This window comes from Pelophylax lessonae (assembly GCF_965119305.1).
Source record: "Pelophylax lessonae genome assembly, chromosome: 1".
In the NCBI taxonomy this organism is placed as follows: Eukaryota; Metazoa; Chordata; class Amphibia; order Anura; family Ranidae; genus Pelophylax; species Pelophylax lessonae.
In genome coordinates this window covers 140715732-140787820 of record NC_138768.1, presented here as the reverse complement: position 1 = coordinate 140787820, position 72089 = coordinate 140715732, and the positions used below count along the sequence as shown (strand labels likewise).

Below are 72089 nucleotides of genomic sequence, written 5' to 3'. Positions count from 1 at the left end.
GAGGGCAAGTGATACTTATACATGTAAAATAGATCAACATGATTTAAATAATCGAACGTGTGAATTTATCTTATGCATTGTGTAGTATAACCATCAATTCAAATGTAGCGCTCTGATTAAATACAAATGATATAACTGTACCTACAAGTGCAAAAAAACTCAAATAAAACCTGAAGTATATAGTATAATAGTGCAACCACCCAGTGTCCAATACGTGAAAATATTAAATCAAAGTGTCTAATTCAGTCGCATTTAAAAAACTGCTGCCAAATAAACAAATCGAATCCACTTTGTTTATATGTATTCAGCATTCTTCCAAAGTGACACACTGGGGCTCATGTGCTTCGCCGTTCCCTAATAGACAGACACTCACTACAGAAATACGCCTCTCTTATTACAGATTGGCATATAAAGCATTATAAGCAGATGGCTCAATCCCACTGGTTCACTGGTGCTCTTCAATACCCCTCCGTACATACAATATGTCCCAGCTGGGGCTGTGACATCATGCTCTCTACCTCATCCAATCAGTGAACGCTTTTCATTCATTAAGAGAATAAAAAAAACAAAATGGCACCTGTGCCGAGTGGCCAACCTCCTATGATAAGAATGCATCAGGTCTGCCACTCAGCACAGGACCCGGAAGCAAGTGGAGATGACTGGAGTAGTGGTGTCTACCTCAGTCATTCCCAGCTTTCAGGGGCATCAGTCAGGTATGGTATATATAAAATAACAAAAATAGTTGCGATTAAAAGAAAATTTGTGTGCAATTGACAATCACAAATAACTCATAATATAGTGAAATAATAATAAAACAATGGTGAACAAAACACCCGTGATAGTTCAAATAATTGCTGGATCCTCAAAGGTAAACCTCGATAGGTGAATGTGAACAAATATGAATCCACCACCAAAAGAAAATATCCTCCACCGGTAGGTGAATCTGCTTACCAGAGCCACCTGACCTCAAGAGTCAATAGCGCTTGTAACTCTCCACCGGGCACCGAATCCGGTAGGGGATCGCAGGACACTCATCCAAGAAGGTCCAACAACTAGAAAGGTAGCAGGACACAAGCAACCAGAGTCACCTGGCCTCAAGGATCAATAGTGCTCGTAACTCTCCACCAGGCACCAAATCCAGGTAGGGGATCACGGGGCACTCATCCAAGAAGGTCCAACAACTAGCAAGGTAGCAGGACACAAGCAACCAGAGTCACCTGGCCTCAAGGGTCAATAGCGCTTGTAACTCTCCACCGGGCACCGAATCTGGGTAGGGGATCACAGGGCACTCATCCAAGAAGGTCCAACAACACTCACATGGTAGCAGGACATAAGCAAGCCATAAGAAGCAATAGGAAAGATACCATAGTGTTAACCATCATTTATTAGGGATACATCACACAAAATTGCACTTACATGAATAAAAACATCAAGAGCATAAGAAAAGCCGGCCAGCTACAGCTAAACACCCGTCCTTCTGGGATCGTGAGAGTGCACCTGGCCCCTCCCTCCTGTCGAGTGCCCCCACAGCAAGCAGCTTGCTATGGGGGGCACCCGAGCCTAAAGCAGCAGGAGCCAATGGTGCCCACCGCTGTTTCAGCCAATGAGGAGGAAGAGTCACAACATCACTGGATCTGGATGGGGCTCAGGTAAGTATTAGGGGGGCTGCTGCACACAGAAGGTTTTTTTAATCTTAATGCATAGAATGCATTAAAATAAAAACCTTCAGCCTTTAGAACCACTTTAAGGCCCCTTGTCCTGCAACTTGGGACTGCAAAGTCGCATGGCAAGTCGTACCCCATGATTTCCAATGAGTATGATTCATATCTGTGCGACTTCAAAGTAGTCCCTGCACTACTTTAGTCTGTCTTTGATGTCCTTAGATCTTAGAATACACAGGCATTGCTTCAAGTCCAGTCAAAGTTGTGGCAAAGTCGCGGCAAACAACTGCTGCAAAATCGCGACTTTCAGGTTGCACAATTGGGAAAGGGCCTAAAGGGATTGTAAAGATAAACTTAAAAAAAAATACTTGGCCCCACCCCCCGCTCCCTCATCACTGGCTTTGATTGACAGCGCTGGAAGCCAATGGCTCCTGGTCCCCAAGCGTGAGACCCGGAAGTGAGGGGAGAAAAGAGCTGCATGGCGCTGGATTGAATGAGGGCTCAGGTAAGTAATAGTATGTGTGTGAATGTGTGTGTGTGTGTGTGTGTGTGTGTGTGCGGAGGGGGGGCTGAGGGGGATGCTGACTCCTAAACATTTCTTGCCTTAAAGTGATTGTAAAGTGACTATGTGACTTTACATGTATGCTCTCCGGAGCATACTGCCATTCACTACAATGGATTGGTTTTTTAAAAATGAAAAGGCTAAATACCTTTTGTCACACTGCAGCTGTGCAGTCACGTGATCCCCTGTGCTGGCTGGCTCCACCCATATGGAGAGAAGCAGGAGGGGCCAAGATTCCCCTTTGACCTCAGCTGGCCAGCACAGCTTGTGACCGCACAACTGCTGTGTGACAAAAGGGATTTAACCCTTTCATTTTTAAAACAAATCCACTGTAGTACATGGCAGCATGCTCCGGAGGGGAAACTTGTATATTAGCTGCACTATGCAGCTGAATAGCGGCGGGAGGGGCGGGCAGGAGATCCGATCTGATGATTATAGGGAGGGAGGGGGAGAGGGGAGATACTCTCAGAGCACAGCAGCGGATGACAGAGGCATATAAACTGACCATGATAATCAGGGCTCAGCTACCATTATTACTGTGGTCAGCAGAGGCAAGGGGACACAGGAACTGGCAGGATCAACCAGGTTTTTTACAAGATAGGAAAGGAAAAATGACATAGCACAAGTGCTGTGCTATAGAGCAAGCTGTAAAGGGACAGGATCTTTGTTTTTGGACTGTGCACTGTCTGTCTGCTCTGAAGGTTATATACAGAATTTTTAACAAGATTTTATGCTGATCTGTACTTGTTTATCTGTGGAAAAGGGCAGGGGAGACATTAAGGGGTCTAATAGATTCCTGATTCCCCCATAAAGAGGACCGGTCACCTGACTTTGCTTTTGCTCTGATCTATCCCAGGAGTGCTGCACAGAGAAGAGAGAGATTTCAAATCCCTGGACCAGCTGCATGGGCACTGACAGCTCCTCAGCATCTCCGGAGGTAAGTACAGCAGGGACTGGGGGTAGAGATGTGAGGATGTAAAGTGTTAGTTCACCTTTACACTTTTATCTTTAACCACTTTAAGACCGAAAGATTTTCCCCCTTAATGACCAGGCTATATTTTGCGATTCGGCACTGCTATAGTTTAACGGACAATTGCGCGGTCATGCGACGCTGTACCCAAAGAAAATTTACGTCCTTTTTTTCCCAAAGATAGAGCTTTCTTTTGGTGGTATTTGATCACCTGTGCGATTTTTATTTTTTGCACTATAAACAAAAAAAGAGTGACAATGTTGAAAAAAAAAATATATATATTTTTCACATTCTGCTATATGACCTTCTGAAAAAAAAAATGTAAAAATCTAAATTTTTTAATATTTTAGGCCAATTTATTTGCTGCTACATATTTTTGGAAAAAAAAATCACAATAAGTGTATTTTGATTGGTTTGCGCAAAACTTATCTCGTCTACTAACTACGGGAAAGATTTATGTCATTTTTATTGTTTTTTTTTTTTTATTTACTGGTAATGGTGGCAATCTGCGATTTTTTTTCTGGACTGCGACATTGCGGTGGGCAGATTGGACCCCTAACTGACATTTTTGACACTTTTGGGGGTACCAGTGACATTACTACAGTAATCAATGCTAAAAATATGCACTGTTACTGTAATAATGACACTGGCAGGGAAAGGGTTAACCCTCTGGGTGACCAATGGGTTAAATGTGACCCTAGGGGAGTGATTCTAACTGTGGGGGGGGGGGCGTGGCTTGGGAAATGACCATAGAGACATGTGATCCTATATAGAAGGATCACATGAGCTCTGTGATCATTTCAGGGAGAATATCGGTCGGCTGTGTTTACAACAGCCGACCGTCCTTCTCTCTCAGCGGGGAACGGTCGCGGGCCTCTGACGGCAATGTGAGCCACCTGACCCATGCATCGGCTTCCCCTCTGCCGAGTGGGGGCAGGAGCGCGCCGCCGCTGGCGCACGCTCGCCCCCTAGCTTCCAGCGTGCGACCGACGTGGACATACGTTGGTTTGCGCAGGAGAGCCACCCTGCCGCAGTAAATAGGTGGCGGGTGGTCGGGAAGTGGTTAAAGGTGAACTAACACTTTAAAATAGTTCTAAAGGCAGAAGGTTATTTTCCCGAAAAGTGGAGCTCCACACAGTAGTGAAAGCTCTGCTTGTATGCATCCTCCCCTACTCTGCCACATTTGGCACCTTTCGGAGGAGGGGGAGGGCAGGGCATGTGCAGTAGGGAACCGGCTGTAAAGCCGCATGGCTTCACTGCCGGTTTCCCTTACAAGAAAAGGTGGAGGCAGCACCCGAGAGCTGATTGAAAGATCGGCTGTGGTGCCGACATTGCAGGATCCCTGGACAGGTAAGTGTCCTAATATTAAAAGTCAGCAGCTACAGTATTTGTAGCTGCTGACATTAAATTTTTTTTGGTGGGGGAGGGGTGTTGTAGCTCAGCTTTAATGTATTCTGTGCATTAAAGTTAAAAATCTTCTGAGTGCAGCAGCCCCCCCTAATATTTACCTGAGCCCCATCTTGTTCCAGCAATGTGCATGAGAGCGTCAGCTCTCCCATGTCTCTCTTCCCATTTTGGCTCACACAGCAGCGGTTGTCAATCACAGCCAGTGAGCCAATGAGGAGAGAGCGGGGGTTGAGCTGCACAGTAGCGCGGTTTGGGAGCGAGCCTGCTCAAGTGCCCCCATAGCAAAAGGCTTGTTATTGGGGTGACTTGATGGGGGGATGAGCCAGGACCGCCAGTGCGGGACCCCCCAAAAAAAGAGGACCGGGGCTGTTCTGTGCAAAACGATCGATATGACATGTTTGGTATGGAAAAAAAAAAAAAAAACGAGCTTTACAATCACTTTAAGACTTGATATTTTCGGTTTACTTCAAACAACCTCATATTTTACCAAAAAATCTGATATAATATTGCGTTTGATAAATAGTTACAATTGCAAAAATATTGTGCAACATAAAAGATTGCCATTGACACCATTTTAGGGGTTTAAAGTAATTTCTAGCAAAAAAAAAAAAAAAATGCAGATTGTAACATATGAAAAATATTTTACAAAATGCCCCTGTAGAGAAGGGGTTAAAGCAGAGCTCCTCCCCGCATACTGTGCACTCAGTGAGCACACATTGTACTCCGGAGAGACAGGAGAGCGGAACGTTTGTACAGGGTGAATGTTTCCGGGGGGAAGTTGTTCTTTGCTGCACACAAGTGAAAAAAAGAGGTCCCGGTGTTAGCAGACAAGGTGGGCAGTGTTGTGTCTTGTGTAACAGTGATAGTAGTAATTGTCCTCTAGCTGGGAGATGGGTCAGATATGTGTATGGTGTGGCAGTGATAGTAGCAATAGTAATCTGGCTGGGAGCTGGATCAGATATGTGTATGGTGTGACAGTGACAGTAGTAATAGTAGTATTAGTCCTCTGGCTGGGAGCTGGGTCAGATATGTGTATGGTGTGACAGTGATAGTAGTATTAGTCCTCTGGCTGGGAGCTGGATCAGGTATGTGTATGGTGTGATCTTTCAGCTGCTTCCTGAGATGAATGTCAGACTATACATAGAGGAGAGGGGGGTGCTCCTATTATGAAGGTGCTATAAGTCAGTGTTCAGGGTTTATTGCAGGAGGTTGCGGACCTATGCAGTATGCACACTATGATACACAGCGCCAGGTTTTACGCATTGCTGTGCTACACACATGGGGCAGCCTGTTCAGTGGTCTCCCCAACATGCCACAATATAGCTCATGCATCTTTTTGCTCCTCTCTGGTTGCATGAAACAATGCAAGTCCGTCTGCTGCGTTTGAGGTGCCATTATCATTGAATAGCACTGCAAGCACGACATGCCTTTATTTTGTAAATGTGCAAATTTGCATGCGTTGACTAAACACTATGGCGTGAATGCACCCTAAAATCCCCCATGTTTTGTTTTTCGTAAAATACAATTTCCACATTTCTCACTCTTGTTTACATCTCCTCCCATTAAGACACTTCAGTTCCACTTGTGCCTTGAAGCTGTCAAAGCCAACAGCCAATCCTAGATGGTGGAGGCATTCCCTGCCCTTCAGCCCCATATATACACGCCTCTTATATATAGGGTTACCACTTTTTCTTTATGCCGAACCCGAACAATTTAGCGGTGCACCGTGCACAGCAATTTTTTTTTTTTTAGTATTCATTATAGGATTGTAACAGACCTGGGACACCATAGGATGCTCCATAAAGAATAGAAATGCAGTGTGCATATTGCACCCTCATCCTTCTGTCAGGCCCTGTCCTGAGCCACATTCCTCTCTGAATAATGTGTCTGGGTTTCAGGCGGACTGAAACCCAGACACATGACTGAAAACCCTGATTGTCCAGGAGAATCCCGGACAGGTGGCAAAACCTACTTGTATATGTGCAGCTGTGGGGCAGTGAATGCCTTCACCATCTATGATTGACTGTTGGCTTTAAAAGCTTTCTGGCGGCATAGCTTAGGGGGGTTTGAAATCATGTCAGAACACTCCTGAGCTCACCCCTACTCTGGATCGGCTTCCTGACAACGGCGGACCATTTCTGCGCAATGACAGCATGGCCGCAGGTAGTCTCCCTTCAGGGACACGGTGGCAAGAACAGGAAGTGCTGAAACTTTATTTTAATGAAAATAGATTAAGAAAAAAAAAAGGTAAACTGACATGAACTGAAATGAACATGTTAAAGCGCGTAGGAGATTTTTGTGACTGGGCTTAGCTTTACTTTAACCTTAGGAGGTTAAAGCTGAAGTGTGGGAAACCTGACCACTCTCCCTTGCAGTGGAGCTTTGCCTGCACTGTAAGGGTTAAAGTAGTTGTAAATCCTAAGGCTCCTTTCACACACTATGTCTGTCAAACGGACTCCGCTTTTCTCAGCGGGGGATCGAGCCACCGATCCCCCCGCTGAGCAGAAGGATGACAGCTGTGTCTCCGCGCTGTGTGCGGAGACACAGCTGTCAATTCCCCATGCATCTCTATGGGGGAAATCGGATGGGAACGGACCGTCGGTCTGTTCTCATCCGATCCGATCCGCTGGACGGATGGATAATAGGGTTTCCATCCGTCCAGATTTGATGGATCGGGTCGGATGTCAGCGGACATGTCTCTGCTGACATCCGATGCCCCATAGGAATGCATGGGGGGACCGCTCAGATCCGCCAAAAAAATGAACAGGCGGATCTGAATGGTCCGCCTGTGTGAAAGGGGCCTAAAGGTTTTTTACCTTATACCCAGGATCCTGCATTGACTATATCTGGTCTCCCACGGTACACAGAACATGAAAATGCAAATATTTTAGTAAATATAAACTGCTAATTACCTTTTCTAATTCGCAGTATATAGCAGTCTTGTAACTTCTATCAGCATCTGGTTAAAGCTTGTAGGATGAGTTTTCATTCTATTCTGCTTGTCCTATGAAGCTGCATGACTCCTGACTCCCTGTCGGGACAGTGCTGATTGGTCCTGTGCTGATCACACGCACCCTCCTAAGAAGAATAAAAAAAAAAACACTAGCAATATATGCCAAACTGAGCATGTGTAGAGTGACTCCAAGGCTCTGTTCTATGAGGAAATAGATTGGGGACTGTGGAAGAGGGAAGGATCAGAGAAGACAGAATCAAACAGCCTTTTTACACAATGTGAATGATTAACCTCTCAAGTTCCACAGTGAGCATAACAAGCATGCTTTACTGCACATAAAGACTGGTTTTACTGTTGTAAATTTAGTAACACTTTAATGTATTCTATGCATTAAGGTCAAGAAAATTCTGTGTAACAGAATCCCCCTTCCCCTTATACTTACCTGAGCCTATTCACAATCCAGCGCTGTGCATGAGAGCTGAGGCTCTCCCGCCTCTGTCCCTCCTCTCTGGCCAGATTGATAGCAGCAGGAGCCATTGGCTTCTGCTGCTGTCAATCAAATGCTTTGGTGGGGCCAAGACACAGACTTGGGAGTGAACCCATACGAGTGTCCCCATAGAAAGCAGCTTTCTTTAGGGCAGGGGTGGGGAGCCTTTTTTTCTGCCAAGGGCCATTTGGGTATTTATAAAATCATTCAGGGGCCGTACAAAATGATCAACTTAAAAATGTGCCTATTATATTTGGTCAAACATTTAATTAACTCACCCCTAATGTGATGGCTGCAACTGCTTCTCTTTAGTGCAAAAATATTGAGGTAGTTGGCGCTGCCTAAAAATGGTTTTAAATACGGGTAAATCAATATCTTATGTGTATAGGCTCAGCTCTTATATATCCATAAAGGTAAAAAAAAAGTGTAGCCCACTTTTTTATACTTTTTTTATACATTTTTATACATCTTTATATGGACTTGCTTCTCTTTGCACTTACTTAAGTGACTGAACCTCTTTTTAAAAAAAGATACTGCCATAGATTCATTATATATATATATAATTATGCATATGTTTTTCTTTTTTCACAGATAATTTATTCATTTTTTATCACCTGCACGGATAACACTTTATCAATTTTTTATAACATACCCTTTTTAAAAAAATTGTCAATCACCTTATTATTTGATACATCTCACTAGTAATTAATTCTGATTAGCAGTTTATGTTTTCAGATAATATAGCCAGTAGTATCTGGCCAATTTATCACTGTCACACATGCGCACGTATATTCAGTGACATAGTTGGAAGCTATGCGCACCAATATATTGCACTATGTCACTTTATATTTATTCAGTTGTATTTATTAATAATTTGTGATTTTTTTATACTGTCTTATATTGCACTTTTATTCTTATTTTCACTTTTACCTTTATGGATGTATATATATATATATAAGAGCTGAGCCTAATCTATACACATGAGATATTGATTTACCCGTATTTAAAACCATTTTTAGGCAGCGCCAATTACCTCAATATTTTTGTACTATTTTTAATATCGACCTCTGGTCTATATTTTAGAGGTAGGCAGCAGCCGTTTTCAAAGAAAATTTTAAACTTCTAGAAATAGAGTATTTCTCCATAGCGCGGATATTACTGTCAATCAACTGCTTCTCTTTGGTGAGGTGTGCGATGTTAGCTGGTAATGATGATGATGCTACTGGCAACTGGTTTTCCAGGTTTGCGTCGGTCAGTCTGGAGCGCAGTCGACTCTTTGTGGTGGTAAGTTTTGAAAAGAACTGCTGGCGGGTACAGCTGGCTGGTAATGCTGTGGGTACTGCTGGCTCAGGCTGGTACTGTGCTGTGGGTACTGCTGGCTCAGGCTGGTACTGTGCTGTGGGTACTGCTGGCTCAGGCTGGTACTGTGCTATCTGGTACTGCTGTGGCTACTGCTGGCTCAGGCTGTTACTGCTGGACTCAGGCTGGTACTGCTGTGGGTACTGCTGGCTAATATTTGCTGTGGGTACTGCTGGCTCAGGCTGGTACTGCTGGCTGGTACTGTGCTGTATGTACTGCCGGCTGGTACTGCTGTGGGTGCTGCTGGCTGGTGCTGCTGACTCTGGCTGGTACTGCTGTGGGTGCTGCTGGCTGGTACTGTTGTGGGTGCTGCTGACTCTGGCTGGTACTGATGTGGGTACTGCTGATTCTATTGTGGGTACTGCTGGCTCTGGCTAGTACTGCTGGATCTTACTGCCCCCATCAATGCAGAGTGATTAGTGCCCCCATCAATGCAGAGTGATTAGTGCCCCCCTTAATGCAGAGTGATTAGTGCCCCCCTTAATGCAGAGTGATTAGTGCCCCCCTTAATGCAGAGTGATTAGTGCCCAGGAATTAGAGCGCCTCCTGATTACAAAGAGCAGGGTTCTTCATCTTACCCGGTGCGGGCGCTCTCATACTAAGTAACGCCTCCTGGACCCACTCCTATAATAGACATCACCACTGTGCTGTCTATAATAGGTAGGAGGCATGACTTTGTATGACAGCGGCCGGGCCGGGTAAGGAGAAGAACCCTGCTCTTTGTAATCAGGTGGTGCTCGCCCTCCACTTCCCCTCCGGAGGCAGCCCAATGGTATGGCTGGCCCTGGGCGCCCCCGCCCAGGATCGACCATGCAAAGCGGGGACAGTGTCCTCAGTCCGGGGACGTCTGGTCACCCTAGCACAGGGGGCCGGATCAGATGACTTTGCGGGCCGCAGGTTCCCCACCCCTGCTTTAGAGGCAGTCTCCTAAAAGAAGGAGCCTGGAGCGCTGGTGGGGGACCTCGTAAAAAGAGGATCGGGGCCGCTCTGTGCAAAACCATTCCACAGAGCAGGTAAGTAGAATTGTGTTTTTTTTTTTTTTTATTTTAATAAAAGAATAAAGAACCTTTAGAGCCCATTCACACTGCAGCGGCACGACTCTGTACTACTTCGGGGGCGACTTGTGAATTCCCGTGCACCGCGACTTCGGCGCGACTTGCACGGACTTCATATAATGAATGTCTATGCAAGTCGCCCCGAAGTAGTACAGGACCCTTTTTCTAAGTCGGATCGACTTGTTGCTCCTATTAGAACGGGTCCTGTAGCAGTCAATGGACCGCGAGGGAGCGCGACTTGTCAGGCTGACAAGTCGCCTGACAAGTCGCTCTAGTGTGAATGGAGCCTTAAAATCACTCTTAAGTGACACTAAACAATATCCTTTTCCTCCAGAAATAATTCGCTATGTATTGTTTTTGTAATCTGTCTTTCATTAAATTGTTTCTTACTGTTTTTTTATGCTTTTTTGCAGCTCCTCAGTGTGCTCTTAAACCTCTCTGTTTTCCCCTCACTTCTGTTTGTTTGCAGGTTTTTTATTTATTCATTTTTTTAATTGGTTAAACTAGATGGACTAGTGTCTTTTTTCAGCCTGACTAACTGTTTATACTATGGGGCTGATTTACCAAAATTGGAGAGTGCAAAATCTGCTGCAGCTCTGTATAGAAACCAATCATCTTCCAGGTTTTTTGTCAAAACTTAATTAAACAAGCTGAAGTTAGAAGCCGATTGGCTACCATGCACAGCTGCACCACATTTTGCACTCTCCAGTTTTATTAAATCAACTCCTATGTGTGCACGTTAGTTGTGGTCATGTGCACTAAGCTATGCACACTACAAAACCCATAGTCCGTCTTGAGAGCAAGCAAGAGAGGGTGGCTACATACCTACATACAGTGGATATATACTTCTAATGGGAAGTTAGATCACAGCACCCAAAAAAAAGAATTTAGAGGAGGACTTTTTGAGTTAAAGTGGAGACAAAGGCAAAACTTTTTTTTTTTTTGAGATAGAGTAAGGCCCCTTTTCACACTTGGAGTCCGCTGAGCAGGCGGATGGCAGCTCTGTCTCTGCGGTGTGTGCGGAGACAGAACTGTCAGGTCCCCACTCTTTTCTATGGGGGAATCGGATGAGAATGGACCACCTGTCCGTTCTGATCCGATCCGCCAGACGGATGGAAAATAGGGTTTCCATCCGTCCGGATTTGACGGAAAGGATCGGATCGAATGTCAGCGGACATGTCTTTGCTGACATCCGATGCCCCATAGAGATGCATGGGGCATCCGTTCAGATCCGCCTGAAACCTGACAGGCGGATCTGAACAGTCCGCTAGTGTGAAAGGGGCCTTAGGGAGGTTTATAACCCCTGTCAGATTTTGCCATCTGTGTCCCATTGGGGGAATATCACTTCCCTTCCTTTCCATAGCCAAAACAGGACGTGAGAGGAAATCCCTCTAAAGTGTGGAAAGCCTTCATTTTCACCAAAACTAGTGTCTTCATTAAAATATTTCCTCTCTATTACTTTCCAGATGACAAAATTTGGATTTTCTTCACTTTCACTTTCGCTCTCAGTGATGATGGTAAACAGGACAAATAGTGAGGATGAATTGCCCTAACGGGGGCATAGCAGTAAAACATTGTGAATATTCAAATTCGTCTTTAGTCTATCCAAGCCTATTAAAAAAACTGATAGTGTCTACCAGGCTTAAGTGTTTGAGTGAGGAATGGTGCCCCAGCATTTGTTTCAGTAAAATCCCCCCAGCATTAATGGGAATGGGGGGTAGTAAAAGGGGGGAGGGGTGTAATTAAAGACCATATGGATATTCGTGTCAATCGGCGTAATGAAAGACAGCCAGGACTTTACAGGTACTATCGGATTGGAAATCACTCCATCCGATGGTGTCTTTATATATTGCTGGGTGGTGAAGCACTCTTGGTTTCATTGCCTGGCACCCTCTGCCACTCTGCACAACAGCTCAGTTGGCTTGCTTTGAGGAAGCAGGGCCTCCTCATTGCTGAGGCTGGTTTATGGCAACCAGCAGATTATATCTGGACCCTGGGCCATTGTTTTGGGACCACTAATATTGAGCACATCACTACCTTCCATGTTCTCCCTTAAGGCCTATTCACCGGAGTCCAACAGCCTAAATGCTTTTTGATGTCTGATCCAACCCTGAGTTGAAAGGTACACAGGACCAAGGACCCTTGCCTCAGCCCAATGTGGCAGTGCCTGTTGATCAGGTAGTGAGTTCTCCATTGTGTAGAGCAGAGGAAAGAGTCCTTAGCATCTCCATAAACAGAAGTATGTTTTTCTCCATCGGGTGATCAGTGGGAAAAAAGTTTCTCTCTTCATTCACAACCCTGGTCAGAATTTTTTTTCACCATCTGTGTCACGTTGCAGAGATTTCCCTTCACTTCCTGTCCCATAGCCAAACAGAAAGTGAGAGGAAATCCCTGCAAATTAGGAGAGTTCCTTGGGGACCCCCAGGTCACAAGAACTAATGTCCCCATTAGAAGAGTTCCCCTCTATTACTTTTCTGGGGACAACCCAAAATTTGGGATTTTCTTTTACTTTCATTTTTAATGATCATGGTTAACTGAACAAATAGAGAGGGCAAATCTCGTTAATGGGGGCACAGACAGCCATAAAAACTGACAGGAGTTCTGATTCCTCTCTACTCCATCTAAAACTAAAAAAAAGTTTTGCTTTTAGTTATACTTTAATTTTTCCTCTTTTTCAGGTCTACCAACAGTAGCTGGTTTTGTGGCTTTAGAAAGCTGCAACCTCCTGTGGCCGAAATTGTTGTTTTTGAAATAGTCAAAAGTGGTATTTCCTATTTATCTGATTTAAAAAAGAACAAATAGAATTGTACCATATATTAAGTATATATCTCATAATACATACTGGTTATTCTTCTGTTTAATATCCCTTTTTATTTTTAGAATAAAGCAAAAAAATGGCAGAGCATTTAAAGGTGGATGAAGAACCAGAAAGAACCAAGCGGTGGGAAGGTGGCTATGAAAGAACATGGTAAGAACTGTGCCTTCATTGTGTGATATATCCGTGATCCAAGGCCACTACCCATGTGTCTAAAATGAATTGCTTTTCTTCTTTAGGGAGGTTCTCAAGGAAGACGAGTCTGGATCCCTGAAAGCCACAATAGATGAAATTTTATTTAAAGATAAAAGAAAAAGGTATTTTTTTATTCTTCAATGCAATGCATCAGGATTAAAAAGGAAAATGAATAAATGTCAAATTTTGTTTTATGCGTTTTTAGTACAGTTACTTATAGGTGATTATAAAATGTATTAAAAAAAACCCAAAAAGATTTTCGTTACCACTTTCTTCTTTTCTTCCAGTAATAATGCATTTTTTAATAAAAATTTTTATATACGAAGGAAAGTTCACAAACCTTCTCACCCAGGGGTTTATTTACTAAAGCTAGAGAGGGTCACAATTCTATTAAATCGATTAGTCACAATTCTGCAGATAAACCAATCAGCTTACAGGTTTTATTGCGACAGAGACAATTGAGTACTGTCCGTGATACTTTTTTTATTTGCACTAACATACAATTTTACAGGACAAGCTTTCGGGGTATGTCCCCTTCATCAAGATCCAAGCAGTACTGCTTGGATCTTGATGAAGGGGACATACCCCGAAAGCTTGTCCTGTAAAATTGTATGTTAGTGCAAATAAAAAAAGTATCACGGACAGTACTCAATTGTCTCTGTCGCAAGTGCACTAATACGGCTACAATGATTTCAAGCAGGTTTTATTGCCAAAGCTTAATTAAACGAGCTGAAGTTAGAATCTGATTGTTTTCTCTGCAGAATTATGACTAATTTTGCCCCCTCTAGGTTTAGTAAATAAACCCCATAGGTTTCAGACTATGCACATTATTAAAGGGTTAATTCACGTCAAGTGATGGCGTTGATCATCATAATCCTTCTAGTCTGCCCGGGCAGTGCTGGACAGAGGAGAGAGCAGCAGGGATTTTAAATACTGTTCAAATGTTGCCAGGAACCTAGCAAAACAAGTGGGGGTGAAGTAACATTTGTATTTGGCTATATACATTTGATGTATGATTTTGTTAAGACATTTTATTGAAGCAATTTAGCATATACTGTACATACAGTAGATGAAAACAAGGATACACTAGTACAGGAAACATTTTTGACATTATGGTAGGCACATATAGAACATGGAAGGATATATAGTGCTTGCACTGAACATATAGTGACTTTTAATTGTTATGCAGGTATTTTTTGCCATACAGAAAACAAAAACATAATAAAATAGTAAACTGCGTGGGGTAACGCAGTTAGGCCAGGGTCTATATCAGGGGTCTTCAATCTATGGCCCTCCAGTTGTTCAGGAACTACAATTCCCATCATGCCTAGTCATGTCTGTGAATGTCAGTTTTCCAATGCCTCATGGAATGTGTAGTTCCTCAACAGATGGAGGGCCGTAGTTTGGAGATCCCTGGTCTAAATGTATGGATCGTTTATGCTTACTGCCATACTGTTGGCATGGTGATATTGGTCTTAACATCTCGCATTGTCTACAGCTTTGGGTATGTTAAGGATACTGAACTAGTAGTCTGATTTCAACCTGACATATGTACATCGATAATGCTTTGTGGTGTTCAAGTATTGGTTTGCCTACAGGATGCCCTTACTTATTGGCCATTTGCTGCACTCTGTATTGGCACTGTTTTGGATGATTGTATTGCTTTTTTTTTTTCTTTGTATGTTGCTGGTACAGCAAAAGTTTTTTTCAATAAAAATGATCTGATTAAAAAAAAAAAAAAATGTTAAACTGCAACAAGTAAAGAAAAGAAAAAATAACAGTAAACCGTAAAACAATAATGGCATGGGGAGTGATTTGGGGCATCGGTGAAGATGTAAACATTCTTATATTAAGTTTTATTTCTTTCGCTGTGCTTTTTTTGAACTACAAACTGTAATTAAGATAAACAAGGGCCTATGTTAATTGAGTGGGAAATCATATACGAGTTCACAGGTGACAGTAACAGCTACCAAGTCTGTCCATGCAAAATATAATTTAATCCATATGGACCCAATTCATTTTTTACAGAGTTTTTGAGCATCGTGGACAAGTTCGACTTGGTATGGTAAGTTATTTTAACATTTTTTATTTTAACATTTTCTAAGGATTTAAAATAAATCTGAATTACACGAGTTACAATTCTCCATGGGATGGTATGTCAGTGTTTGACTGTCTGACCACTAACCAGCTTTGTCCTTTGGTATTACTATATAACCAGGGTCTCCAAATGTTTCAATATGAGAGCCACATTATATATTTTACATATATTAATGGATGGGTAAAAAAGTGTTTTATGAATGAATGGATGAATATGTCTCCTTTTGATCCAGGGGTGCCCAGCAGAGTCCCCCTTGCTAGTAGAAGGAAGTCCTCTTGTTAATGCTGGAGGCAGGACAATCATGTAATTGTTACTTAGGATGTCGGCGGTCCTAGAAAACAACCATGGCAGGGGGAATCTGCTCTTGGGAGGTTCATGGCTGGCTGGCAGTAGATATGCAGGTCTCTGTATTACGATACACAGACTGGAGCATCCACTGACAGCCAGTAGTTTGAGAAGACCCCTGTCATATGTGGAAACTTGGGCCTCTCACGTCTGCACAGACTTTCCAGCAGTGAATGGATACCTCGAGACCTTTTCCTGTACATTTTTCAGGCACTGCAGAAAAATCCCTGTATCCGCTTTTTTTTTAAAAGTTGTTTTTTTCCCCCAAGTTTAAGCTAAAAGGACTTGGTTTAAAATGGCAGTAAATGAGGTAAAATGTTGTGTTCCTTGGATTTCCTACTTTTCAGGAAAAGTTGATACAATTGTATACACCTCTTGCTTAAGTCTATATGTTGAGCAAATGACCCTAGTGCCACTGTATTTAGAAAAACCACTTCCGTATCATCTTTAAAATTGGTCACCCCTTCGCCATAATCTTTCAAGAATTGGTGCTGACACAAAAGTGTAAGTTGTGATAGGTCCCTATTCCAGTCTTTGCCCTATCCTGCAGAAACTGAGCAACAAACATTAAAAGTTTTTGACGTAGCGTTAATTTGAAGTTTTTATTTATTTTACTAGATGCGCCACTTGTATGTAATTATTGATGCGTCAAGAACAATGGAAGATCAGGATTTGAAACCTAATAGGCTCACATGCACACTGAAGGTAAGCTGAAATTACCCTTTTATTTCCTTGACGCACTGTTTCCCGTATCTATCCTAACACAGGTTGCTACATTAATTGCAGACACTTTTAATTACTTGACCTGTGCCACCGTGACTTTACCTGCAAAACCTGTACTAATGGTGGGACCTGAAGACAAAATGGAATCTTTGTGAATTTTTGTCATTTTTAGTAGTTTATCAATTCAGTACACATTTACTTGATACAGGCAAAGCAATGCAAATCTTAGTTTTGTAAAATTCTGATCTCAGGGCACTTTTGGGTTTTGTATAAAATATAGTAAATTGAAAATGTTGCCTATAGCAACTACGTACTCGGCTGTCTGCTGTTTTTTTTTTTTTTCTAGCGTTATTTTGAATGTGAATGGTTGCTATGCTGATGCTATGCTATATAGTTTTCTCTTTCTATAAAGTATCTTGGAAAAGACACTGACTGTGCTGATATAATATCAAACTATATTAACCCCTTCCTGGCCAGGCCTATAGCAAATTGATGGATGGACGAGCCTTTTGTCCTTCTGAGTGCACATCATACAATGTCCTCCCAAAATGCCCTGCTCACACGTCAGTGTAGCAGTGTGATCTGTCACCAGCTGTGTCCACCGGTCTGCTGCCAGTATAATTTGATTGCTGTGACCAATCGCAGCAGATCACATGACATTTGTAAACAGTAGATGGCTTCCTTTCATGCCATCCATTGTATACAATTGTCGCTAGCTGTGTTAGGTCACAGTGATCACATGGTACAGACAGGGCTAATCACAGCCCGTCTGTACCATATGATTAGCTTTAGCTAATCACAACAAAAAACTGAATGAATCGGTTTCATTCAGTAAAATGGTTGCTTATTCTGGGTCATTTATTGTCCGACGCTGGGAATCTCTGATGTGACTTTACTATCACACTCTCCCCCCCCCCCCCTCTTACTCTTCCCCCCCCCCCCCTTATATCGGACAAGCCTTTCTCTACCTCCTTTTCTTCTTTCCCCTGTTTGTTCTTTTTTCTTGTCCTCTGTATCCTGAGAACCCTATAAGCACAGACCGCTTTTATTGGCTAACTGATTGCTGGCTAAACCCTATCCAATTTTTCACTAACTCACAGATATTGACTATTATCCATGAGGTCACTTTGGTATGTTTTACTCCTAGAACCTCTTGTATTGCGCTATTTAGCTGTTTTGTGTTTTTTTCACTTTAAGGAAACTCTATGGTTGAAGGCTGGTGGCGGGGGTCCCCCCCCCTCTCTTTGGAGACCGTCAGTGTTCCCAGTGGGGGTCTCCTGAGACTGGGGAGGGCCTCTCCCTGACTGAAAACTTTGTTGTTTTATTTTCCTATGCTGTTAAACCTTACAGTTTTGCTCTAACTTCTAACTCATGATAACACTCTGGTTCGGATGTTACTTGACTGTATTAGTGCTCTCCTGTGATATCCTTATGCTTTGTATTGTCCTCGAATTTGAACCTGTTTTTGTTCTTTGATTAATGAAAAAATAGACTTTTTGCAAGGAAAAAAATGGTTTGCTTATACCAATGAAATCCACTGGTATAAGCAATCGTAATTTAAGAAAATTCTGATAATTTTTTTTTTTTACATACTGTTAACCAGTCAATGTCCCTGATCTCGGCCACACCAGTTATATGAAGTTATATAAAGCTGTACTGCACTGGTGACCGTATGTTTAAAAAAAAAATATATATATATATATATATATATATATAATATATATTTATTATTTTGCAATTTCTTCATTTTACAAATAATTGTTACAAAAAATTACAACTTCAAAAAAACTTGCCACGCCACAGATGCAATTGCCCAAATGGGTTCAGTGTTAAGGATTGAAAAGCTGATCTATCAGCATAGAGGTAGTTTCTCAACATTTGAGAAGGTTTGGGGACATTGGCTAGCTAATTTGTGACTGGCCCCAACTAATTTAGTAATGGACAGGTATAATCAATCTGCAATTATGCACTGTAGATGGTATAGCTGATAACCAAATACTTATTTGGATATTTCTTCGATCATTCTGTTGATGCTCCAGGAGAGATGGGGCTTAATTTCTGGCCCTAACTAATAATACCATTGTTCAATGAATCTAATGAGATCTGAATTGTATCTCTGATACGTTGCCTGGTTTTCTGAGGTGAATTGCTTGTACTTTTGTATTGCAACTGGCTATATATACAATAAATCTTTACCTGATTTAAAAAAAAAAAAAACTTGCCATGCCTTTTAATACCTTGACTGTCTATTTTCCATTTGGGGGCATGTGAAATGTCCTGGCGTTTTTCAGGCTTTAAGAAATGAGGTAGCCCATCGGTACATCAGGATTGATCGATTTTCAGCTATATATACACCATAGTGTAGACTATATAAATATATAGTCCTGCGAGCAACCAAGATGTGTAAAAATTCACGCAGCAGGCACTCCACTATCTCATAAGTCTAAGCAAATATTCCCAAATAATGACGTGCAATAAATATAAATACAGGCTATGTTTTAAAACCTAGCCTGCATTTATTTTATTTATTGCGCGCCATTATTTGGAAATAATAGTGAAAACTCTATAACTTTCCTACAGACTAAATAATATACACTGATTTGGGTTATTTTCACCAATGAAATGTAGCAGAATACATTTTGAACTAAATCTATAAAGAAAGCTTATTTGCAAAAGCCGAAACAAAGAAAAACTAATTTTTCTGTCTTTTTTTTTTTTTTTTTTTAAGCAAAAGATTATAAACCCAGTTGTGATTAAATACCACCAAGAGAAATCTCTATTGTGTAAAAAAAAAAAAAAAAAGATAAAATTTTACAGCGCAATTGTCATTCATAGTGTTGCAGCACTAAAATGGGGTAAAAGTGCCCGGTCTAAAGTGTTTAAACTAGAATTATTGGAAAGGTCTGTTGATGTAGTATATCGTTTTTGAAATTCTTAGCAGATATCCTCTTTTATAATACAGAATAAGTGTACATTATAGCTGTTATGCACACACAGAGCTTTGGAAACATGTAAAGCTTTTTTTTAAATATTTATTATAATACATTCTAGCAATTATGATGTTGTATAACCTAATGTTTTTATTGTTTTTAAACTAGATTTGTATTAACAGTGTTCTCATAGAAGAATGTCTTTTATGAAGTCTCAGCACTATAACCTAGTTTAAATTTAGGACTGTACACGAGTTTTTAGCACAAAATCTTCTCACACCTAAACAAATCTTTGGATAGGTTATGTAGTAAAGTATTTCAATTTTAATAAAGCAGTAAGGGTCCATTCACACTAGCGCGACTTGTCAGGCGACTTGGTCGCCTGACAAGTCGCGGTCAGTCGCTCGCCATTGAATAGCACAGGACCCGTTCAAATAGGAGCGACACAAGACGCTCCGACTTAGAAAAAGGGTCCTGTACTACTTTGGGGTGACCTGGAGGCGACTTGCATTGACTTCAATTATATGAAGTCTGTGCAAGTCACGCTGAGGTGGCGGTGCACGCTGTGCACCGCGACTTCACAGGTTGCCCCACAAAATCCTGTCGCGCCAGTCTGAATGGGCTGTAAATGAGTTTTAAAACAAGCCTGTACTGACCTCTAGCTGCAGATACATTCTAAAATTACAGCACCTGCTGTTTGTTTAGATTAGAAGTGCGTCCGAGCTTTGAGGGTATAAAGTGGTTGCAGCTACAGAGGTCAGTGAGGGCTTGTGTTTTTTATTACAAAAACGTAATTACTGTTTTTTAAAAAGGCCATATAAAACAAAATAGATGATTTAGAGTTTGTTATACTATATGGCTAATTAAACATATCGATTCACATACACTGAAATAATTATTTCCTTACACATTTGTCTTGTCTTGTTTAGCTGTTGGAATATTTTGTGGATGAATATTTTGATCAAAACCCAATAAGTCAGGTATGTAAACTATTATTGTTATTTGTATATATATATATATATATATATATATATATATATATATATTTATTTATTTATTTTTTTTGCATTAACTGAAATTACATTGATCAGACTCAATATTTTTTCTGTGTGGTCAAGCATTGTTCCCCCATGTAAATATGCATTTTTTGTGAAAAATGATGATTTAACGCCTACTAACTAAAGTTAATGAAACTTGGTATTTTGATGACAAATTATATTGATGTAAAATGACAAATGCAGTTAAAAGTAATTCACACATCCTTTGCAAATCACCCTGTGGTCCATTAATCAATTTAATTTCTGCTCTGTCTTTAGAGCCTGTGTTAGCAGGCTTTTCACTTGTTACCGTAAACGAATGCACCTTTCTTTTCACATCCGCTTGCAGTGCTTCTGAGATCATTCATAATTCACTGACGGATGCATTTCACCTGCAATTTACCTCTGTCTGACCTGCATTTGACCTATTTCAAGCTGCTTTTGCATTCACATAGACTTGTATGGGGGAAGAGAAGGAATACCAACCATCAAGGTTTACACAACACGTTTTTGTAACTGGATACAATTGGAAACTGTGTTACTCCTGGGTGGAAATTGTGTGAAAGTTGTGTGTAAACCATTAGAAAAAGATCCCTTAGTTTCTTTTCTAATGTTGATACCAGCCACTAGAGACCAGGATAGGACATTTTATAAATGTATATTGTATGCTACAAGTAAGGAATCTTTACAATGGAGCAGTATTTTTCGAGACCTAATTAAAAAATCTTATCCAAAATCTAAGTTCAGAAAACCTTAAGGGAATGCTATCTTCCTTTGGCCATGCGTTCGGTCACACTTGTATAGGATTACCGGATATAATCGTGCTATTCAGTCTGGCATCTGTACCATCTTCTATACAAAATATAAGATGACAACTCCATTTTGGATTCTCCTTTGAATTTTAGTCTTGATCAATGTTTACCAGAACAAATATTGAGTGTGAAACACTGTAGCTTGAGTACATGCATCGGTAAAAACCTGACAGGAGCTCTAACTTCTTACCACACTCTCTCTAGACTGAAAAAAAAGTTATGGGGTTAGATAAACTTTAGGAATGCAAATGTCCTAAAGTATGCTTGACATATGCAAACGGTGCATCCTATATATCTTGTAAAAGAAGAATATAGAAAGTAAACTGGAGTTTGTTGCCCTCTGAGTTTCAGCCCAATAGAGATGGCATGTTCATATTCATAACATAGAACAATGGTCTGAAAACATTTCAGTGCAAGGGCCACAATGGATATATTCTAGATATTCACTGGTCCAAAAAAATAAATAAAAGTTTTTTATAAATGAATAAAGATTAAATAAATGAACACGTTTTACTTGGGTGTTCATTTAAAGTGTAAGTTCACCTTTACAGAAAATCTGTAAGGTGCCCTTATACTGGATCCCCTCCCCATCCCCCGGTCCCGCTGTACCTGAGTCGTGCAATCCCCGCAGTCAGACATCGGGACTCTGCTTTGCTGGTCCGGGGATGTAAAATTACACCTTTTTTTTGGAAAATTATTTTTATTCAGTTTTTAAGAACATACAAAAAGAAAACAGTAACAACGGTTACAATAAGACAAGGCAGACACCAAACAAGAACATCCGCCTAACCCCATAAATCCCCCCCCTCCCCCCCAAAACAGACACCAGCACCCCAACATCATTCCGGATGACCGAGGCCAGCAGGGTCGGCACCGGCCCACGCCAGAAACAAACGCAGGCCGGCTCCGACCCCCAGAGATGAGCACCCCTCAGCAGTACCCAATCAAACCCCCCTCAGTGCATACCCAAAACACACAGCTGTCATGTAGTATAGTTCAGTCTAGGCAGCAATATAAAATATAGTACATAAAGCTAGTAAACCAACACTCAAATGGCATAACATAACAGGACGCAGGGCCAGCGTCAAGCCTCCTCCCCCAAAATGTACAAAGTTAACCAACTGTTGAGGATGAGTCAACCCACGCCCTCCAGACTTTTTCGAACTTTTTGGGACAACCCCTAGATAGGTATGTCGCCTTATAGAGTGGTAAGCCAGCATTGACCAAGCCCTTCCAGAAAGAAAGCAAGGGAGGAGCGTCCTTCTTCCAATGGAGCAGGATCGCCTTCTTGGCATAGAACAGTAGTATACTTAGCAACGTTCTGTGGGCCACCGAAGGGACCACCTCCTCCACCAAGCCCAAGAGACAGACCCTCGGGGTTAGTGGAATCGGGGTCAGCAACACCTCGTTAAGACAGGCAGTCACAGCTCCCCAAAACATCTGGATCTGGCTGCAGTCCCAAAAGATGTGAGTCGCGTCTGCCGGAGAAGCAGAACAACGCCAGCACTCCGCCGACGAGGTCGGATAAATCCTGGCCAGGCGGGCCGGAGTGTAGTAGATCCTGTGCAGAAATTTTAATTGTATGAGCCGGTCCCTAGCGGACACCAGATATTTAAAGGGTTCAGTCCAAACCTCATCCCAGTCGTCACCTTGCAGGTCGGGCACCTCTAACGTCCACCTGTCTCTACATCGAGTAATGCTAGGAGGGGTTAGTCTAAACATATCCTTATACACAGTCGAAAGGATCTTGAGCGAGGTGTCACAAGTCAACACACACTCCAGATCCGAACGACACAATTCCACGTGAGATGTGGCGAACTGGCTTCGGAAAGCATGTCGCAGTTGGAGATACCTAAAGTAATGATTATTGGGCAGGTCAAAGTTTTCTTTCAAACGGTCAAAAGGAAGAAGATCCCCCGCTGCCGTGATGTCCCCCAAGGTCTTAACCCCCTTCACCGCCCATATCACCGGATCAGGAAACTTATAGAAGTGGGAGAGGGTAGGATTCATCCACAGGGGGGTAGATGGAGAAAAGCCAACATAGCTAGGACAGGTCAAGCGCAAGGACTGCGCCCAAGCTCTAACCGTGGCCCTCATGGTCGACGTCAACGGTCGATCCGAGCCAAGTCCCCGAAATAGGGCCAACCGGAGGGTCTCAAATGAGCCCAGATGAGCCGCCTCCAGGATCGTGGCCGAATCTCCGTCATCCGCCCGCAGCCATCGTCTTGCAAACACCATCTGACCCGCCAGGTAATACTTACGCCAGTCAGGAAGTGCCAGACCACCACTGCCCCAGGGCCCCTGAGGGCCCGCAGGCCAATCCTGGGAGCCCCCGGGGACCAGAGGAAGGAACTGATGATACTGTCCAGTTTTTTTGTAAAATTACATGGGAACCCACAAGGGGGAATTACGGAGGAAGTACAATACAACTGGTAAAAATTTCATTTTAAGGACACTAATACGACCCAAGAGGGACAGCGGGAGCTTCTTCCAAGTCTGCACATGTTGCTGTAGTCTAGACAATAAGGGTAAGAGGTTTAGATGGTAATAGTCCTGAGGGCTACTTGTAACCTTGACCCCTAGGTAGGTAAAGCTATCAACCCAGCAGAGGGGCAGGTCCCCAGCCGCAGCAGAGCGGGCACCATCATCCACAGACAGGATAGCCGACTTCCCCCCAATTGACCCCGAAGGCCAGAGCACTTGCCAAAGTCATCCAACACAGTCAGGGCCGCTCGAAGAGAGGGGCCCGGATCGTCCAGGAATAATAACATGTCGTCTGCGTATAAGGCAAGGCATTCTTTAATGGAGCCCACCCTGATTGCACTGACGGCCGGGGAGCTGCGCAACGCTATAGCTATAGGTTCCAGCGTGAGGGCGAACAGGAACGGTGAAAGGGGGCACCCCTGCCTCGTTCTCCGGCCCACCTGGAAGTATGGAGGTGTAAGAAATCCCAGACGGATAGCCGTTCTAGGACCAGTGTACAGAAGCCTAATCCATGTCCGGAATTTAGTCCCAAAGCCCATAAGTTCCAAGGTCTTAAGCATGAAGGACCAGTCAACCGAGTCAAAGGCCTTTTCAAAGTCGATAGAGACCACCACCCGTGAGCCTGAGTCCCCCCCTGGGATCTGGAGGTGAGTGAACAGTCGTCTGATATTCGTGTCAACCGACTTACCGGGCATGAAGCCCGTTTGGTCTGGATCGATCAGGGAAGGAAGTACTCCTGCCAGTCTGGTAGCTAGGACTTTCGTCAAGATCTTGAGATCCATGTTCAGTAGAGCAATGGGTCGATAGGAGGAACAGTCCATAGGATCCTTACCAGGCTTAGGTAACAAGACCATATACGCGTCTAGCATAAAGGGAGGAAGAGACTCGCTCTCCAAGCAATGTTGCAGCAAAGAACTCAGTCTGGGTGCCAACTGTTCAGAGAACTGTTTATAAAAGTCAGCAGGGAAGCCGTCAGGGCCGGGAGTCTAATGGCCTTTTCCACCTCCGCGGTCGTAATCGGTGCATCTAACATGGCGCTATCCTCAGGCGTCAGAGTTGGAAGGGCGACACTCCCCAGCAGCCCATCAGCCACCGAGGGATCAACACCCCGTAACGGGGCATACAGGGTCTCAAAGTAGTCATGGAACGTAGCCAGTATGTCTCGGGGATCAGTCTTTACAACCCCGTCCCTATTCCTGATTAGCGGGATGTTAACAGGGGTCCTCTTGTCGGCCACCAGCATCGCCAATAATTTACCATTTTTATCCCCTTGAGCGAAAACCGACTCCCGTGTAAGGTTGATCGCAGTATGTGCAAGATCTGAGACATGCAGGGAGAGAAGGTGTCTCGCCTCCAGCAACGCAACGTAGCTGGCATCGGATGGCGAGTCCGCATGTTCCTTCGCCCGCAGTCTCTCCGCCTCTTGGAGCTCCCTGACCTCGCCATTATGATCCTTCCTGGCCGTCTTAATGGCTGAAACACATTCCCCCCGCGTCACTGCCTTGAATGCATCCCAGACCATCCGCCGATCCGCGGAATCCTCATTCTCTTCCCAGTAAGATCGGATCGAATCACCCAAGTGGGAGGCGACCTGATCCTGTTGGAGCCAGCCAGCCGCCAGGCGCCAACCCCGCACTCTAGCTCCCAGTTGGAGGTTCACTGTCAAGAGTAGCGGGTTGTGATCAGACACCCCCCCCCGATAGGTACTCCGCTCCGACCAAGAGGGATTGAAAGCAGGCATTCCCAAACGCCATGTCAATTCGGGAAGACGACCTGTGCGTCGTGGAGAGATAGGAGTATTCTCGCAACATAGGATTCTTCCACCTCCAAAGCTCAAGTACACCCACCGCGGACGCCCACCCGGACAGGTCCACCGAGGCAGAGCGGTTGGGGTTGGAAGTATCCATTGCACTATCCAGGATGGCATTGAAGTCACCCATATACAACATCGGAAGATGAGAATAGTCGATCAATTTATCCACCAAATCATACAATGATTGTATCCCGAAAGGAGGAGGCACATAGATCGCCACCATCAGCATTGTGACCGAGTAAATATCTAGGAGTACCGCCACATATCTGCCCCCTGGATCGGAGATCACCTTTTGGATCGTGCAGGGTATAGATTTACTTATGAGGATGGAGACCCCCCCTGGCATACGTGGAATAGGTGGCATGCAATGCCCTCTGGATCCACGGTCTCCTAAGAGCAAGAATCATATTACCATCTAGGTGGGTCTCCTGCAGGAGGATATGTGGTTTAACCAATTTCAGGTACTGAAAGACCCTGGCCCGCTTGAACTTATTATTCAAACCTCTCACATTCCAGGAGAGGAACTTAACATTGTCAGCCATGAGCATAAAGAAAACATGGGTGCGGGGCCCAAGGCAAGGCCCAATGCAATAAGAACCACAGGGGGCACATCAGAAGAATATAGTAAACACTTATAATGACCTCTAGACATAAATGAGCATTCAAGTTCAGGTGCTGGTGTAACATAACCCGTGCCATCATACCAGAAACCCAAAAAACAAAACCGCAGAAAAAACAGTCCGGTACGTGGCTTGAATCCCGAACAACCCAAAAAATCGACAAGTGCAACGGTCCTCCAATGTGAACAACAGTTTCGGCAAGTTAGATGACAGTCACCGTCCCACATGGAGCCCCTGGACCTGTCTGATGTCGATCAGTGCAGTGGGCCGTCCAAGCAGAACACCCCCACTGTTGCAGGCAACCCAGGGCACATAAGGGGGACGGTGTGCAAGCACCCAACTAGTAATAAGCAAGATCTGAACCCCAAAAAATAGGGAAGGAAAAACAGGGGTAAGGACTCAGGAGGTATGCAGCGTCAGTCGCACAAATAGAGCCAGGAGTCTCAGGAAAGCATGTAGAAACCACGTAGGGAACCAGAACCACAGCAGCCAGGCACAGTAATAAGGATGTTAACGCAGGCCATCCATCCACTCCGACACCTCCTGTGGAAAATCAAAGAACTTGACCGAGCCATTATGTTGAACCCGCAGCCTGCTAGGGTACTGCATGCTATAAGTGATCTCCTTGGCTCGTAAGCGTTTCCTGACCTCAGTAAACGATTGCCTCTTCCGCTGGGTCTCCGCAGAAAAATCGGGAAACAACATCACACGTGTATTTTCAAAGCGCAGCTCAGGATGTTTCCGCGCCTCCGAGAGGAGCATGTCACGATCCCTGTAGTTGAGGAACTTAACCAGGAATGGCCGTGGGGGGGCTCCAGGCGGTCTGGCCCCAGCCGGGACCCGATGAGCCCTTTCGACCACATAAGTAGGGGGTAAATCCTCCAGGGAAAGCAGTTGTTTAAAAAATTGTTCAGCAAAAGGAGCGGGCTTCTTCCCCTCCACCCCTTCAGGGAGCCCCACCACTCTTACCTTATTCCTCCTCTGCCTGTCTTCTGCATCATCAGCGCGGTGTTGCAGGGACTTCACTATGCCCTGTAGTTCCGATAACTGGGCAGAATGGGCATGAGAACAATCTTCCACCTCAGAGATCCTGTCCTCCGCCGTAGTGAGGCGACCCCCTGATCTTGTCAAGGTCATGGCGGATGAGAGTACATTCTGATGCCCGATGATCAATCCGGACCATGAGCGCCGCTTTGCATGCATCTATGGCTTCTAGGATTGAGGTGGTAATCGCCCTCTGGTCGGTGTCTGGAGCCGGAGCAGCATTTGAGGAGGCTCCGGGACTCCGCACGTCCGCAGCCTGACGATCCTCCATGCCTGTACAAGCGCCACAGCACCTCGCGGTGGACAGCGTCGCCAAAATGGCGGAGGCGGAGCCCGGGCCCTTAGCGGCGCGGGCCTGATGCTGGTCTTGAGGCGGCTTCCGCTGCGATTTAGGGGTCGAAGATGGCATCGCCAGCACACCAGGGGGTTCACCCACCGACCAGGGTGAAAAAGGGGGTCGTCCGCTCACCGAAAACGGAGGTAATCGGGATAATCCAGGGAGCTCCGGGCAGACATGTCTAGCCTCGCTCACATCCGGCCACGCCCCGTAAAATTACACCTTACAGATTTTATGTAAAGGAGAACTTACAGGATGATATGATTCAGAACAACAGAGAAAGAACTTTGGTAAAACAAAGAAAATAAATTCTAAATAAACTTGAGCCAATAATAAAATATAAACAAATATAAACGTGGTCTGCACCTTTCTCATCAGAGACCACATCAGGGTCCCTTAAAGTGATTGTAATTTGGATTGAATTTGGCCTGCAGCATATAGCTTGTAGACCACTGATATAGAAGATTCAGTAGTTTTGGAGAAAGGAATAATAAATAGTGGTTAGAAAACAATTTGTATAGGAACTTGGGATTTTTAAGGTGTTGACTCCTTCAGCCAGAATGATTCACCAACATAAATTAATTGATTAAAAGCATAGGTTTATTACAATCCATTAAAACATTTGGGGTATCATTCCCTTAAAAACATACGTTCAGCAAACCACATTGGCTAATGCAAACCCCATTAGAGTATTATATCCCCCTTCCAAAACATAAATCAAACTATACAGTCAATCTATATATGTAGAATCACTTTATATGTGGTATATGGTGTCCCACATAGGGATGGAGGGACCTTGTCCCAACCTGTTTCACACTGCTGGCTTCCTCAGGAGTTCAGGGGGTGCAGTAAATGTGGATGATTGTTCAATACCAGACGATATCCAATAGAGGGGAATATGGATGAAACAATAGTGATCTTCCTAGGTGCAGTTCAGGGCATGAATAACACAAGATTTATTAAAACAGCAGGAACGACCACCCAGGCAGGGATTGTCCAAACGGTGTCCCAAACCGCACCCTAATTGAGCAGGATCTAGCAGAAATGGCAACCTTGTTGTTATGCACCACCAATTGGTTACTTCATCTGTGTCTTTAAGAGCATTTAAAAACCTCCTTGACAATCCAGCATACCACTCCCAGGTGTTAGCCCAACTTAAACTCAGTTACAGATGGTCAGTTGCCAGTACCTCAATATGGTGAAGCGGCCTCATAGGGAGGTACTGTAATAATTGTAATTGTAATAAACCTATGCTTTTTAATCAATTCATTTATGATGGTGAATCGTTCTGGTAGAAGGAGTCAATACCTTTTAAAAAGTTCCTATACAAATTGTTTTCTAAATACATATTGGGGATGTGGTGTTGACGAATATAGTTGGGACTCACTGATATACTAGTTTACATAATAGTGGTGTTTCATTTCCAATAAAATGCTTAGCTTGAAAGTAAAAGAAATATAGAATAAATTTGGATGCTGGGCTTCTAGAAAATGACAGCCGCTTTGGAAGGGTTCCATAGCAATGAAGGTGATGGTCGTGTTCACTGGTGGGCCTAACTATGCCTTTTAGCTCTGGGAAAGAGGGGATGTCAGCAGAGAGCCCAGAAAGCTCAGGTTCAGCCTCTCTGCATGCCCCTGCAAAGGTGACAATAGGGAGCAAGGACAGAGGGAGCAGTGGAGAAGTATGTAGTGGCAGAGTTGCTAGCTGACAGAAAGGTGCAGTGTCTGGGGTCGTAAGGTGCAACTCCTTTACCGATTAACTTTTGTCACGTTTTTGATTACTTTTAGGTAGGACTCGTTATCACAAGAAATAAACGGGCTGAGAAGCTGACAGAGCTTGCTGGTATGATAAATATATTCATTTTCACTTTCTTTCTTATTGTCTTTGTTTCCATGTAGTACAAAAAATATTGTTTTGATTGTGGCATTTGTGTGGGCACTGCACCAAATATGAAATGCTGTTGGTCAGTTACATATGTATGGTGGAATCAAGTGAAGATGACAGATCTGGCTCTTGTTTAAGAACCAGCAAATCTCCTATTCATTTCTGCTGACTTGCATGAAGCAAAGTAAATGCTGCTTCCATTAACACTTCTAATGTTGACAATGCTACCCAGCAAGGCAGAAGCCTGTTTTTAAGATTAGATATTTAAACCATATTAAAATGTAATATATTGCAGCTTACCAATCCTTAGATGTGATGGCTGTACTTGTTTTGTTTTTTTAGGCTTTTTTTTTTCCACCTTGTGATCCTGCCAGTAACAGACTTCCTGTCTTAGGATGGTTGCTCTATCTGTGGAGGAGTAAGGGAGCACCTTTTTGCACAGCAACATTGTCAATCTAGGGAAAAGAGAAGTGTTAGATGTGCTAGCTGATTCAGATAGACTTGACTAATGAATGAAAGTCTAACTACAGCTAACCCTTTTTACACAAAAGCCCCGTACACACGTACTGATTGTCGGCCGAACGATCGGCCGTCTTTTGTCCGGTGCTGTCCTGTCTGTTGAAAACTGCTAAAGACTGCACACGAATTTTGTCGGCCAACAACCGCCGACTGCAGAAGTGATGTCATGTGATGGTTAACTTTCCGTGTCTTTTTTCTTTTCTGAGCATGCCCAGTCTTGCTAATCTGCTGTCTGTCGGCCGAATTCTGTACTGACTGGCGAACAATCGGCCATTCTGGTGACGGCCAACAAAAATTTTAAAGTCTGCACGCCAGATTCTGTTCGGCCGAAAATTCCCTGTCGGTTGTCGGAAGCATCATACTAACAAGCCTACAATTGGCCGATCGGTCGGCGGCCGAATATTTACGGCCGACAATCGCTACGTGTGTACGGGGCTTTACTTTACACACAGTAACAGTTTTTTTTCTTTTGAGCTAAAGGTTTCACATAAATGAATAAAAGCTGATCATCCTTGTCAGTGTTAACTACTTGACGACCGCCCACAGTACATTTACGTCATTACTTTGATGCTAAATACCGTTATTATGGCAGCAGCTAGCTGCCATAACCCCGGTATCTCCTTGTTGTGTGGGCAATTGTCTACATAATTAAAGTTGTCTCAGCAGCAGATTCGCTGCGAGATCACTTTTAGAGGCAGCAGGGGAAGTGACCCCCCTCCCGCCGCTTACTGGGTGTTTTTCTGAGAAATCCGTAAAGGTGGAAGCGACCCGATCTGCTGGAGGGATGGGGTGGAAGTCAAGTAAGGGCAAGATGGTCCCCACTTTACTCTTTGCCCTTGGAGGACTGGAGCGATGTATGACATCACTTCCGCCTCATGGCCTTTAAAGGGCTGATTTAATTGTAATAATGAGCTTGTAATCGGAATGAAAGTGATAAAAAATTAAAGGGACAGTGTAAAAGTAACATAAATAAGAAAAATAATAAATTTAATGTGCTCCGTCCCTCTGCTCGTGCTCAGAAGCGAACGCATACGCAAGTCGCACCCACATATGTAAACTGGCCAGATCATCAGGTGAATGTAACTAAAATCTAATGCAGCCACCACAATGAAGGATAATTTTTTTAACAATGTTAAAAATTCACAAATTTTTTTACATTTTTTTTAACAAACCTGTAACAGTAATTTTTGGGGGAAGCTGTAGCAGGGATAATCTATTTTGTAACCTATCATCATTCTCTGACCTTCCACTGTAGTATGTTTAGTCTCTGACTGTGTTTTCTCTTTCATTCATTGACGGACACAGCTCCTGATCTTCTTACTTACTTCTCTACTTATACTCCCCCCCCCCCCCCCCCCTACAGTAAGTAGGACACTAGGCAGAAAAATAGTCTGGCTACACCTATGGGCAGTCCCAGGGGGTTATGCACCCTCTCTGCGCTATAGGTACTCAGTTTTTTTCTGTCTAGTCAGGAGTAAGGACCTAGTTCCTTGCTGGGGTCTCTGGTCCTGCCATTTTTTCTCTTTAATTTTTCTCTTTTTAGATAGATTTTGTTTTTTATCCTCATTGTTTTTGACCTGTGAGATCTACAATCAACTGCTGGACTGGGCAGTCTAGATCCAGTGGTCACCCCAGCTTGGCCAGCAAGCGCATGCAGACTTCAGCTCCACGCTAGGTTGGCCGCGAAATAGCCCCACTGGAAGGGGGCTGCCTTGCGAGGTCACATACGACCAGGTCTCGGCCCGAGTCGCAGTGTTCCTTCTGGCCGTCAGCCCCCAATTTCGATAGAGAGGAGGTTCTGTCTAGAGCGGTGCCCATCTGGTTCCTGGTATGGTAAGTAACTGTCCCCCCCCTCCCCTGGAGAGTTTTGGGGTGGACGTGGGCTCTCTATGGGACAGTCGGACCCCAGGGTTCCCCTCCTTTCCATTAGGCACCCCCCCGTAATCGGTCTGGTGGTCCCTTTGGGCCATCTCGCCCCCTATCCGCCCCCACTCCACTTACGCTGGGGCTGTGGGGTAATCTGGTCCACCTCATGGGGTGGGGGAAGGGTGCTGTGCTGGCGATGGGTAAAGGGTGCTGTGCTGGCGATGGGGCAAGGGGGGTGATCCACTGGTGTTTAGCTGTGGGGTGGGGGGGGTTTCCCTGGTGAAGGCTCCTGCCAGGGACCTCCATTCCTGCCTGTCTGTGCTGTTTTCTGATCCCTCCTGTGTCCCTGAGAGCCTCGTGGGTGCCTTGCGGGCTGCCATTTTCTTGTAGCCTGTGTGCTCAATGCACGGTGGCCATATTTGTGTAGTCCAGTAGCCATTTTTCGGTGGGTTGCCATTGAAAATAGCGGCAGCCATGACAGTGGAACCCTCTGGGCTGCAATTTTTGGCAGTGGGAGCCCCTCCTCATCCCCTGGTGCTGACTCTACACGTGGAGTGCAGGTTATCCTGGTGGCTGCAGGTGCCTGTTTTCTGCTGGGTGGTGAGTCTAGTGGGGTCCTCTCCCTCTCTGCTGAGGATCGATTGGTGCTCTGTTACTGGCGACCGGGTGGTGCTGCCGGGCAGTGGGGGTGTTCCTTGGCAGTGTTTTTACACCTTTTTTGTGGGGTCCCCCTATTGATTCATGGAGTCCTTGGAGCACATTTCCCCACCTGATCCCCTCAGAAGCTGCAGGGGGGGGGGGCCTCCTGGGTCCCAACCATCCATTAATGCACTGACGGCGGTCCTGGAGTCCTTTGTGTTCCGGGTGGAAGTGGTTTTTGGGCGATGGCTAGCAAAAAGCACCCCTTCCCCTGCTTCATCTGTCTCCTCAGATCCTGAATCTGATTCAACCGGCGCAGATGTAGGTCACTCTGCTGGGTCTTTGACAATGCGCCCTGAGTTCTTAGATAGTGAGGATGATTCCTTCACTCCTGTAGCCATGCACGAAAAGGCGCTGGTGGATGCACTGATTGCATCTGTGTGTGAGACCTTACAAATTGAGGACACAGCTGAAGCTGTGACGGAGGCGTTGGTTCCCTTTTGGCAATCTCAAGCCATCCAGAGTGGCAAAGGTGTTTTCTTTCCCCTCCTATTTTGACAGAATTGTCGCTAAAGAGTGGGAACGACCAAAACGTCCCCTTGTGGTCCCTAAGTGATTTGCTATGCGGTACCCCAATGAGGAGTCCCTTCTTAAAAAGTGGACTGTTCCACCGGTGGGGGGCCCTCCGGTTTCCGGATTAAACAAGGCAACCATGATTAGGGTTGAAGAGTCTCTGGCCTATAAGGACCTGGCTGACAGGAAGGCGGAGGCTGTGGCCCGCAATATGTTCACTGTGGCTGTTTCGGCAGTGAGGCTGGTATTCACCATTGCCCTGGTGTCGTAAACTCTGACCAAATGGGCTAAGCTTTTACACCGTGACCTGGAGGTAGAGCAGCTCCCCCTGCCTTTTCTGAGCTGGCAGACCAGTTGGTCCAGGGGCTGCAGTTAAACTGTGATGCCTCTTTGGATGTGGCTCCCCTAGTTGCTAGGCTCTCTGTTTCAGCAGTGGTCCTTCAGCATATTTTTTGGCTCAAATGCTGGTCTGCGAACCAGACTCTAAAAAGGCCTTGACCTTCCTTTTCAAGGAGATCGCCTATTTGGAGCTACCCTGGATGACATCATTAAAGGTCTTGCGGGGGGGAAGAGTACCTTTCTTCCACAGGCTAGTAAGGGCAAGGACCCTATTCGTAGAAGTGGGCCATCCTTCACATCTCATAAGAATTTTTTTGTCCCTCGGGCAACTGACAAGAGATCAAAGCCTTTCAGGGCCTCCTCTGTTGGATCCAAGGGAACTTGGTCTGGCTTGTGGAGAGCGGGCTTCTCCAGACCCACGGACATGGCTCCTTCTGCATGAAGAAGTGTCTTAACCCGTATCGGGGATGGGGGAACATCTTTGTTGGGTTCCGGACCTATGGACTTCCCTGGTACAAGACATGAGGGTCCACGAAGTCATATAGTCCGGCTACAAGATCGAGTTTTTGTTCTTACCCTCTGGAAAGGTTCTTTCCTTGCAACTTGCGCCTGTCCCCAGAAGGCAAGGTGAATCCAATTCTGTATCTTAAGGGGCTGAACTGCTTTGTACGGTTGCAGAAGTTCAGAATGGAATCCATTCGCAAAGTGGTGGCATCCCTGCATCAGGGGGATTTTCTTGCCTCTATCGACATCAAGGAAGGACGCTTACCTTCACATTCCAATATGTGCCGGTCACCAGCGCTTCCTCCGCTTTGCCGTGGGAGAGGAGCATTATCAGTTTGTGGTGTTACCCTTTTGTCTCGTCTCTGCTCCTTGGGTCTTTACAAAAGTGATAGCCCTGGTGCTAGCATTGTTACGCCAACGGGGGATCGTGGTAATGGGCTACCTAGATGATCTCCTTCTGCAAGCAGAGTCTCCTACTGCTCTGGTTAAAAACCTGGAAATTACAATACACCATACGAACTCTGAATTTTCAGAAGTCTGCTCTGGTTCCGTCCACAAAGCTGGACTATCTGGGTCTGACTCTGGGCTCAGCCTTAGCCAGAGTGCTCCTTCCTCTGGACAAACTCCAGAAACTGCAGGCTGCAATTTGTCTCCTGCTGTCCAGCAGATGGTCATCCCTCTGGACTTGCATACAGGTGCTGGGCCTGATGGTGTCTACCTTCAAGCTGGTTCCATACGAGGTCCCTGCAAAGGGAGATTCTGGGCAAATGGGACTAGAATCCACAGTCTCTGGAAACCCAGATCCGGCTGAGCCAGGGAACGAAATAGTCCCTGATATGGTGGCTTTGTTCTCCAGCGCTTCGGCTGGGCAAATCCTTTCTCCCCTTGTATTGGACAGTGGTCACCACGGGTGCCAGCCTGTCCGGGTGGGCAGGCGTCCTCGGCAAAAATTCCGCTCAGGGGGTCTGGACACTGGAGGTGTTCAGACTACCGATCAATATCCTGGAACTCCGAGCAGACTGTGCCTGGAACATTGGACGGATCGTCTTCAGAGATGTCCAGTGGGCATTCAATCAGACAATGCCACGGCTGTGGCTTATGTCAATCACCAGGTGGGCACAAGAAGTGTCCTGGTGGCTCTGTAGGTAGCCGGCATTCTAAGGTGGGCAGAACGTTTTGTTCAGTCCTCTCCGCCGTACGCATTCCCAGGGTGGAAAACTGGCAAGAGGATTACCTCAGTCGACAGGTGTTGGACCAAGGGGAGTGGCCCCTTCATCCAGAGGTGTTTCATCAGTTGTGTCTCCGGTGGGGTATCCCCGAGGTGGATCTGTTGGCGTCTTGGCTCAGCAGGTGCAGAGGTTCGTCACGGGATTCTCTGGCGGATGCCACAGACGTGCTAGGGGCCCCATGGGGTCAGTATTGTCTGATTTACAGTGGGTACGGAAAGTATTCAGACCCCCTTAAATTTTTCACTCTTTGTTATATTGCAGCCATTTGCTAAAATCATTTAAGTTCATTCTTCTTCCTCATGAATGTACACATAGCACCCCATACTGACAGAAAAACGCAGAATTGTTGACATTGTTGCAGATTTATTAAAAAAGAAAAACTGAAATATCACATGGTCCTAAGTATTCAGACCCTTTGCTCAGTATTTAGTAGAAGCCCCCTTTTGATCTAATACAGGCAGGAGTCTTTTTGGGAAAGATACAACAAGTCTTTCACACCTGGATTTGGGGATCCTCTGCCATTCCTCCTTGCAGATCCTCTCCAGTTCTGTCAGGTTGGATGGTAAACGTTGGTGGACAGCCATTTTTAGGTCTCTCCAGAGATGCTCAATTGGGTTTAAGTTAGGGCTCTGGCTGGGCCATTCAAGAACAGTCACGGAGTTGTTGTGAAGCCACTCCTTCGTTATTTTAGCTGTGTGCTTAGGGTCATTGTCTTGTTGGAAGGTAAACCTTCGGCCCAGTCTGAGGTCCAGAGCACTCTGGAGAAGGTTTTTGTCCAGGATATCCCTGTACTTGGCCGCATTCATCTTTCCCTCGATTGCAACCAGTCGTCCTGTCCCTGCAGCTGAAAAACACCCCCACAGCATGATGCTGCCACCACCATGCTTCACTGTTGGGACTGTATTGGACAGGTGATGAGCAGTGCCTGGTTTTCTCCACACATACCGTTTAGAATTAAGGCCAAAAAGTTCTATTTTGGTCTCATCAGACCAGAGAATCTTATTTCTCACCATCTTGGAGTCCTTCAGGTGTTTTTTAGCAAACTCCATGCAGGCTTTCATGTGTCTTACACTGAGGAGAGGCTTCCGTCGGGCCACTCTGCCATAAAGCCCTGACTGGTGGAGGGCTGCAGTGATGGTTGACTTTCTACAACTATCTCCCATCTCCTGACTGCATCTCTGGAGCTCAGCCACAGTGATCTTTGGGTTCTTCTTTACCTCTCTCACCAAGGCTCTTCTCCCCCGATAGCTCAGTTTGGCCGGACGGCCAGCTCTAGGAAGGGTTCTGGTCCTCCCAAACGTCTTCCATTTGAGGATTATGGAGGCCACTGTGCTCTTAGGAACCTTAAGTGCAGCAGAAATCTTTTTGTAACCTTGGCCAGATCTGTGCCTTGCCACAATTCTGTCTCTGAGCTCTTCAGGCAGTTCCTTTGACCTCATGATTCTCATTTGCTCTGACATGCATTGTGATCTGGAAGGTCTTATATAGACAGGTGTGTGGCTTTCCTAATCGAGTCCAATCAGTATAATCAAACACAGCTGGACTCAAATGAAGGTGTAGAACCATCTCAAGGATGATCAGAAGAAATGGAAAGCACCTGAGTTAAATATGAGTGTCACAGCAAAGGGTCTGAATACTTAGGACCATGTGATATTTCAGTTTTTCTTTTTTAATAAATCTGCAACAATGTCAACAATTCTGTGTTTTTCTGTCAGTATGGGGTGCTATGTGTACATTCATGAGGAAGAAGAATGAACTTAAATGATTTTAGCAAATGGCTGCAATATAACAAAGAGTGAAAAATGTAAGGGGGTCTGAATACTTTCCGTACCCACTGTATGCCTCCCCTCATCTAAAGCTTCTGCAAAGACTTCTACGCGGGATTGAGGCAGAAGGGATTACGGTCCTCTTAGTGGCCCCGGACTGGCCTCGCCAGGCTTGGTACGCCGAGCTGGTGTGGCTGGTCACCGACGTTCCTTGGAAGCTTCCTCTCAGGGAGGATCTGCTTTCCCAAGGGCCAATCCTCCATCCTGCTTTACAGTCAGTCAGTCGCTGGCTTTGAGGGCTTGGCTGTTGAATGACAGGTGCTAAAGGATAGAGGTTTGTCTAAGTCAGTGATTCAAATGCTGTTAAAAGCTAAGAAATCTACTTCTAGGAAGATCTACCATCGTACATGGAAGAGGTACATCTCGTTGTGTGAGTCTCTTGGGGTTCATCCTCGCTCTTTTTCGGTGCCTTGGCTCTTGATCTTCCTTCAACGGGAGGTTGAGCAGAAACTGGCCTTGAGTCCTATCAAGGGCAAGGTGTTGGCCTTGGCGGTTTCATTGGCCCTTGGCCACACACTCCCTGGTGTGTACTTTTCTTCAGGGAGTTTGGCACTTGGCTCCTCCAGTGTGGTCTCCGTTACCGCCTTGGGACCTCAATTTGGTGCTCTCAGTCCTCTAGAAGCCTCCTTTTGAGAATCTTTGAGAGATTCCCCTGCTTACGCTGTCTCAGAAGGTAGACTTTTTGGTGGCTATCACCTCTGCACGCAGGGTGTCAGAACTGGCAGCGTTATCCTGTCGTTCACCTTACTTGGTGGTTCACAGAGATAAAGTGTTTCATCGCCCCTGTCCGTTGTTCCTTCCAAAGGTTGACTCTGATTTTCATTTGAATGCCTTCCCTGTTTCCCAGGCAAAACATCCGAAGGAAATTGCTTTGCATGCCTTGGATGTGGTCTGGGCGATTAGGGTGTACCTGGCAGCTATGGAGTCACTATTTGTGCTCACGGATGGGCCTTGAAAAGGGTTGTATGCTTCTGCGACCATTTCCAGATGGATCAGACAGATGGTGATTGAGGCCTATTTATTAAGGGTCAGGTTGCTCCTTTCCCTGTCGAGGCACACTCTACTCGGGCGCTCAGTGCTTCCTGGGCCTTCTGTCATCAGACGTCAGTGACGAGGTTTGCAAGGCGACCACCTGGTCGTCTGTGCACACTTTCACAAAGTTCTATAAAGTGGATATATTGGCATCTGCGGATGCTTTTTTTGGCCGCAAGGTTTTGCAGGCTGCTGTTTAGAGGACCTGGTCCTCTTTGAGAGTGTATTGTTTTTTTCAGGTGGGCTCCAGTTGTTTTGGTTGAGCTCCTGTTTACCTAGTTGGCTATAATTTAGCCTTGGGAATTTTCTTTTTCACTGTTCCCACCCCTCATGTTTAACACTGCTTTGGGGCGTCCCTATGGTTAAGAAGAACTGGATCTCTCTCCCTCAATGAACAAAAGAAAAAATTGGATTTTTGACTAACCATGAAACTGCTTATAACAAAACTGAGTACCAATAGCCGAGAGGAGGAGTATAACCCCTGGGACTGCTTATAGGCGTTTTTTGCCTAGTGTCCTACTCCTGTAGGGGGCAGTATAACCCAATGGTTAAGAAGATCAGGAGCTGTGTCCGTCAATGGACATCAGAGAAATGGATTTTAGGGTAAGGCAAAAATATCATTTTTTTTTTCTTAGAATTGAATACCTTCAACAAAATGTGCTACCGGTTTAAGGGCCACCACTTACAGCCTCATTCATCAAGTTAGTTGATCACCGCTGATCTCAAGAAATGCATGCTACGTTGTGTTGTGATGTATTTCTTGTATGGGATCTAAAGTTAACAGGGTGGCGAAATAAAGGAAGAATATTTAGCATAGAAAGGATCGCTTAATAAAGCAAATTGCTGTTACAAATAACCGATAACCAGTAAGGATTGTACAGCATTTTGGGAAGTAAGAAGGCACTGCTTGTTAGACATTATAAATTGGGAGGTTGGGGGAAGTAAAGTACCCATGAGCAAATTACAGCTCTGTTATTAAAGTGTGTGTTCAAAAAAATGTTTTTGAAGGGGGCAGCATGTGTTCTGGGACATACAAAGCACTCTATATATAGTAAATTGGTGTTAAGCTGAATAGCTAAGAAAAGGGGGAGTGTTCTGCAAGATGTTTGGTTTGCATTGGCAGTCTGATCTTGGCTGAATTAAGGAGATTCACCCTCTCTGTTTTTTACATAGTGAGGTTGAAAAAAGACACCAGTCCATCCAGTTCAACCTATGAGTGTGTGTTTGCTGTCAATAGTACATTGTATACCCCTGTATGTTATGGTCGTTAAGGTGGACATCTAATAGTTTTTTGAAACTATCAATGCTCCCTATTGATACCAGTGCTTGTGGAAGAGAATTCCACATCCTTACCGCTCTGAGAACCCTCTACGCAGTTTAAGCCTAAACCGCTTTTCTTCCAATATTAGTGAATGGCCGCCTGTCTTTTTCAATTCCCTTTTGCTGAATAGTTTGTTCCCTATGCTAGGGTCACCAGTATGGTATTTATACACTGATATCCTGTCTCTTCTCCAGAGAAAATAAGTTCAATGCTTGTAGTCTTTCCTCATCGCTGAGATCCTCTAGTCCCTTTATTCGTTTTGTTTCCCTTCTCTGGGCACTCTCCAATTCTGGGCGCATCCTTCCTAAGGACCGATGCCCAGAACTGGAAGGCATTCTCGAGATGCAACCAGACCAGAGTCTTGTAGAGTGGGAGAATTATTGTTTTATCTCTGCAGTAAATCCACGATTTTATTTAGGCCAGTAAATTTGTCCTGTGTATTTGTCCTCTTTACCTTTTTATCGTTGAAAGTGAAAGTAAAGGAAAATCACACATTTTTGGTTGTCCCCAGAGAAGTAATAGAGGAGAAATCTTCCAATGGAGACTTGTTCTGGTGACTTGGGGGTCCCCAAGGATTCCCCTAATCTGCAGGGATTTCTTTACTTCCTGTTTCGGCTATGGGACAGGAAGTGAAAGGAAATTAACGCAATGGGACACAGATGGTGAAAAAATATCTGAGTGGGGCTATATTGCTCCATCCAAAATGGGGGGGAAAAAAAAAAAAGGTTTGTCTGTAGTCCTTAATTTTTGCTAACTATAATCAGCCCTACTTCACTTTCTCCTACCCTTAGCTAGTGGTTTGTTTGCTATTTTTTTTTTTTTATTCAATTTTTTCTACAGTTAATACTTAAACTTTTTTTTAGCTTTAATTTGCTTTGTTTCTTATTTTTTCAGTGTTGCTTAAAAAATTGTTGAAAAAGTTTGCAAATAACTTTGCCATACTTTTGTACTGGAAATTTATTTTTCGTATCATTATAAATGGGTCTTGATATAGACTAAAAGTATACTTTATATTTACAGGAACAGTACTTGTTTTAAAGCTAACTGGCCAAAAGAGAACATTCTTTATTTTTAACTGTTCGTATGTATTTTTGTTTTTAAATGTTTATAAAATAAAATATTTACAAGATAATATTGCCAAAAAAATGTTAGTAATAATTCCTTATCTTAAATTCTTACAGTGGTTTTTGGATAAACAGGGCTGTAGTATAAATGTAAAATTGCTGTGGTCCATAAAGGGGGGTATACAGTACCAGAGCCAAAGTGGGTAATCATGGATTTTTATTTTATTTCTCCAGGTAATCCCAGACAGCACATAACTGCCCTGAAGAAAGCTGTAGACATGAGCTGCATCGGCGAGCCGTCTCTTTACAACTCCCTCAACCTTGCACTGCAGACACTGAAGTCAGTAACAGTGTCTTTGTAATGTATCAATATATTTGGGAAAATACTCATGAAACATGACTTTGGACATTGCTAGTTTTAGGCCTCATGCACACCGGATGTTTTTACAGCTGCTGTTTTTGGCGTCAGACGTTTTTTTTTCTACAGCCAGTAAATGCCGCAGCATGTTATCCTATGTCTCCATGCACACATAGGCTGTTATCAGCATTTTTTGGCAGGGGCAGTTTCTGGCTGTATAAAAACCCGAAAACTAGTGGGTTTTTAGTGGCGTTTTTCCAGCTGTAAAAACTCTCTAACATAAACGCTGATGAACGCCAAAAAATGCTGCTAACTGGCGTTTTTTGACATTTTTGTTTCCATTGCTTTTTTTAAGCCTAGGTTCTGTTTTGAGGTGTCGTTCATGGAACATAGCCGGGGTTCACACTGGTGCATGCTGAAAACCACATGTGATTTGCACCAAAAATGCACCGCATTCCTGTGCACATCACGTGATGTCTGTGCGATGCTATTTGAGCCATATATTTTGTATGGCACAAATTGCATCACATTTGCACCAAAATGTTGTAGGACCCGGTTTTTTCCACACCTAATTGCATCACATGGGAGTGAACACCCACGTGATGCTATTCTGGCAAGCTCACTGCATTTTGCCATCTGTTTTGGTTTATCGTTCATGGAACATGAAGCCCTGTTGACAAAGTGCCGATTTGGCATGCGATTTGTCATGTTGAATCGCATGTCAAATTGGAGCCTATTGCCGGCAACGGCAGCGGTTCACACTGAGGGCGCGTTTAAAATCATTCAGCTGAACGCGCACAATTTCAAACTTGCATGTCAGTGCGACTTCGGGGCGATTTTACAGACATCTGTTCAGGTTAATGCACAGATGTCTATTGAAATCGCGCTGAAGTCTCCTAAAGTAGTGCAGAAACTACTTTTGGGAATCAGTGGGGCACCACAAAGTCAGAGTTGCACCAATTCGGAATGTGACGTTGCCGGCAATAGGCTCTGATTTGGCATGCGATTTGACATGTCAAATCGCATGTCAAATCTGCCCGATGTGAACAGGGGCATAATGTTCCATGAACTACACCCCAAAACAGGTTGTAAAATGCAGTGAGCTTGAATCAGATCACATGGGTGTTCACACACATGCAATGCGGGGAAGAAAGGGTCCACATTTGCACCAAAATGTTGTAGGACCCTTTTTTCCCTGCACCTAAATCTTAATGCATGGGTGTAGACACCCATGCGATGCAATTCTGGCAAGTATTGCATTGTGGGAAAGTCAGAGTTACTAAAATAACAGAGAGGTGATTTTAGCTAAAAACGCCAAAAAAGCTAAAAAACGCTGAAAAACTCACTACAATGCTACTGGTGTTTTTATATTGTTCAGTGTGCATGAGGCCTTATAGATAAGGTGCTAAGCACGGAATTCATCTCCAGCTGTTGACTTAAATTTCAAGAAGGATTCTTATGTGCTGTAGTTCAGTCACCTAGAAAAATTGGTGAGGGTTACAGTGAAGCTGTTTTTTTTTTTTTTTTTTATTGCTGTAATGTGTGTGTGCTTTTAACTTTTTATGTTTGGCAAATTCATTTATGTTCTGACATTTTGTTCATTACAAATTTAGGCTCTTGTAGAAAAGGATTATTCTTTACTGTTCTTGTCTATTAGTTAGATTGATTTACAGTAAGTCTCACTTTCATGGGCACACTCAGAAAGTCAGTGTAAGAAGCATGTTTAGGGAAGTACAATTTGTACATACCTCTACAAGCCAACCAGAGTTCACTTGCTGAAGTCAAACCATTACAGTATGGAATCTGGTTGGTGTGTATGGGTATTTCTCTCTGCACTGTTTTATTAAGTAAGCACATATCTGATTCAGTTACCAGAAGTGATTTCCAGTATCCTAGTCTAATCTTATGGTTATTGTAGCCATACTACTGTACCTGCAGCAACACAGTTGGGTACTGTCTGGGATTTATTTGCAACTGTTACATTTTCAGGACAAGCTTTCAGAGGTCTACCACCCCCTCCTCCTCCGTCCAAGCATTACTGATACACTGTGTATCAACAATGCAGTTGTGTAATGTCCATGATGTTTTTTTATTTGCACTAACATTTAAATATTCAGGACTAGCTTTTAGGGGTCTATCACCTCTTTCTTCTCAGTCCAAGCAGTATTGATACACTGTGAATCAGTACCGCTTGGGCCAAAAAGAAGGGGGTGGTAGACCCTTAAGGCCCCACTCATACCTGTGCGCTCTGGAAACATGCAAAAAACACACTGAAATGTGCGACATGCTGGCAGGTGCCATTAATTCTTAATGGCACCCCAATCGCGTCTAGTCATGTGACAATGTGCAAGGCTGATCGCTTAAAGAAGGCGCAGGAGCTATTTTGGCACTCTTGATGCATGTAATGCAGCCTGTTAAAAAAAAAAAAAAAAACCACCAATGAGCGCACTGCACAGATGTGAATAGGGCTTAAAAGCTTGTCCTCTTAGTGCAAATAAAGTATCATGAGCTACTAGTACTTCATTGCCTTGTTGAATTAAACCTGTTAGATAAACATGAGGTAAGAAAGTACAAAGCTTCACACAAGAAATCGTCATGAATTCATGGAATAGGATCTATACACAAATGACCATTATGTAAAATTATGGAATAGGATCTTTACACACATGACCATTCTAAATCCTGGGACAGGAAGCAAATTATGTTCACATCAAAGAGTAATTTAATTTTTTTCAAGAGAAAGTCCAAGTGCATCTATAGTGCCTTGCAAAGGTATTCACCCCCCTTGGCATTTTTCATGTTTTGTTTCCTCACAACCTGGAATTAACATGGATTGTTTGAGGATTTGCAACATTTAATCTACAGAACTTGCCCAACTTGCCCACAACTTTGAAGATTTGAAGTATCTTTAGGTCTGACCACAGATTTTCTATTGGATTGAGGTCTGGGCTTTGACTAGGCCATTCCAACACATTTACATGTTTCCCCTTAAACCACTCAAGTGTTGCTTTAGCAGTGTGTTTGGGGTCATTGTCCTGCTGGAACGTGAATCTCCATCCTAGCCTCAAATCACGCAGTGGTACAGGTTTTTCTCAAGAATATCCCTGTATTTAGCACCGTCCATTTTCCCTCAATTCTGACCAGTTTCCCAGTTCTGGCTGCTGAAAAACATCCCCACAACATGATGCTGCCACCTCCATGTTTCACTGTGGGGATGGTGTTCTTTGGGTGATGTTTGGTTTGCCCCAGACATAGCAATTTCTATGATGGCCGAAAAGTTCAATTTTAGTCTCATTAGACCAGAGCACCTTCCTCCATACATTTTGGGAGTCTCCCACATGCCTTTTCGCAAACTCAAAACGTGACATTTTGTTTTATGCTAAAAGTAATGGGTTTCTTCTGGCCACTCTTCCATAAAGCCCAACTCTATGGAGCGTACGGCTTACTGTGGTCCTAAGTAGAGATACTCCAGTCTCTGCTGTGGAACTCTGCAGCTCCTCCAGGGTTACCTCTCTGTGCTGCCTCTCTGATTAATGCCCTCCTTGCCCAGTCCGTGAGTTTTGGTGGGTGCCATCTCTTGACAGGTTTGCTGTTGTGCCATGTTCTTTCCATTTGGTTATGATAGATTTGATGGTGCTCCTGGGGATCATCAAAGATTTGGATATTTTTTTATAACTTAACCCTGACTTGTACTTCTCAACAACATTGTCCCTTACTTGTTTGGAGAGTTCCTTGGTCTTCATGGCAGTATTTGGTTAGTGGTGCCTCTTGCTTAGGAGTTGCAGCCTCTGAGGCCTTTCAAAAAAGATGTGTCTAATGACAGATCATGTGACACTTAGGCCCCTTTCACACATACGGTCCGTTCAGTTCTTCAGTTCAGTCAGGTCAAAATGTATCAGTTTTTCATCCGTTTTTCATCCAGTTGTCATCCGTTGTCGTCCGCTTGTCGTCTGATCCATTTTTTTGACGGATGAAAAATAGGGCATTCAAAAAAACGGACATTGACGGAAGCGGATGAAAACGGATCTTAACGGATGATCATCCGTTGTCATCCGTTTTTACATAGAGATACATTGATGTCCGTTTTTCATCTGTCAACGGATGGATGAAAAACGGACAAACGGACAGCATGTGTGAAAGGGGCCTTAGATTGCACACAGGTAAACATCATTTCACTAATTATGTGACTTCTGAAGGTAATTGGTTGCACCAGAGCTTTTTATTTATATATTTTTCTCCATTTCACTTCACCAACTTAGACTATTGTGTTCTGATTCATCACATAAAATTCAGATTAACAAAACATTGAATTTAAGACTGTAATGTAACAAAATAGGTAAAAAGCCAAGGGGGTGAATACTTTTGCAAGGCACAGTAGCTGACCAATACACAGGGAAATTATACCATAATTTCAAACATGTAAAGGCTCAGTTAGGACTGTTAAATGGAATGTCAGCGAGGCTTTTTATGTATCTTTATTTTTATAGTTCCAGTGCTAAGGTTGCTAATTGATATATATAAATATATATATTCTAATATAATTTTTTACATTTTTTTTTATTTATGTAGACACATGCCTGGCCATACAAGCCGTGAAATTCTGGTGATTTTTAGCAGCTTGACAACATGTGATCCTTCCAATATTTATGATATGATAAAGGTGATTGTCTTTTGATAACGTCTGTTATAAGAGATACAGATTCCATGTTATTTATTTGGCTGCACAGTGTTTAGGTGACAGCGAAGTGCATCTTTATGTTGTAAATATCAAAAGTGATTTTCAGCTATGTAGCTCCACATTCAGATGTGTTACAGTAATATCTAAACAAAATGTACCTAAATGTGTGATATGCTATATAAATTACTGCCTATGTGACTAGGAGAGGAAAAATATTTCTCATGAAAATTCTATGATACAGTAATTGGTGTATAATGCAGATCAGGTTGTATGGAGGCTGTAGTGTAGATGATGGACTTTTTCACCTTGTATAATAGACCTGTTGGATCTAGGCATGCATATGGTTTCCTCTTAATGGGTCAGTCTCCCAGTGTTGTTGTTTAAGTTAAAGATAAATCAGTCTGTTTTCTTTTAGGTCCTGGATATTCCATATTTCAGAGAATACAGAAGAGCTCTGGTGTTAATGTGGAAAAAATGTAGACATGCTGCATTTTCCACACCTTTCTACTTCATTAGCGGGTGAATGGGATAAACCCTGCTTCTTACTTAGTCCTGTCATTTTGCTGCAGGTATACAGCATACCTTATATCCGTGGCCTCCAAACTGCAGCTTGTGGGCTGCATGTGGTTCTTGCTTGCCTTTATTCAACCCTTGGGGCAATATTCCTCCCACTAACACCAACAGTGGGGCATAATGCTTCCCACTGACACCACCAATGGGATAATATTCCTTCCACTGACACCAATGGGACACTATTCCTCCCACTGACATGGATGGGGCACTATTCCTCCCACTATACCAATGATGGGGCACTATTCTTCCCACTGACACCAATGGGAACTTCTCTTCCTACTAATACCATTGATGGGGTAGTATTCGTCATACTGACCACAGGGTCTGTGTAATTTTTCTCAGATCGCCTTTCAGGACAGCACCTGGAGAGAGCGCAGCTCCACCCAATCCACAGGAAACACTGCAAATAAAAACTCCTCCTCTTCCACCATGCCGCAGTCATTTGTGTTTCCTCCGCCATGGTGGAAGCATTGCAGGAGCTATGTGGAAGGGCTGCACTCTCTCCAGGGGGAGAGAAGGATTTGTTGCCCAGTTTTTGTTTGCTGTTTCAGCATGGAGACCATCCCAGCTCCCCTCCCTGGAGTGTCAAAGGGGGTATGCTCCGGAGCCTCTCACCTCGTTCGCTCAGGGGAGCTGAAACCCATCGGAGGATCCGGTCCGGGCGTCAGAGGTCCGCGCTTCGGCCGGTCGGCGGGCGGGGAGCCGCTTTTGGCATTCGAATCTCCCGCACTTTCGGACTCTGATCCCGGGGACGCGCGGCGTCACTTCCGGTGGACGGGACTTCCGGTGGGGGCGTGGCGGCGTTTGCTCCAACCGCAATACACGCAGGGGTCAGAGGCAGGTCACGAGGTCGGCGCTTCCGCTTCCGGTCCACAGAGGAGGACGCGGGAAGCGGTATTTAAATGGAGAGATCTGCCAGCAAGCTGCGCTTTTCAACAACATGGAGGAAAAGTCTGCAGCGACGGTGGAAGCAGGCACCGCCAGCGCCGGCCAAGCTCAGGTAGGAGAGGTGCAGTGGTGCCTCTTTTTTCTTTACTGTGTGAGCTTTTATTGTGGGGTTTCTTCCTTCCTCCTTTTGGAGCCTGCCCTGTAGACTGAGTAACTGTTCCCAGTCTAACAGGATATATATGCATCTGGGAGTCTTTTCTTCTGATCCTTTTTGGTGTGGGTCACGATTTTCTCCCTTGCAAGAAATCACTAGGTGGTGGTTTTCTTTTATAGTGGTTATTGGGCTTTCATGATGGCTTTTTCTTTACTAGGTTAAAGCCACAGTGAAGACAAGAGCCCCAGCATCAAGGAAATGCCCTTCATGCAAGAATCCACTCAGAGATTCTCTGGGTGAAGCCACTTTGTAAAGCATGTATTGCTGACCTTGTGAAGGAAGAGTCTAGTCAGCAGAATAATGAATTCATATCTTCATTTAAAGAACTCACAGACACCTTGTCCTCAGTTCGTTCCCTGTTATCCAGGACGCCACAAGTTCTATCAGATTCCCAACAAACGGGTGGTACATCTTCCCAGCCGTCTACTTCTAAGTCTGCAGTGTCAAGCGATTCAGAAGATGAGGGGGAGAGTGCTCTCTGTTCCATCAGGGATTCAGAGGAGGAAGAGAAGGAAGAGGTGGCTAGTTCTTCCAGATACAAATTATCCTTGGAAGAGGTTGATGAGTTGCTGAAAGCGATTTACACCACGCAGAAGAAAAGGTGCAAGTTTCACTTCATGACAGAATGTACCAGGGCCTTGAACAGACAAAGCGCAGGGTTTTTCCTGTTCATAAAGTCCTTACGGAATCTATTGAAAAAGAGTGGAAGGACCCAGAGAGGGCCCCTTTTTTCTCTAAATCCCTAAGAAGGAGAGTTCCGTTTGAAGAGGATACGGCGCACCTATGGAACAAGAAGCCCAGAGTGGATGCTGCTTTTTCTCAGGTGTCTCGCCGCACGGATTTGGCGTTCGAGGACATGGGTGTTCTGAAAGACGCCATGGATAAAAGGGCAGATTCTCTCCTTAAAAAGGCTTGGGATTCCTCTACGTCCAGCCTTAAGCCGGCCATGGCCTCCACGGTGGTAGCCAGAAATCTTGAGTGCTGGCTCGAACAACTTAAAGGGCATGTGGAGGCTGGAACAGCAAGGAAAGATCTCCTGGATTCATTTCCGCTGCTCCTAAAGGCAGTAAAATATATGGCCGATGCTTCTGCTGAGTCTATCAAAATGTCTGCCAGGTCAGCAGCCCTTGTCAACTCTGCCAGGAGGGCGGTCTGGTTGAAAACCTGGACAGGTGATTCAGCTTCTAAGGTGAAACTCTGTGGTTTACCTTTTGCCGGTGACTTGCTTTTCGGGCCTGAATTGGAAGCAATTCTTGACAGAACGGCGGATAAGAAGAAGGCCTTTCCGTCAAAAAAGAAATCGCCTCCTAAGAAGAGATTTCGTTCTGTTCAACAAACCAACAGAGGTCGTGAACAAGATCAGAGATCAAGATGGACCTCCCATAAAGGCAAAGGGAAAGGTGGAGTCCTCTTTAGACCACCTGACCAGGCCAATAAAAGCAAGTGACAACAGTCTTCCAGTGGGAGGAAGGCTGTTATGGTTCCTCCCACGTTGGGAAGAGGTATCCGCAAGCCCCTTTGTAAAGAATATAGTGGCTCAAGGATACAAACTGGAGTTTTCGGAGACACCTCCAAGCAGATTCCATGTTACTCCCCTTCCAAGGGATCCGGAAGAGGCTTCCTCAATGATGTCTCTTTTACAAGAGCTGATTCAACAGGAAGTGATTATCCAAGTCCCCGAGGGGCAACAAGGCCGTGGGTTTTATTCTCAGATCTTTCTAGTGAAAAAACCCTCAGGCAAGTACCGAATGATCCTAAATTTGAAAATCCTAAACAGATCAATTCGGTACAAGCACTTCAGGATGGACACCATTTATTCAGTGACCAAACTGTTGTCCCCAAACTGTTTCATGGCATCCTTGGATCTGAGGGACGCTTACCTGCACATCCCAATAAATCAGGAGTGCCAGAAATTCCTAAGGCTGGAGGTCAATCTCGGGGAATCGGTCTGGCATCTGCAGTTCAGGGCCCTCCCCTTTGGCCTCTCATCTTCTCCAAGGGGGTTTACCAAGGTAATGGCGGATGCCCTAGAGCCATTAAGGCTGAGGGGTATTTCAATTGTCCCTTACCTGGACGATCTGCTAATTTTTGCAGAGTCCAAGAGCCAGACAATGGTACACCTTCAGGAGACTCAGGACCACCTAGAGAGTCTGGGGTGGCTCATGAATTTGGAGAAATCCAGCTTGATTCCATCTCAGCAGATAAAATTTCTGGGATACAGAATAGATTCGGTCCTCCAGAAGGTGTTTCTACCTCAAGAAAAGATCGAGAAGACTCAGAACGCAGTTGCTCGATTACAAACCAATCATCAGGTTACTGTCAGGTCGGCCATGGCAGCTTTGGGCTTGCTCACAGCCGCTATCCCTGCAGTGCAGTGGGCAAGACTGCATTCCCGTCTTCTCCAGAGAGACATTCTGCAGAGTTGGTCATACCCGGAACATCTGGAGAAATCCATCAGAATCTCCACGAAAGCAAAGAGATCTTTGTGGTGGTGGAGGAATTCCAGAAATCTGGAAGAAGGTCTGCAATGGACTTTCCAGACGAACAAACGTCTGACGACGGATGCCAGTTCGTGGGGTTGGGGAGCCCACCTGGAAGGCCGGACGATGCAAGGGACATGGTCCAAAACAGAGTCCAGGAAATCATCCAACTGGCGGGAGTTGAAAGCCATCCTTTTGGGTCTTTGGTCCTTTCAACAGACAGTCAGGGGCCATCATGTGCAAGTTCTGTCGGACAACATGACAGCAGTGGCCTACGTGTCAAAGCAAGGAGGCACAAGAAGCAGACAGCTATCAGATCTGGCAATACAGCTACTCTCCTGGGCGGAGAAAAATCTAGCCTCTCTGACAGCGGTGCATCTGAAGGGGTCACAAAACCTTCTAGCAGATCTGCTGAGCAGGAAAAAGGTGTTGGAATCAGAATGGAGTCTGAATCAAGAAGTATTCATGCAGATCGTGGAAGTCTGGGGTCTTCCCCAAATAGATTTGTTCGCTTGTCAACAGAACAACAAAGTCCAAAGATTCTTTTCCCTACACAGGGAGGATCAGGACTGGGGCTTGGATGCTCTAGCCCATCCATGGGACTTCCGTTTGTCTTACGCGTTCCCTCCATTCCAACTGATTCCGTTGGTTCTCAAAAAGTTCAGGGAAGAAAAGACCAACTTGATTCTGATTACACCTTACTGGCCAAAGAGACCTTGGTTCGCCCTCCTGCTGAATCTTGCCTCAGAACCTCCCTGGAAACTTCCGTACAGGAGAGATCTTTTGACACAGGGGAACCTAGTGTACCCAGAACTGGACCGCTTACAACTGACAGCGTGGTTACTGAAGAAGACATCTTGAGAGCCAGAGGCCTGTCAGAAAAAGTTATCTCCACCCTTCTCTCCAGCAGGAAGAAGGTGACTAGGGATATTTACTTGAAAGTCTGGAGAAAATACAACTTTTGGTGTTCCAGCAAAAATTTTGAATTAAAAAATTTAATTTCAGTGCTTGAGTTCCTCCATGAGGGAATGGAGAAAGGACTAGCAGCAAGTACTTTAAAGACGCAAGTAGCGGCTCTTTCAGTTTTTTTCGAAAAGACTTTGTCCCAAGAGACTCTAATCATTCGTTTTTTCAAGGCATTAGCCCGCAACAGGCCAATAGCCCTTAAAGTATTTCCCAAATGGGATTTGACCATTGTGTTACAAGGTTTGACTAAGTTTCCTTTTGAACCTTTAAAAGAGGCTTCCCTGAAGAATTTAATTTTGAAGACTATCTTTTTGATAGCAATAACCTCGGCCAGGAGGATCAGTGAGATCCAGGCCCTCTCAATTTCAGACCCTTTTTTGACAATTTTTGCAGATCGAGTAGTCCTAAGAACGGACCCAGCCTTTCTTCCAAAGATTGCTTCATCTTTTCATAGATCACAAGAAATTGTCTTACCAACTTTCTCCTCAACTCCTAGTAATACTCGGGAAGAATCTTTTCATACCTTGGATGTGAGGAGATGCTTACTTCAGTTCCTCCTGGTAACTAAGGAATTTAGAAAGACAAATGCATTATTTGTCATCTTCTCAGGGTCCCGTATAGGAGAAAAAGCATCAAAGAGCACTTTAGGCAAATGGCTCAGATGGGCAATTGAACAGGCTTATGTAGCTCAAGGAGAAGAACCTCCAGAAGGCATCTTGGCGCATTCTACAAGGTCTGTGGCAACCTCATGGGCTGAAAGGGCCGGTGCTTCGCCTGATCAAATCTGCAAGGCAGCTACCTGGTCCAGCTATTCAACCTTTATTAGACATTACAGGTTGGACTTGTTGTCAGCTCAGGATCAAGCCTTTGGCAGAAAAGTTCTGCAGGCAGTGGTCCCACCCTAAGTGTAAGTTACTCGCTTATCCTCTCCAGGTGCTGTCCTGAAAGGCGATCTGAGAAAACCTTAGTTACTTACCGGTGACGGTATTTCTAAGAGCCTTTCAGGACAGCAGCAGCTACCCCCCCTTGGTTTTGTTTATAATATAATTTGTAAATGTTTAACCTGTGGTAGTTTATGTTTTCCAGCATGTCCGAGGCTACTATATGACTGAGGCATGGTGGAAGAGGAGGAGTTTTTATTTGCAGTGTTTCCTGTGGATTGGGTGGAGCTGCGCTCTCTCCAGGTGCTGTCCTGAAAGGCTCTTAGAAATACCGTCACCGGTAAGTAACTAAGGTTTTTTACTCCCACTCACCACCAAGCCTTAAGCCTCGTACACACGCAACGATTGTTGGACTTGAATTTTCGGCCAACGTCCGATCGGACAATTTTCGGCTTTTTAGTATGATGCTTCCGACAACCCACTGCGACTTTTCGGCCGAACAAAATCTGGTGTGCATGCTATAAAATTTTTGTTGGCCGTCAACAGAACGGTCGATTTTCCATCAGTCAGTATAGATTTCAGCAGACAAAAATCAGATGAGCAAGACTGGGCATGCTCAGAGAAGAAAAAACACACAGGTGGAACACTGGTCTTTTAAATGACTTGTTTATGGTACACGGCACAAGTCTTATTTATGTAGTTAAACAGGAGAGTGCAAAATCTGGTGCAGCTCTGCATAGAAACCAATCCGCTTCCAGGTTTATTTTTTGTCAAAGCTTAAGGCCCCTTTCACACAGACGGACCGTTCAGATCCGCCTGTCCTTTTTTTGGCGGATCTGAACGGCCCCCCCCCATGCATCTCTATGGGGGGTCGGATGTCAGCGGAGACATGTCCGGGGCCTAATTGAACAAGCTGAAGTTAGAAGCTGATTGGCTACCATGCACAGCTGCACCAGATTGTGCACTCGCCACCACAGAGGGCTATCTCCACCACATTTCAGACTTCACTCATCCTATTTATGTCTGGTGAGGTAGCATCATTATAGCTTGCACCCCTAGACTTTTAGAAATCTTTTTTTAACAGAAATGTATAAAATATTCTAATTCTCTACTGTGCTGAGCTTAGGCTGCATACTAATATTTTATTTTACAGCAGAACCATATCTGTAATACTCGTAGACAGCCCTTGTAAGAGGAAAAATTCTTAGGCCACTTTTACACAGGCGGACCGTTCAGATCCGCCTGTCCGTTTTTTTGGCGGATCTGAATGGTCCCCCCATGTATCTCTATGGGGGATCGGATGTCAGCGGAGACATGTCCGCTGACATCCGATCCGTCAAATCTGGACGGATGGAAACCCTATTTTCCATCCGTCCAGCGGATCAGATCGGATGGGATCGGATGAGAATGGACCGACGGTCCGTTCCCATCCGATTTCCCCCATAGAGATGCATGGGGAACTGACAGCTGTGTCTCCGCACACAGCGCGGAGACACAGCTGTCATCCTCCTGCTCAGAGAGGGATTGGCGGCTGAGAAAAACGGAATCCATCTGACGGACGGATAGTGTGAAAGGGGCCTTAAGCCATGTCCCTTCCCACCCTTGTTTAATTCTTGCTTCTCCTTTCATGCTGCTCTGAAATCCTGAGTTGGACTTATTGGTAACTCTATTTCCAGTAGTCATCCAGGACAGCAGGGTTCCCTTCTTGTTGTCATGTTGTTTTGTAATACTGTATATGTTTTGTTTGTTTGAGATTTGACCCTTGGTTCTTGTTTAACCAATTCTGGGCTGGAAGGATTTACCCCCTTAATGACCATAACCATTTACTGCGATTCGGCACTGCAGTACTTTAACACAAAATTGCGTGGTTGTGCGACGCTGCACCCAAATAAAAATGATGTCCTTTTTTTCCCACAAATAGAGCTTTCTTTTGGTGGTCATTGATCACCTGTGCATTTTTTTATTTTTTGCGCTATAAACAAAAAAAAAGTGCGACATTTCTGAAAAACAAACAATAATATTTTTCACTTTCTGCTATATAACATTCTTAACATATAACAACATATTAAGAAAAAAAATGTATATAAAAAAAATCTAAAATTTTCATCCTTTTAGGCCAATTTGTATTCTACTACATATTTTTGGTAAAAAGAAAATCGCAATAAGTGTATTTTGATTAGTTTGCACAAAAATTATCGTGTCTACAAACTAGGGGAAAGAGGTCCATTTTTTTTTTTTTTTAATATATATATGTTTTTACTAATGATGGCGGTGATCTGCGATTTTTTTTTTTTTTTGCGGGACTGCGATATTGCGGCGGACAGATTGGACCCCTAACTGACATTTTTGACACTTTTGGGGGGACCAGTGACATTACTACAGTAATCAGTGCTATAAGTATGCACTGTTACTGTAATAATGACACTGACATGGAAGGAGTTAACCTAGGGGTAATCAAAGGGTTCAGTGTAAGCCTAGGGGAGTGTTTACTAACTGGTATGGGGGGATGGACTTGTGAAATGATCAGAGACCTGTGATCCTATATAGCAGGATCACAGGAGCTCTGTGATCATATTGGAGAGAAGAACGGTCAGCTGTGTTTACAACTGCTGACCGTTCTCTCTCAGAGGGGAGCGATCGTGTGTGCCCTTGCAGCAATTGCGACCGCCGGCCCTGTACATCGGCATCCCCGCCGGCCCTGTACATCGGCATCTTTCTCCCCCCCCCCCCCCCCCCCTAAGTGAATTTATTTTAGTAAGGATTCCCCAAGACATAAAAATTATTTTAAAGGTTCATCTGGGGTTAAGTGTTTGAGAAAGGCTGTGCTTAGAGGATGTCTGGACATGCAGGAACAGTCTTAAGGCTCATACAAAATCGGGCGAACATTTTCCAATGATTTTTGTATAGTGTGTACAGCACTTTCTACAGCCGATTTCTGATTTTTTTTTTGTACGAAACTTCACGAAGGGACAAACTCCAAAATTTTTCTCGTATATTTAATGTGTACAGTTTTTGTACGATTTTTGTACAAGAAAAATTAGAAAAGAAAGACTGCGCATGATCAGAAACAATAAACAACAAAGAAAAAGCCTTTGTCTTACGGATTTTTGTTCATCGGTTCCGCTTTGCTGTGAAACGATCAGACGATCGTTCGACCGATTTTCTTATAGTGTGTACCCCACTTTACCTTCCACCAGCATTCCAATGTCACAGTGCGCATAAATATAAAAGCTTTGTATATCAAAACATTTGTTTATTCCTTTGCTGGGGAGGGGGTTAGAAGGACAGCAGGTGTGGGCAGCATCTACTGACAATGATTATGGGCAACTTTTATATTGAACATTGTTTAAAAAGCATGATATTGTTTCAGTAGTTGTTCAGCTACCTCATTTTACATATATTTGTTTTTTTAACTTTGTCAGAGCCTGAAGGCCAGCAAAATCCGGGTGTCTGTCATAGGTCTCTCGGCTGAAGTTCGGGTCTGCACTGTGCTCACTCGGGAAACTGGTGGTGAGATAAACATTATTTGGCTTATATAGAGCCCAATAATCATCCTTCATCAATGTAATATACAGCTGTGTTTTACTTATGCCACTTAAAGACATAGACCTCTAGAGGCTGCAAAATTTCTGCTGCAAGCGTGTCCCTAGCAATCTAAGTTCATTTGTTTGCATTGCTTAGAAATGATACAGCTATAAACTGGTGCATAGTTAAGATTTCAATAAGATTTTCAGAAAATCTACTAAGGGTCCTTTCACACGGGCGGTCCGTATGTCCGTTTTTCATCCTATTTTTTTGCGGATGAAAAACGGACATAATGCATGTCAATGGGATTGCGGGTGTCAGTGGATGGTCATCCGCTGACATCCGATTTGTGTCCTTTCCGATCAGTTCAGTTTTTTGGAACGGAAGAGAACCCTATTTTTCTTCCGTTTAAAAAACAGAACAGACGCAAAGACGGATGTCAGCGGTGTCATCCGCTGACATCCGCAATCCCATTGACATGCATTATCTCTATTTTATCATCTGCGAACTAGTGGGAAGATAAACAGACATACGGACCGGATGACGCAAGTGTCATCTGTGTCCGTAAAAAAAAAAAAAAAAGTGCCGGAGCAGACCAAAAAACAGTCGCCCTGTGTGAAAGGACCCTAACAGTAAGCAGTGCCGTATGAAGTAAAAAAAAAATGTCTTGCATGTTTGTCATCATGCACACAGATGTCTAAAGACTGTAATTCCTTCAAACGTAAATTACGTGTTGCTTTCTCAGGCCTGGGGAACTGCAGGTGCCACGTACAGCTGCCCATACAAGTAAATGGCTGTATTCATGAAGATACTGATGGCTTCTGCATTGCTGTGTTACTGTGACTTGTACATCATATTTTCCTGAATGTGCACAAGCAAGCCATCTGTGTTTACATGAGTATGGCTGCATTTAGCCATTTACATGTGTGAGCAGCTGTATGCGGCACCTGCAATTTCCTTGGTGTGGAAAACACGGGGGATTTTACACTAGAGGAGTCTACAGCCTCTAGACATCTGTGTTCATGGGGTCAAAAATGCAAGAGCTTTTGTTTTCACTTTATACTGCAATGCAACAAATGATCTTAGTTTGCCAGGACATTTATTTGATTTACAAAAAAATCAGACCATTTTCAACCTGATTCAGCTTCAGTGTATTTAATACCATAAATGTGAGATGGAAAAAAACAAAAAACTCTCCGCGCTAACCTAAAAAGTAACAGTAATGTCAGTGTTGCAGCTAATCGCTAAAGGAATAAATTTGAGATGGGCACGTCGGTCAACAAAATTATTGACAAAATGTCCAATAAAACACACAACCGTTATGCAATGTGTGCAGTGCACAAGCCACATATGCGCTTGCTAGAAATCTCCAACCTCTATAGGTCGACGGTCATTATCACTTTTCTATGTCCCACAAAGCTATTTCTTTTAGTTCAGAAGACATATTTCTTATACCAGCAAGGATAAGACAGATTTTGATCAGTTAATGGACTCCTGTGCTTGACAGAACTCAGTTGTTTTATTGACTTTTGTTGAAAGAACACACTAGAAATTTTTCTTTCGATCAGAGACTGCAATCAATCAGCCGCAGCCACTGATCAATGTATTCTGACAGTGGCTGGTGTCTGTGTATGCCCAGATTTAGTATCACTAACAATAAGGCTTCTTTCACACGGTCCACCTCCATAGACGGATCTGTGCTGCTCAGCGGGGGATCGATACACAGATCCCCGCTGAGCAGGCAGGTGACAGCTCCCTCTCTGCTCTGTGTGCGGAGAGGGAGGTGTCGGAGCCCCATGCATCTCTATGGGGGAATCAGATGAGAGCCGACCGCCTGTCCCATAGGGAGGCATGGAGGATACGATCAGATCCACCTAAAAAAAACTGACAGGCGGATCTGATCGGATCGCTCGTGTGAAAGGACCCTAAGAAGACTTTACACCTGCAAAAGGCATCATTATTCTTGGGGAGAAGAGGGCAAAAGCAAGTCTGGCCACTTAGTGTTACTCCATCTAGAACAACTAAAAAAGTCAGCCTACTCCGCTAGCAGGTCACAACTGGGTGTGCAAACTCAGAAGTGTGTGAACTGAACAGCAACATTGAGCACCCACACAGGCACTGGCAGGCAGGCGTGGTGGCCTGAAATCTTTTAGAATACATGGGAATGTTTTACTAACTCATCATTTTGATAATCGCGTGGCTTTGTGCCTTCCCTGGCAGCCCTGCATCCTCCTGCTGTGAACTGATTTTTAACCTTAATATTGTTTTAAATGCTTTTACCTTCATGCATTCTATGCATGAAGGTAAAAAACCTTGTGTGTGCAGCAGCCCCCAGGCCCCCCCTAATACTTACTTGAGTCCCCATCTCAATCCAGCGATGTGCATGACCGCCTCTGCTGTCTGGGGACTCTCACTATTCATTGGCTGAGGCAGCAGTGAAAGCCATTGGCTCCCAAATGACGAATAATGACAAAAAATAATTGGAAAAATAACCTGTTTTCTGTTCTATATTAGATACAGGTTTACTGATACCTTTTACTGATTGGTGTTTACATTTCATTCTGCTTTCTATATTGGTGAATGTTGTGATATTTTTTTTCTTTTTAGGTGTTTATCATATCATCCTGGATGAGAGTCACTACAAAGAGCTCTTGATGCACCATGTCAGCCCACCTCCAGCAAACAACAGTTCTGAATGCTCTCTGATACGAATGGGTAAGGGACCTTTAATTCCTTTCTTATTATTTTATTATTATTTCGAAGCAAAGAAGACAAGTTTCTTTCAGTTTCTGATAGTAAAGTATGGTATCATACCATGTACCGTGTTCTTAACGTTTTTACATCCTATCATATCGTATTCAAATCACTCATGTATTTGGCTGCATTCTTCTCAGATTAACCATTGAAGCTGAACTCCTGCATGCAAATGGCCACTTCATTCATCATGTCATTATCGTATGTGCATAACTCCTCCGAAGATCCAGGCCACTGTATCAGGGCTGTGGATTTTTGAGAGGAGTACTGAGGCAGAGTGCTGTGATATCTACAGGAAGATATATACATCACCTTGCCAGCCCCTCCCACCAGGCATGATCCTCCTGCACAAAGACATAGTGAAGACTTAGGCAGTCCATACATTTTTTTGCTTTCAACTGGGGGATTAAAAGAAAAAGCATGACCCGATTCCCTCATGGGACTTCCTGCTGAGTTATTGTATTCTCACAGCAGGGAGACTTCCCCCCACTCTCAGAATACACTGATCAGTGCTGTAAGTTATAGCCGGCAGCACTGATTGGGAAAAACCAGACTGGCTGGGTGTACACAATTTGATGGGTAGATCGACTTCTGTACAACCAGCCTGCCCATACATAGATAGAAAATCAGGCAGCCCCTGCTGAACCAGTGAATTTCAATCCATGTATGGACAGTTTTAAAATAGGGAATAGAAAGGGTAATTAAGGTATACTGCAAATAGGAAAATTAAATGTGTTTGATAAATATGCTGCAAGAAGACAATATGGAGACTTCAGATTTAATTAATGGTTAAACAAAGTGAACAATATCTTAAGTTTCTTAATACGTGTGTTAACATACAATGATGACATTTTTATTGTAAATTTGTTTCCACTATAGGTTTCCCTCAGCATACCGTGGGTTCCCTGTCTGATCAAGATGCAAAGCCTTCTTTTAGTATGGCGTATGTATCAAATACTATGTAAATAAGGAATGCATTTCAGCAAAATAGTGATTAATCCAAGAGTTTATGCACCAACTGTCCCAGCTGTCTAAGCAGAATATAAAATTGATTCAGTTACAACTATGAACAAAATGTAAAAAAAAGTTTTATATGGCAAATATTGTTTCAAAAATAAGGTATGCTGCTTTAAATGAATCGCATTTAAATGCAGATTAACATAATTAAATACATGATGATCCTGCCAATTACCTCCCATTCTTTTAGTGATCTCACTGCTGGGTTTTCACCCTACTCAGCTCTGCATCCATATGCAGTCTGAGGAGAACAGTTATCAGCATTGTCACTGCAGATAACCCTTCGCCTCCCAATGATTCGCTACAGGACTGGTATTTATTAAGGCGCATTTAGAAAAAGTAATGCAAGGTGCCTGCTTGGATCCTGCTTACTGGATGACATCACAAATAGGATTCCCATACTCATGGAGAGCACTTCCAGTAAAAAAGAAAAAACATTTTCAAAAAATTGACTGTTGAGGAACTTTGTAATAAACTAATATATAATATGCTTTATTCTTTAAAACTGTCTTCTTGAAAGCAACATTCATTTGGTAATTTTCACTTTTTTTTCCAATAGTTTTTTAAGTGTCTTGCAGTTTTCCAAAAATGAAAAACAACAAAAGAAAAAAAAAAAAAAAAAAAAAAAAGCAAAACTCAATACAGTATCAGGAAGCACCCCACCTAAAATAAACATACAGTGCTTCTGGAAAATATTCACAGCGCCTCACTTTTTCCACATTTTATGTTACAGCCTTATTCCAAAATTGATTAAAATCCATTATTTTCCTCAAAATTCAACAAACAATACCCCATAATGACAATGTGAAAAAAGTTTGTTTGAAATCCTTTGCAAATTTATTAAAAAAAAAAACACACACATGTATATGTGTTCACAGTCTTTGCTCAATACTTTGTTGAAGCATCTTTGGCACCAATTACAGCCTCAAGTCTTTTTACATATGATGCTACAAGCTTGGCACACCTATTTTTAGGCAGTTTCTCCCTTTCTTCTTTGCAGGACCTCTCAAGCTCCATCAGGTTGGATGGATCGGATAGGTGCACAGCCATTTTCAGATCTCTCTAGAGATATTCATTCAGGTTCAAGTCTGGGCTCTGGTTGGGCCACTCAAGGACATTCACAGAGTTGTCCAGTAGTCCATCCTTTGTTATGTTGGCTGTGCGCTTAGGGTCGCTGTCCTGTTGGAAGATGAACCTTCTCCCCAGTCTGAGGTCAAGAGCGCTCTGGAGCAGGTTTTCATCAAGGATGTCTCTGTACATTGCTGCATTCATCTTTCCCTCGATCCTGACTAGTCTCCCAGTTCCTGTCGCTAAAAAACATCCCCACGGCATGATGCTGCCACCACCATGCTTTACTGTAGGGATGGTATTGGCCAGGTGATGAGCAGTGACAAAAGCAGTGGTACACAGCGCAAAATAGGTGTGCTAAATAAGGTGCAAAAATGTGCAATGTTGCAAAATTTGTATCAACTTAACTTTTGCATCTAGTAAAATCTCTCTAAAGTGCCACAATAGTGCCAATCAAAAACAGATTATGGTGCAAATTAGATGCAAAAGTACATAATTGTATGTGCATAAATCAATCAATATATAAATATGCAAGTATATAAAGAAGTCCCAGAAAAGTCCAATTCTCTAAGCAAGTAGCCAGTGAAAGTGCAATGTGCTTAGGTGCTCCCTATGCAGATCAGTGCCAATCCGTGCCAAAATAAAGTGCAATATCGTGAGGATCCACTCCCTATGGATACTTCCACTTACCAGACTGCCAGGACCCCCTAGCAATACTTCATGTGGGTCAAACGTGCTTAGTCTGGTGTGGAATGGGATCTTTTTCTTTTTCCTTGGGACTGGTTAACTTCCATTATTTGATCTCCCCCAGATGGACCAATATTATATGGGACCGTAGAGAAGGAAGACTCCTAGTGTAATCCAGTTTGAATAATTTATTTAGTAAAACAAGAATAACACTCACATTTTTCCATAGTAAAAAAAACCTTGCAATGGACACAATCTCATGCGGCTGGAAAGACTTCCTGGTTGTCGGTGCTCGCTTGGGCTGCGCTGGTCCCAGCTTGCGTTCAACCACGACCGGAAGTGACATATACTCTAGCGTAAACCGGAAATTGCGTTGACGCGTTTCGCCCTCCTCCAGGGCGTTATCACAGATGTATTACAAACTTCTTTCACGTTGTCATTATGGGTTATTGTTTGTAGAATTTTCAGGGAAAAGAGGAATTTCATCTTTTTTGCAATAGGACTATAACATAAAATGTGAAAAAAATGAAGCGCTGTGAATACTTTCCGGATGCACTGTATATAAAAAAGTAACATGTTGGTAATACATATGAAGCAAAAATATCAAGCCAATATCCAGAGTAAATACAGTGGGTATAGAAAAAAACTACCCCCCCCCCCCTTTTTTTAAAAAAAAAAAATCAACATTTTGTTGCTTTTTAGCCTGAAAAGAAGACATACATTTTTTGTTTTAATCTAGCTGTATTTACTGTGCAACGTATAACATGCAAGTGTAAGATCTAACACCCAACATGTCAGATTTTTTTTAAATTTAAAAACAGAATCACTGAGTTGGAAAATGGATCGCCTCCTCCTAAAAATGACTTATAAACTAAATCAGGTGTAGCTAATCACCTTCTCAGTGGCACACAAAGCTATTTGACTTTCAACTGTGATCAGCTGTGGTTGCTTTGATTAGCTCAGCATGAAAAGAGCATTTGTGCTGCATTTTAGTCCCTGGTGTTGTGCAACTGAAGCAAACAATCAACTATGGGTGGCAAGGCACTGTCAAAAGATCTCCGGGAAAAAAGTTGTGGACAGGCACAAGTCAGGAGATGGATACAAAAAAATTCAAAGGCTTAATCAATGCCTAGAAGTACAAGTGAAGTCTATTATTAAGAAGTGGAAGGCATTTGGTACAACACAGACCCTCCCTGGGTCAGGAAGTCGCTCCGCACTGGATGAAAGAGCCAGGAGGAAACTGGTCAGAGAGGCTACCAAGAGGCCCACAGCAACTCTGAAGCAGCTGCAGGGATTAATGACAAAGAGTGGTCATTGTGTGCATGTGACAACAACATCACAAATTCTCCACAAGTGTGCCTTGTACTGGACGGTTGCAAGAAAAAAAGCCACTCCCCAAGAAAGGCCACATGCGGTCACGACTGAGCTTTGCCAAAACGCACCTTGAAGATTCTGAGGCCACATGGAAAAAGGTGTTATGGTCAGATGAGACTAAAATGTAATTATTTGGCCTCAACACCAAATGATGTCTGGCGAAAATCCAAAACAGCAAACCTTCCAAATATCACCATTCCTACAGTAAAGCATGGAGGTGGTAATATCCTGTTATGAGGGTGTTTCTCTGCAGCAGGGACTGGAGCACATGTCAGGATAGAAGAAAAATGGATGGGGCAAAATACCGTCAAATTCTTGAGGAAAATCTGCTGCCCTCTGCCAGAAAGTTGTCAATGGGAAGAAGGTTTACCTCCCAACATGACAATGTGACACGAAGCAAAAATTACCACACAGTGGTTGAAGGAAAAATCTTTCCTTGCATGGCCTTGTCAGTGCCCAGACTTGCACCCCATTGAAAATCTGTGGAAGACTGCAGTCCACAAACGGTCACCATCAAATTTAACTGAACTTGAACAATTCTGCAAAGAAGAGTGGGTAAATATGGCAAAGTCTTCTAGATGTGCAAAGTTAGTATAGAAAAATCCCAGCAGCCTAAAGGCTATAATTAAAGCGAAAGGTGGTTCAACAAAATACTGACGCAAGGAGTTGATCCTTTTTCCAACTCAGTGATTCTGCTTTTGAATTGTATTTTATTTTTTTCTGACATGTTGGTGTTATATGTTTCATTTGCATGTTATAAGTTGTACTGAGTAAAAACAGCTGGATTAAATAAAAACTATCTGTATTCAATTCAGAGCAGCAAAATGTCATCTTTTTAAAGGGGGTGATTCTTTTCTATACCCACTGCACAGTGCTACTCATACTCATCTGCTAACATAGGAGAGAAGGGGAACAATAAGGCTTTATCATTAATTATCCAAAGATAATATTCAAGGGAGTAATACCACTGCTCTATCCGGTTGGATGGTAAATACAACTCAACTAAAGCGTGCCTACAAACAGTGCACTTTGGCCGTTCATACCTACCTGTTAAATTTCACTTTTTAATACATTTTATTAATGCTATATTCAATGAGTTCATAAACCTGACATAGTTGCCTTGTAGATAATGGTAATGAACCTCTTTTGTTTTATGTATGAAATATGCCAATTCAGAGTTGATCTCCTTTACTTGCTGCACTTATTGTTTATTAGTTCAGTAGATCACTATAGACATGCTAGTTTTCAGTAAAGAGCATTGGTATAGTATTAGTTACCTATATTGTGAATGAGAATGTATATGTGTGCTCAACAATTCCTGTTGCTTTTCTGTTTAAGGCACCTGGATAGCACTAATGAGCCTGGCCTGACGTTAGGAGGCTACTTCTGCCCACAGTGTAAAGCAAAGTACTCTGAGCTACCAGTAGAATGCAAAGTCTGCCGTGAGTACATGGACATTTTTATTCATTTATCGAATGCTGCTATAGAGCATATTTTTTATTATGGAAGGCTTCTGAAAAATAGCCCCTTTCCTTTATTTGTACTGTAGATAAAAGATTGAGTTTTAGAAGGTTTTTTTGTGAATTTGCCTTTTTTTTACAGTTTATTATGAATGAATTAGGGCTTGTCTACACTTGCTTCGAAACATGGTTTCAGACACGCTTTGTCTGAACACCAGTCAAAGCCCCTGTCACTAAATAAAATGGTTATCTTGCAGTCCTGTTTACACCTTGCATTTGCTTTGCTTCAAAAATATACCCCATGTTGCTTTAGTGGTGCTTCAAAGCATCTTCAAAGCCTCCGTAGAAGTCTATGGCAAAGTTCACTTAAGGCACCTGCCGCTTTTGAAAGGCTTTAATTCCGCTTTTAGCTTCACTTTATTTTGGAGATATGTTGAGATCAACACATACACGGCATCTGCCTAGCTTTATTAAAACACAACTGAACCACCACCGAAGCATCAAAGAAGCATGTTGAAGCGGTAGATGCTTTAATGTGTGTTGAAGTTGAAGTAAGTGTAAATGAGCCCATAGAGTGTAGTCACTGTTAAATGTACTGTATCTACAGCCATACAAGAACACCAGGCCAATGAAGCCATTTATGGTCATACTGGGGATTCCTTATTAGGAATGAACCACTTTTTGCTTAACTAGTTTGTTTTGGATTCCTCAATCAAATCTTCACTGTCTCCTAGTACCAAATGAGATACAGTGTATCCAGATCAGGGCAACCATGGGGACTTGGCGAGCTGTACGTGGATCCCATGCCGCGAGGATCCCACACCTGTTAAACTGCTTTGGGCACTGGATCCTGCATTTTGGCCTTGTGCTGTGGGATGATGGGGGAAGCCTAGATTCATTCAGGGACTAGCAACTTGGAAAGATAAGACAAGTTCTGCCAAATAGCATTTTTTTCTCAATTAAAACTATAGAAATTGAGAATTGTGTTGGACTTTATTCATTTGATTGTTTACATTTTCAGACTTGGAGGTAAAATTTTAACCATTCAGAGCTCTAGTCTAGTCTATGTCTTACATCACACAGCACGTCGCACTAATACTCCTGTCCTTCAAAACCTGGGTTTCAACAGCCATTGCATCAAAGCCAGTGAATGAGAAGCAGGATGGTACTTGGAGCTTTAGTACTGCTTGTCTGGCCTGTTCGTGCGAGGCCAGGGGTCATCTCCTAAAAATTTGAGTATGTGTGTGTGTGTACAGGTTCTTCTGGGCCAGTTTGGTGCAATGAGAATCACAAAGGGTAGGAAGCCTATAACCAAGTATTAATGAAAATCCAGGCTGTGTCCATGATTAGATTTTTTTTTTGTTTTGCTGCTTTTATAAATAAACCATCTCTTTTTCTGTTAGGCCTTACTTTAGTGTCTGCTCCGCACTTAGCACGGTCGTACCACCATCTTTTTCCATTAGATGCCTTCAGAGAAGTTCCCACTGCACAATATGAAGGGGAGAAGTAAGTTGTTTGTTTGTTTTTTTTTTTTTTTTTTAATATCCTATTAATATAATGATAATATACTCTTAGGTAGTTTTCTGTTTTTTTTCTGGCTGATGTCGGAGAAGTGTTTTTAGGATGCTGCAGTTTTCCTAAAGAAAACCTCTCAAGATGGTCGCAGTTTAGCGCAATTGAAGCTTCCATCTGCCTAGTAGCTGACTCCCAGAAGAAGTGCTAGATCTGGGACAAGACACATCACTCTAATCACAAGTGTGGTGAACACAAATTAATCACAAGGGAAATAAGCAAATTATTAACCACTTAAGCCCCGGAGGATTTGGCTGCTAAAAGACCAGGGGGTATTTTGCGATTCGGCACTGCGTGAATTTAACAGACAATTGCACGGTCGTGCGACGCTGTACCTAAACGAATTTGACGTCCTTTTTTCCCCCACAAACAGAGCTTTCTTTTGGTGGTATTTGATCACCTGTGCGATTTTTTGATCACGCGCTATAAACAAAAAAAGAGCGTCAATTTTGCAAAAATAACAATATGTTTCACATTTTTTATATGAAATTCCCCAAAAAAAAAAAAGTAAAAATCAAAAATGTTTAATATTTTCGGCCAATTTGTTTTATGCTACATATGTTTGGTAAAAAAAATCGCAAAAAGCGTATTTTGATTGGTTTGCGCAAAAGTTATCGCGTTTACTAACAAAGGGAAAGATTTTTGTCATTTTTGTTGTTTTTTTTTTAAACGCGTAATGGCGGCGATCTGCGATTTTTTTTTTTTTTTTTTTTTTTTTTTTTTTTTTTTTTTTTGCGGTACTGCGACATTGGGGCGGACAGATCGGACCCTTGACTGACATTTTTGACACTTTTGGGGTTACCAGTGACATTTCTACAGTAATCAGTGCTATATATATATATATGCACTGTTACTGTAAAATTACACTGGCAGTGAAGGGGTTAACTTTATTTGAGAGGGATGGGCTGTGTGTGTCCCTAGGGACGTGATTCTAACTGTGATTGGCTGTGGCTTGAGCTGTAGGAACACTGATCAACGGTCCTGCATAGTAGAACCATATGATCAGTGTTTCTACACAGGGGAGAATGACAGGCAGCTTGTTTACACAAGCTGCCTGCCTTTCTCCCTCTCCCCCGACGATCGCAGAGTGACCGGCGGACATCGGGTCTGCCGGTCACACGCGCGGGGGGGGGGGGGTCCGTGACCGCGCCGCCGGCGGGGCGCGATCGCTCGCTCCCCAGAGCCTCACAGGCTAGTGACGTATATATACGTCACTTTGCCTGTGAGGGGCTGACCGCCGCAGTATATCTACTTGCGGTGGTCGGCAAGACGGTTAAAATGTGTCTCATTTAAATTGAAAAAAGTCGTTACCATTGATGTTTGTGAGATCAAAAATGCCTAAAAAAAAAAAAAAAAGCTCATGCATTTTTTTTCACATAGGGCTTCTGAGTGTACAAGTGTTAACAGGCACAACTAGCCTGTAGCACTGATCAGGTGGGGAAAACTGACAGGGTGGTTGTACAGAAGTCGATTGGTAGATCGACTTCTGTACAACCAAAGTACCTATATACAAATTGAAATTTGGCTGGTACCTGCTGAACTGGCTGAATTTTAATCCATGTATGGCCAGCTTTATTGGCAGGATCAACAGGTGAAAATTAAAGACCCTTAAAAAAGAAAACGAATGCAGCCATCACATCTAAGAATTGGTAGGTTGCAATATAATGTTTACTTTTGAGTTTATTACCGCTTTAAAGCACAGCCCCGCTGCTTGGATTAACTGCTGATCCTACACTCCAGCGGCAAATAACGCTCCTCCATTATCCAGTGGTGGAATGTTTCCGATGTCTTCATGTCCAGAGCAGGTCTATGGGCGTAATGACGTCAGAAACCGTCCACCGCACAAGAACACCAGACTACGGGAGGGCAGGAGCCGCAGGAACCAGTCTTGTGCTGGGAGGATCTGAGGATTAGGTAAGTAAATCTCCACTCTCCAATCCTCTAGACAAAAACCAGCAATTAACCCATGCAGTTGGGGCACAGCCTCACTGCATGGAAAAAAAAACTTGCCTGGAGCTCTGCTTTAATGTGCATATTATTGGTGCATTTCCATCAGCTTTTTATGCTCATGGTAAAATATCTATATATTAATAAAATACTTATGCAGCATATATTTCATTTCACCTACTTAAGGTATTGTCGAGGCTGTAATGGAGAGATAAAAGATCTACAAGTAAGTGCCGTCATTTTAAAGTGACATTTTTATTCTTTTACTTCCTTCCTTGTCTGGCTCTTTTTGTAGCACATTGAAAAAGTTGCTGATCTCATCCTGACAATGCTTAAATGCTCATTGGCTTGCTGTTAAGGGTGGCCCTAGAGGGTTAATTTTTTTTCCTTTGAACCAGTTGGAACGGAAACAAATGACTTGACACATGACTTGTCGAAGAGTTCCCTGCCATCAGAATACACTGATCAGTGTTGCCGGTTATAGCCTTTTGCACTGGCTCCCTGCTGGCAGAATACAACTCAGCAAGGGTGATTTGTCCCGTCCACATATTCGTTGTGGAGAATTGGTTCGTTTTTTTCCATTTTAACCTGCTGGATGCAAGAAAAAAAAAAAATTGTATGCCCTGCCTGGCATTGGCTAACTTTGTAAGATCTTTATAGAGCTGATAATTTAAAAAAAAAAAAAAAAAAAAAGCACACATTCTGCAGGTTATTGATGACAGATCTAAATAGTAGTAGCTTGGGCAGTTTCAAGGCTGCAGATAAAAATTCATGATTCAATAATTGTATATAATACCATAAAGTAGTAATTTTTGAAGCAGAACAGAATATACAGCCAGTGGCGTACCAACGGGGGGGGGCGGGGGGGCGGGGGTGTCAGCCGGTGTCCTGCCCGGCGTGTTCTGTCAGATCCTATCGCAGTGTGAAGGCAGCTGCAGTGGCAGCTCCTTCAGTCCGCGCTGCTGGCAGGGGGGGCGGGGCCTCGGTGGGAAGAAGGGGCGGGGCCTCGGTGGGAAGAAGGGGCGGGGCCTCGGTGGGAAGAAGGGGCGGGGCCTCGGTGGGAAGAAGGGGCGGGGCCTCGGCGGGAAGAAGGGACGCAGCCTCGGCGGGAAGAAGGGACGCAGCCTCGGCGGGAAGAAGGGACGCAGCCTCGGCGGGAAGAAGGGACGCAGCCTCGGCGGGAAGAAGGGACGCAGCCTCGGCGGGAAGAAGGGACGCAGCCTCGGCGGGAAGAAGGGACGCAGCCTCGGCGGGAAGAAGGGACGCAGCCTCGGCGGGAAGAAGGGACGCAGCCTCGGCGGGAAAAAGGGATGGAGCCTCTGCTGGGAGAAGGTGAGTGCCCAAGTGTAAAGTGGATAGGGAGGTAATTGGCGCTGCCAGATATAATTACACAGTAAGTAAAGGGAAAAAAATTAGGGTGTTTATTATATAAATATAATAAACCAATATTTAAAAAGCTAGTATGTGGTGCAATGCACAAATGCCCAATAATAAATATTAATAAATAGATAAATACATATAATGAATATGTGCAAGTGTTGTGACCTTATAAATATATCATATAATAAACCAATATTCCGAAAAACCAATATATGATATAATGCACAGATGTCCATTGGATGTATTGTAAAGGGGTTCTATTGGGGGGGGGGGGGCACTTGCATTGTAAGGGGGTTCTATTGGGGAGGGGGGGATGTATTGTAAGGGGGTTCTATTGGGGGGGATGTATTGTAAGGGGGTTCTATTGGGGGCTTTGTATTGTAAAGGGGTTCTATTGGCGGGGGCTTTGTATTGTAAAGGGGTTCTATTGGCGGGGGCTTTGTATTGTTAAGGGGTTCAATTGGGGGGGTTGTATTGTAAAGGGGTTCTATTGGGGGGTTGTATTATAAAGGGGTTCTATTGGGGGGGTCCAGAGGTACGGGGACTGTGTAATGTAAAGGGGTCCAGAGGTACGGAGGCTGTGTAATGTAAAGGGGTACAGGGGTATGGAGGCTGTGTAATGTAAAGGGGTCCAGGGGTACAGAGGCTGTGTAATGTGAAGGGGTCCAGGGGTACGGAGGCTGTGTAATGTGAAGGGGTCCAGGGGTACGGAGGCTGTGTAATGTAAAGGGGTCCAGGGGTACGGAGGCTGTGTAATGTAAAGGGGTCCAGGGGTCCGGGGGCTGTGTAATGTGAAGGGGTCCAGTGGTACGGGGGCTGTGTAATGTAAAGGGGTCTGGGGGCTGTGTAATGTAAAGGGGGCCTTCCTACATTTTGCTGCAGTGCGTGGAGGTGCTACACGTGACACGTCAATGAGCGGTTCGTCGCCTACACGCCTGGGGGGGGTTCCAGATATAGGATCCACCCCGGGTGCCAAATGCTCTAGGTACGCCCCTGTATACAGCTGAATGAGTAATTTAAAATATTCATTGGGCTTTTGTACTGTAGATCTAATGCATGTGGATGCTTGCATATAGACCTGTTTTATTCTTCGTATATTGCTTTACAGGGGTGATCGGCTGTAGCTTAGTTTCCAATTTGCTTCTAAGTTTATAATTTGTTACCTCCTTAAATTAACGTTAATTTTTCTCTTTATCTATTACAGGTTTACATTTGCACAGTGTGTCAGTGTGTCTTCTGTGTGGACTGTGACCTGTTTATTCATGATTCTCTGCATTGTTGTCCTGGATGCATTCACGCACAGCCAAACCCCTCTATAGTATGACCGCACCGCCTCCATGTTCAAGTGACTGCTGTTAAAGACAAGAAATATGTGATCTGTGCTGAATTCTGTCAAGACCATAAGAAATAAAAATGCACGCTGTTTTAACCACTTTAAGACCAGAAGGATTTGCCTCCTTAATGACCAGGCCCTATTTTGCGATTTGGCACTGCGTTACTTTAACGGACAATTGCGACGCTGTACCCAAATAAAGTTGATGTCCTTTTTTTCCCCACAAATAGAGCTTTCTTTTGGTGGTATTTGATCACCTGTGCGATTTTTTTTTTTTTTTATTTTAAACTATAAACAAAAAGAGCGACAATTTTGAAAAAAAAAAAAAAAAACAATATTTTTTCACATTCTGCTATATGACATTCTCAAAAAAAAAAAATCTAAATTTTTAACATTTTAGGCCAATTTGTTTTCTGCTATGTATTTTTGTTAAAAAAAATCGCAATAAGCGTATTTTGATTGGTTTGCGCAAAAGTTATCGCGTCTACTAACTAGGGGAGGGGAGGATAGATCGGACCCCTAACTGACATTTTTGACACTTTTGGGGGTACCAGTGACATTACTACAGTAATCAGTACTAAAAATTTGCACTGTTACTGTAATAATGACACTGGCAGGGAAGGGGTTAACATTGTGGGTGATCAAGGGGTTAAATGTGAGCCTAGGGGAGTGATCCTAACTTGGGGGACGTGGCTTCTGAAATGACCATAGAGCCCATGTGATCCTATATAGAAGGATCACATGGGCTCTATGACCATTACAGGGAGAAGAACGGTCAGCTGTGTTTACAGCCGACTGTCCTCTCTCAGCGGGGAGAGATCGCGGGTGTCAGGCGGCAATCGGAGCTGACGATTGGTTGCGGGAGCACCCCGGCGCGCGCTCGCCCCCTAGCTCCCACCAAGCGAGCCACGTATCCATACGTTCGTTTTGCCTGTGCTAGCCACCCTGCCGCTATTATATATATATATATATATACGGTCGGCAAGTGGTCAAAGGATTACCTAAAAGTTCACCTTTTTAGTAATCAATTACATGTTAAGTGTGTAAACATGTTACTAAAGCTGCAGCTCTGTACCTCCCCATTCCTCATTGTGACAGCGGGAAAGGGATCCTTTGCCCGCACCCGCTGTCACAAAAAAAAGCCTGAAAAGTTTTTGGACTGACCTTTTTCTAAAATGGAATTTTTCAAGATGCTGTAACAATGGCATGTGTACATAATTTTCAATGTACTTTTAGTTGTACATATTGTAAAAATTTGTTTAAAATGTTTCTTCTTAAAAAAATAAATAATTGCCAAGTGTACCCAAGCTGGCCACCATTTCTTCTTTCACAGTTTTCAGTTACTGAACGTTACTAACGTTTTTGGATACAATGACAAAGAGCCTCTCTTAGCACGCATTGGGGAACGACGAGTCAGGACTCTCAAGAATCTGTTGGTGCTCTGTTACCTGGTTGAGTGATATCTATCAATAATTGAAGCACAAAAAATAATTCAAGGGTGTATAAGCAGAAGAAGTGGAGGATGTAAATTAAATCACATTCCTGTTCTAGGGATCAGACTAAGTGACTGGTCCAGTGTTATCGTTGTGGCTTTTGTGTCAGAAAATTCCACACCTTTCTAAAAAAAATTCTAAATTTGCAGAGATCACAAAACTGGAGTTCACAAGTTTCCTGCTTTCTGTTCTGATGGGGACTGTACCACCTGCCAGAACACACCGCTCAGCGGTGACAGCCATTGGCTGCTAGCACTGGTCGGATACAGGTTTTCCAGCATGTCTGTTTGACCGAGCCTATACTACACAGAAATATTAACCTATCCTAAAAAAAAAAAAAAAAGAAAGCAATGCTCTGGACTTCCTTTTTTGCCAGTCGTGACAGAAAACCCAGGGACACCTAGTCTGATCTCCCAGCTTTTCTTTCATCCTAGGCCAGTGGTGGCGAAATGTTTTGGAACTACATTTCCCACAATACTCAACTACACTGTAGAGTGCACGAGTATCATGGGAAATGTAGTTCCAAAACATCTGGGGTGCCAAGGTTTGCCATCACTGTACCTAAGCGTTCAACCATGAGCTGAACAGGAGGGAGTCCTCAACCCTTCTGTATGGACTTAACACAACATTCATTGTTTCACTTTATGATTTATCCCTTGATTTTTTTGGTATTACTTTACACAGAGACTAAGAATTTAACCCCTAGTTTGATTTTCTTTTTCAGTCTAACAAGGGTTTCTGCCAGTCCCTTCCCCCCTCTTGCATGACCACTTTTTAAATGAATGGAATACTGAACTGGTTCTGCCTGACCCTTTTAATAAAAGCTGAACTTCAGCAAAAGCAAATATTGTCAAGAGGCATGATTATTCTTACTTGATACTGTGTGCTTTAGTGTCTTGCTTTCAGTGTACTAATCCAGTGTGAAATGTTGCTTCTGT

At 43.6% G+C, this 72089-nt stretch overlaps 2 protein-coding genes across 2 annotated transcripts; both read left to right on the top strand.

Moving 5' to 3' along the window:
• The first annotated feature begins 13313 nt into the window (after positions 1-13313).
• Positions 13314-69678, top strand: LOC309544638 (general transcription factor IIH subunit 2). The gene is made up of 15 exons (XM_082243543.1): positions 13314-13422; positions 13509-13586; positions 15493-15529; positions 16526-16612; positions 20490-20540; positions 29495-29549; positions 40738-40843; positions 45431-45521; positions 54964-55051; positions 57674-57781; positions 58700-58763; positions 63305-63408; positions 64830-64932; positions 67132-67171; positions 69530-69678. Exons 1-15 carry the CDS (start codon positions 13349-13351, stop codon positions 69647-69649), a joined length of 1206 nt encoding a protein of 401 aa, XP_082099669.1. The 5' UTR covers positions 13314-13348; the 3' UTR covers positions 69650-69678.
• Positions 47670-51772, top strand: LOC309543634 (lamina-associated polypeptide 2, isoforms alpha/zeta-like; the record flags this gene model as incomplete). Its single annotated transcript, XM_082242976.1, has 2 exons — positions 47670-48614; positions 51747-51772. The coding sequence occupies exons 1-2, from the start codon at positions 47840-47842 to the stop codon at positions 51770-51772; spliced, it is 801 nt and encodes a 266-aa protein (XP_082099102.1). The 5' UTR covers positions 47670-47839.
• Positions 69679-72089: the final 2411 nt, after the last annotated feature.

Bases quoted from the DNA above. Each gene is read 5' to 3' on its own strand.
- LOC309544638 (XM_082243543.1), top strand. From the start codon at position 13,349: ATGGCAGAGCATTTAAAGGTGGATGAAGAACCAGAAAGAACCAAGCGG. The intron at 13,423-13,508 runs GTAAGAACTGTG...TTTCTTCTTTAG, and splicing joins GGTGGCTATGAAAGAACATG to GGAGGTTCTCAAGGAAGACG. The intron at 67,172-69,529 runs GTAAGTGCCGTC...TATCTATTACAG, and splicing joins GAGAGATAAAAGATCTACAA to GTTTACATTTGCACAGTGTG.